We start from the raw sequence: 66,477 nt of genomic DNA, 5'->3' as shown, positions 1-66,477 counted from the left end.
TGAGGGCGGCTGCACACACCTGGGCTGGGGAGTGCCTACCATGTGCAGGTCTCACGCGCTTCCACAAAGCACTAAGACAAGCGGGGACATACTTTAACCCACACTTTAAAAAACAAGAAACAGAGGCACAGTGGTAAAGGGGAGCTGCCCGAAGCCTCGGGCCGGTGTGGCGAGTCCTCCCACCCTGCAACTTCCTGCCTAGAAGAGGAGCACCTGCGGTGCGGGAGCGTGACCTGCCTGCGCAGACCCCACAGGGGCCGCCTGCCCGGCTGCCGCTCACCTCGGGGTGGGCCGAGCGTCAGCAGGATGACCATGGCGTGGACCACGAGGATGTGCATGGTGGCCGTCTCCCCGCTGCTCCAGCGCAGGAACACCTGGTCCTGAGACTCTGACTACAGGGAGAGGAGAAGGAAATGGGGGCTGCTGGGGGACCACAGGGGTCCGGGGCCCAGGCACTGAGTGGCTGCCTTACCCAGCTGTAGACCTCTTCGCCCTCCTTGCTCTGGCGCATGCGCCTCACATAGCGCGAGAAGATGGAGAGCAGGGCACTCAGCACGGCGTCTGACGCGGCGCTGGAGGAGAGCTTCGAGAAGAGGTGGGACATGATGGTGGAGCGCTCCACAACCAGCCGCGCCACGTCCTGGTGGGGGAGGGCAGGCCCGTCAGAGGCTCCCCAGGGCCTCGGCAGACGCAGCTCATCGCAAGGCTCACCATGACCTGGGCCACACTCTCGAACACAAACCGCCAGGAGGGTTGGCTGTGCCAGCACATTTGCGCTCACAGTGGCAGGGGCACGGAGCCCCTCAGTGCCGCAGACCCGCACTCAGACGGCAGCACCGCAGAGAGCAGACGGGGCCTTTACAACTTTGGGAGGGCACACGGCTCTCACAGCCAAGGGCAGCAACTGCGCCCTGAAAGTGGCTGCCGTTGCTCACTGCCCGCCACAGCACAGAGAAAGGAGGACACTGGCCCACAGACATTGTCCCACAAGCACCAGAAACATGCACTTTTCAAGACCGGAAGGAAAAAGCCATTGTAAATACCGTATTTAGGCATGATCTAGACACGATATTTACAAATGTACAACGATATTGATGAGGGGCCCAGCAAGAACCCCCCAGGCTGTTCGCTGGCACAAAACTCTAAGGACAAAGGCCTCAAAGGCCACCGAGGCCTCCAAACTCCACAGTACCTCGTGGTCTGGGGAGAAATGCTCCACGGAATCAGTGGTGACTAAGGAAGGGACACAGATGGCGAAGCCCAGTGCCACGCTGCACTCCCACCCTCAACACCTCCCTCAGCACAAGAAGCCTCCAGCCCAGGGCATGGCACTGCTGGCCCTGACCCCCCAGAGCCAGGTCCCTGTGCTGGCCTTGCCCCCACTCACCAGGGCCAGGTCGCTGTGCTGGCCTTGCTCCTCCACCGGCGTGTGCTGCGACAGGTACACCAGGTATGCGCTGATGGTCTGTGGGTCAGTCTCCATGTGGATGGCCTGGGACGGAAGGGGGTGCTCTGTGTGGCTCCTCAGGGCAGTGCTGGTGCTTCGCCGCCCAGCCCGTCCCACAGCCCCGCCCGGTGCCCTCACCTGCTGCAACGCCAGGGCGGTGGTGCTCCGGACGCTGTCAAACAGCGGCAGCCTGGGCAGGTCCCGCAGCAGCCACTGGTAGCCCTGTAGCAGGTCCGCGTCTCCCGAATCTTCCTCCATGGGGTGCTCCCTCTCCTCCCCGTCCCGCAGGCTGCCCTCTGACAGCACCAGGGACAGACCCTGTGAGCAGACACGTGGGGCTGGGCCCAGCCGCCACCAACACACGGGCAGGGGTCCACCCCTGAACTGGGGGGACAAGCACATGCCTCAAAGCCCTGTGTAGAGAACTCAGAGCTCCCCAGCCAAGGAAGACTTGCTGGTTCTGCATCAGAGTGACTACGATGACAGCTGGGAAAAAGGAGCAAGAACTGCTTTCTCTAAAAAGCTTCTGTTCAACACCTTTTAAAACTCTGCATGTACCAGTTCATTAAGTCACTCTCAGAATACCTCCCATTGCCACCTGGGGAAGGGACAGCAGACAAGTGACAGAACTTTGGTGCTTCTAAACTTCATCAGTGGCATCCTTTTTATGCATGAAATCAGTTAGAAAAAAGTTTGGGTGGGCTAAGCGTTCATTTAAACACAAAAAAAGAGGGTGCACACGCACAGAGATGGGCAGGCTGCCCACACGCCTCACCTTCATGGCCAGCACCCGGGAAGCCACCTGGGAGGAGCCGAGACGCCGCAGGAAGTAGTCAAGCACCTCACACGTGGTCTGCTCGTCGGCCTTCGGGCCCAGCAGCAGGTCCTGCAGGCGGCCCAGCAGCTGTCGCTGCTTCTGCTGTCTCTGTAGGGACAAGAGGGCTCTCAGGGGCCATGGGGTGGGGCCGGGGGCGGGACGGTGGGTGGACACACACCTGCCGTTTCTTGGCCTTTTGCTCTCTGCTTTCGCCCTCGTCCTCCTCCTCCCCAGAGGCAGTGGCGGCGTCATCGGCGGCATCGTGCAGCAGGAACTCACACAGGCACTGCACGGGCAGCACGTCCAGGGAGCCCTCGCTGGACTGCACCAGGTCAGCCAGCCAGGGCATGGACTGCGACGAGGCCTGGGGGACAACACAGGTGGCCCACACTCAGTGCCCTCCCCTGTCCAGCACCACTTCCTGCCAGCCCTGAGCTCAGGCTGAGCCCCGTGAGCTGGCGCATTGTGCTGCCCGGATGTAAGTGTGCTCTGCCCTCTTCTGGCCATGATGCTGCTTAGTGCCAGAGCCCACCTAAGCCTTTGGAACATTCCAGGCCCATCCCTGGGGACCTCCGTCTCTCCCCCAGAATCCCCGAGGCAGAACGCACCTGCCTCTGGATGATGTTGAGGAGAAAGTCGGGGCTGCGGCTCCGACACAGCAGGTGCCCGAGGCGGAGGGACTGGTTGAGGCCTTTCACCTGATCCAGGACATGAGGCGGGGGTCTCCGGGGGGGCCCTCTGGGGGTCACAGAGGACATGAATGTGTCAGAGAGCCACACACCACTCACCCCCCAGCCAAAGCAGCGCTCTCTGTGACTGAGGACACGTCTTGACCTCAGCTGTGCCCAGGGCCTGGCTCCCCAGAGGACTAAGCCAGTGACGTGGGGACCGGGTGGGGGAGGCATCTTAGGATCAGCCTCACATGCTCCTCTGGGCTCCGTCCCACCCACACCAGCCCCCTGCCAGCCCCGACTCGGGCTGTGTGCGGGCACGGCCAGTGCGTACTGGGGGTCCAGGCTGGTGAGCTGGGACAGGAGGAGGCTGCTGCTCTCGGTGATGGTCTGCTTGGTGGACGCAGCTGCCAGGTGCCCCTCGAAGGCCAGGATCTCCTGCTTCTCCCGCTGGGAGATCTGCAGTTCCCGATTAATCATCTCCGTGCGGGTCTCCTCGTCCGTCAGGGTGCACGGGGGGTAGGAGTAATTGCTGGGCCAGACAGGGAGGACTTGTCACCAGCCCCTGTCAAAGGCCCGCTCCTATCAGGCAGCACTCAAGGTCAAATAGGGTCAAAACTCATAACGGCGCCGCTGCCTGGCCCACAGTGTGAGCTGTCAGGAGCGTCGGGGGTGCCCTGGAGGGGCCCTCCCCAAAGCTTGTCAAAGCTGAGAGCTCGCAGAGAAGCCACCTCAGCATTCTCCAAAGAACCCAGCCCAACTATTCCCTCTCCCACAAGGAAAGACAGCTTGTCAGGACCAGCCCCGCCGGTGTCAGAGCCCCAGAGCCTCTTCTCAGGACACCGCCTCTTCCACGCCACGCGTGCTGGGAGCCATGTTTATTGCAATGGACCCAGACAGGCCTCCACCTACCCTGGGGGCCCTCCACAGGCAGGGACTCGCTGCACTCAAAGGCATAGGCAACTTTCTGGGACACACTAACAGTCTACCTCCTTTCATACATTCCAGAATCTGTCTCCCTATGGTGTCCCTCACCTGGGTTCTGTCCCTAAGGCCCCACAAAGTCAGCGTGCTCCTTCAGCCACATGACAGCCCTTGGGAGATGTGAAGGAAGCAGCTGTGTGTCCTGGCCTTGGGCCATAGCCAGGCCAGTCACAATGCCACAGCCAGGCACAGGTTGGGTCCCCACATGCCACGGCTTCAGGCTCTGCTCCATCCTGGCCGCCACCCTCTGTGAGGTGCCCTCACTGGCTGGACCAGACACCTGGCCCCAGAGCACACTGCACCCTCACCCTGTCTGGGCACCAACACACTAGGGCGCAGCTCACGGCAAGGGGCAGTCACAACCTCGCCCACTCAGGCTGTGCCGAGTCCAGCACCCACCTGTATGGAACTGACTGGTGCAGCTCACCTGCTGCCAGCCCCAAGCAGGGGTCCTGGTAAAGCCCACCTGGACCCTTGTTCTGCCCCTTGAGGCCCCTTGAGGTTCTGCGTCACCTGGCTCCCAATTCTTTCCCCACATCCTCCCAGCGTCACAACATCCACCAGCCTGTCCTGTCCTGCTCCAGTGGCAAAGTGCTGCCGGGCAGGTGGTGGGCCTGCTGCAGGGCTCCTCGCGGGCTTCCATGGCACCTCAATCCACACCCCTCAACCCCCAGCAAGGGAAAAAGACACCAAAATGCGACAGACTCAGATCCAGAACCCCCAGTCCATAGATAGACAGAAACCAGGGATGAGCGTAACAGAGACCTGGCCCTGCCTCCCCGCACCCCGCCCCTGGTCCTACCGAGAAGACACACAGACTCACTTGGTCATCACCATTTCCATGAGCATCTTCAGGGTTGGGTACTCCTCCCAGGCGGCCAGGCCTAGGGAACAAGGCAAGAGCAGAGGGGCTGGCCAGGCTCCCCAACAGGTACCAGGTGCGATGCCAGCCCCACCCACGTCCTCATCAGTCCCCAGCTGGGCTGGATCCCAAGTCCTGATGAACAAGCTGCCCCAAAGGGAAAGCATCAACACGCGCCACACGCCTGTGAGCTGGCCAGAAGGGCTCACCGATGTTCTCAGGATTGAAGGCAGCGACAACCAGCAGGAGCGGCCAGGCCTTCCAGTACAGGGTGGAGATGGCGAGGTTCGGGGGCTGATACCTGAGAGGCAAGGAGCCAGGAGGCACCTGCTTAATGACCGCACTGTCCACGCTGGTGCCTTGAAGCCCCGGCACCGTCCTGCAGCATCACCTGCCCAGGCGCACATGCAGTGCTGCACGGCTCAGAGTCCAGGTCCAAGCTCCAGCTCTCTCCCTGCGCAGTTACTTACCTTTCTGAGCCCCAGTTTCCCATCTATAAACCGTGAACACTGGTAAAGTAATAAAGGATCAATAAATGTCAGTCATCCTTATTCTTTATATCAGAGAATGAGAAACAACTTCAGTATCCATCAATGTGTAACTGTAACAGCATCTAAAAAGTCACATATAATGTAATCCTCATTAAAGTACAGTCCTCTCGGGTGGTGACAGATTACAGCCTCTAGAAAGAATGGAATGAGGTGAGACCACGACTTGCAGCAGTGTGTCTGCCACGGAGTGGAGGAGACCCCGCTGGAAGGCAGAGCGCGCACCAGCAACCCACAAAAGAAACACAGAAAACTCGCCAGCAGCGGCATTGTGGAGAACATGATGCTCAGGTATAAACCAAACAAGAGAATTTCAAGACTTCTACAATGAAAACTACACAACATTGTCGAAAGAAACTACAGCTCTAGACAAATGGAAATACAACCCATGTGCACAAGTTGAGATCTGGTATCATGAACATGGCAGCAACGCAATCCCTACAAAATCCCAGTTGCCTTTTTTGCAGAAATTCATGAGCTGACCCTAAAATCCCAGTGTTAGTGCAAGAACTCAGAATAGCCAAGATAATCTTAAAAAAGAACAAAGCTGGAAGACTCACACTTCTCAATTTCAAAACTTAACACAAAGTTATAGTAAGGAAGACAGTACAGGCGTAAGAACAGATGCACAGACCAATGGAACAGAACTGAGAGTCCAAGAACGAAACCTCACATTTAGGCTCAACTGATTACTGACCAGGCGCCAAGACCATTCAATGGAGAAGGAACAGTCTTTTCAACAACGGTGCTGGGACAACTGGATATCAACACGCAAAATATGAAGTTGGGCCCCACGAACACCGTGTACAAAACGCATAGTAGACCTAAACATTAAGAGCTAAAACTATAAAATTCTTAGGCAAAAACAGGACTAAACCTTCATGAGTGTGGCTAGGCTATACACAGGCCACAGCAGCAACAAAAAGATAAGCGTGGACTTCATCAGACCATGGAAGAGAGTCAACAGAAGAGTTGGGAGCTCACAAACACACCCACGTGTGTGATTTCTGACCAGGTGCCAACACCATTTAATGAGAGAAAGAGCAGGCTTTCAACAAATAATGCCGGGACAACTGCACATCCCCACGTGAAAGAATGAAGCTGGACCTCTGCCTCACACCGTAAGTAAAACTAACTCAAAATGGACCAAAGACCTACATGCAAGAGCTGAGACCATAAAACCCTTGGAAGAAAATACAGGATTAAATCTTTGTGACTCTGGACTGGGCAATGGTTTCTCAGGTATGACACAAAAGCACAGAAACTCCCCCAAAAGATAAACTGGGCTTCATCAAAATTTAGAACTTTTGTGTCAAAAGCCACTATTAAGAAAGTGAAAAGACAACCTATAAAATGGGAGAAAATATTCGCAAAGCATTGGCTGGGCTCAGTGGCTCACACCTGTAATCCTAGCACCCTGGGAGGCTGAGGCAGGAGGAGGGCTTGAGCTCAGCAGTTCGAAACTGGCCTGAGCAAGAGCAAGACCCCTTCTCTACTAAGAATAGAAAAGTTAGCTGGGTGTGGTGGTGCCTGTAGTCCCAGCTACTCAGGAGGCTGAGGCAGGAGGATCCCTTGAGCCCAGAAGCTCAAGGCTGCATTGAGCTATGATGACGCCACTGCAGTCCAACCTGGGCAATACAGTGAGACCCTGTCTGTAAAAAAAATTAAAAATTAAAAAAAAAAAAAACCTCTGCAAAAAAACCTGAATACACATTTCTCCAAAAGAGATAGATAAATGGCCAATCAGTACATAAATAGATGTTTAATATCATCAGTGATTAGAAAAATGTAAACCAAAACCAAAAGGCGATAATCCACCTGGATGGCTACAAGCAAAATGGGCGGTAAGTGTTGGTGACAACATAGAGAAACTGGAATATAAGATGAAGCAGCTGCTGCAGAAAGGTTTGGCGGTTCCTCAAACAGTTAAACATAACCCAGCAATTCCGCTCCTGGTCACCCATCCACTCGAGAACTGAAATCACACGGCCACAGAGACTTGTACACACACGTGCACAGTAGCATCGTTCAAAACAGCCAAACAGTGGACACACAGCAACGTCCACCAGCTGGTGAGTGGAAGAAGCAAGCTATGCGACATGGTCTAGCTACACAGTGGAATGTTACTCAGCCACAGAAAGGAGTGAAGTGCCAATACCTACTACAACATGACACCCTGAGAACACTGTGCCCAGAGAAAGAAGCCAGCCACAAAGACCACATATTGTATGGTGCATTTATATAGAATGTCCACAGAAACAAGAGCAGATTAGGGGCTGCTGAGGGCAGCGGGGATGGAGTAGTGGGGAGATGGGGAGTGACAACTAATGAGTGGGTACGGGTTCCTTTTAGGGGAGAAAAAATTCTAAAATTATAGTGAGGACAGTACATCCTGTGAATGTACTAAAAAACATTGAATTGTACACTTTGGATAGGCAAAATATATATGAGTTATATCTCAATAAAGCTGTTAAAAAAATAGAGCATAAACTTATTGCTGTGTAAAAAATAAAGCATGCACGTTAATAAATACAGGGAAAAAACACAAATGAGCTGGAGACACCAAAGAGAAGATAACAGGAAAGCGGATCACTCACACTAGGCAACAGTGGGGAAACTGAGGCTGTGTGTCGTTCAATGCCCACGTTAGCCTCACAGGCCTCTGAGAATAGCCCACAGAGAGCTCACCCCTGCGGGAGTTGGGGGGCAGGGCAGGCCCCAGAGGGGGAGCAGGTGGCTGCAGCCTGGCCACAGGGGTGCTGTGGGGACTGCAGGGTGCCTGACCCACCAGGCTGAGGGCACGCAGGTCCTACCCAGGCGGGAGCTGGATGTTCTCGGGATGGTGGTAGGTGCACAGGTTCAACACTGCGTCGATCAGCTGGATTCTCTCCACCTTCAGGACTTCCACATCTAGAACCAAGAGCCACACACGCCCCAGAATTCACATCCACTTCTGGACAGCCAAGGCACAGGGTCTGGCCTTGGGGCGTCAGAGAGCAAGAGGACAGGCCCTGCTGGAGCAGCACAAGGACGGGCTGGGGCAGCGGCGGGAGGCAGGATGGGGCTCTGGGAGCAGAGGTGAGGACACAGGGCATGACCAGGGCAGGGACTGGTAAGCCCTTGGCTCTCACAGCAGGCTTCAGAGCCTGGTGGCAGTGCTAGATTTAAGATCACCTTAAAGGAGAGAAGAGGAAAGGAAGGAGGGAGACAAAGGCTCATGTCGTGGTTCAATCACGCTGGGAAGGAGTGGAAATTCCAGGGCAAATCCCAGGATGGTACAAGGACTACACGGATACCAAAGACACAAGCACACTTCTGAGTACAGTAACAGGGCCCCAGGCCCCCCAATTTATGGCTGAGTAGAGGGGCACGAGGCTCAGCTGAAAGTTTCCTCGAGGGGTGGCAGACATTGCTGAGGCCCCAGCATTCGGGCGGCTTCTGCAGTCATGAGGGAGCAAAGGCCAGCACGGGACTGTCACCCAGAGGGGTCCAGGACAAAGCCCACAGCAGAGCCCCAAGGGACGCTCACCATCCGCCTGCACGGCCGCGGCTCGCTTCACCAGGTGGTCAGCAAGTTCCATGGCATCCGCGGGGCCGAGCGGCAGCTCCCGGGACAGCCCGATGACCAGGATACGCATCAGGGTGTCCTCCAGGATGGGCACCTCTGAGCAGAGGCGCAGGAAGAAGCTGTGGGCAGTGGGGGGTGGACTGACTTGGTAGGGGCCACCTCCAAGCCTACAGGACCCCTGCGTGGGGCCAAGGACGAGGGCCAGACTTCCCATGGCAAAGCATCATGGCTGGCAGAGGACGGGCCATCCGCCCACCCACATATGGTCGTGGAGTGGGAAGCTACCCAGCCTTTCTCATGGCCTCAGTGGCCACGGGCATGGTCACCTGTTTCTATTGCCAACACGGAGAGGCTCTGCTGTCCCACACAACAGCGAGACAGTTCTCACCCTTGAGGAGCTCAGAGCCGGGCGGGTAGAGAGAGACCACACACAACCCCCCAGCACGTAACAGAAGTGCCCGAGGCAGATGGGCTGGACAGAGAACCCAGGAGGGCTGAGAGCAGCGTGGTTCTAGAACACTCGGGTGAGGAAGGACAGGGTGTGCAGCTGCCCCAAGGAGGGACAGGCGGTGTGTGGAGGTGTGCGAGGGTGAGGTGGGTGTGGGCGTCCCGGGAGTGTCAGAGTCACCTGGACACAGTGGTGGCTGCATCCCTGGGAGTGAAGGTGACTTCAGAGACACGAACATGAGAGAAGAGCAGCACCCAGGGCCATGAGGAGGGACGGGATGATGGCCGCTAAGAACACACAGCTGGCCCCAGACCCTGACAGGATCTTCCCGTGGCAGACGGCTCTGAGCGCACAGGAGCCCTGGCCTGACAGGCTCACTCACTTGCGGTCACTCTCGGGCGGCCAGTTGTCCCACTTGTAGTACGTCTCTGGCTGCTCCGTGAACAGCACCTTGTGGAGGCTGCGGGGCAGAGAAGACCCACCAGTCAGGACGCTGGTGCTCGGGGACCCGCTCCACCCCGTCAATGCCAGGAAAGGGATCCTCGTCTCCAACGGGCCCAACTCAGGCAAAAGCTGTCAATGGGAACGTGCTGGGAGGCCGGGGCTGCTGACTGCTCAGCACGGCACCCCATAACTGCACCCACCAGAGAACCCACCACGACCACCCATGAGGTCAGGCCGGCAACCACCGGGAGCTGCTCACAAAATCACTGCAGGACAATCTCGGCTCCAGCCAGACAGGACCCAACCACCCCCGGGGCAGAGGCCCACGTGAGGGCCCAGCACACACAGAACACCCGTGTCCGCTGCCACTGCCTGCGCCAGACGCAACAGGTTCCCGTGAGGAGCCCTTGCGTGTCCCAAGCCAGTGGGCAGAAGCCGGGGCACAGGCCAGGGTGGGGCCACCACGGCTGTCCCTACCAGTGCACGTAGTCCTTGGGGGCGAGCTTGCTGATGGAAGGGACGACGGTGTGAAGCCACCAGACAGCATCCCGCTGGATGGCAGCAATCTGGTTCTGGAACGAGCGCAGCACCTCAAGATCTGAAATGGACAAGCGGGTTTACTGGCTTGTCCGTGCAGCGGACCAGCCACTGCCATTGGAGGCCAGCACTAGGATGGAGCATGCACGTTACAAGGCAGCGACTCAGAGCATCCCAGCTTCCGGACCACCTACAGGTCACACAGGTGGAAGCTGCCTCGGCTGGAATAACACTCCGGGGAGTGTGCGGCAACCCTGGCGAGGGCCCAAGAAAGCGTGGGTAACCGGATCCTCGAGTTCAGACGATTTCACACCAGCCCAACGCTTACATGGCCTCTGCCGCCAAACCTTCCAGCAGGATTAATAATGAAACAAACCTGGCTAACTTAAAGACCACCCCCTGTCTCTCCCTCCTGCCCTTGGCTGAAATGCCACCACAGTGGACACCAGAACTCGAGTGTGCAAATGATACACACAGAGAACAAGCCCTCAGCTGGAGATGGTGTCCAGACGGGCAGGAACACAACAGCTGCCAGAAGTCCCCTTAGTCCCCTCGAGTGGCCACACCGTGGGACCGCCCCCTCCCCGGCTACTTAGGGAACAGCCACAGAAGTGCTGCCTGCCACCAGCCTGGACCCCGCCTGACCCGAGACCCTCACGTCCTTACTCCGCTTCTCTCCCTTGTCCCAGGCAACGCCGGCCTCCTTCACCTGAGCCGTGATGCCCAGCATCATGGACACGGCCAGCACGTCCGTTATGTGAACCACAAACCGCTCCTACAAGCACAGGACAGCAGGGTTTGAGTTCTGGAAGGGCCTGCACCTAAGAGCTCCATTCCATGTGCACAGGCACAGGCAGGGATCCAGAGACTCCAGCAGGAAGACTTGTGGCCCAAGAGCGGTGGGCAGCAAGGTCCTAGTCAGGTCACTAGCGGGAGGTTGGGCCAAGAGAACTAGACAGAGACCCTGTCCCAAAGAGTGGACGGCCCTGTAGGCTGCCTGCCCACTTGCTGCACACCAGAGGCCCCCCGTAGTTCGTCACTCATGCACTCTCTCACACCTGGCCTGGGCAGGCCCTGCCGTGCCCCGCCTCCCTGCTCACACCATCCCCAGCCCCACAGGCTACAGTTCTGTCCACGCCCAGCCCGGGGGTGTCGATACCCCTGCGCTTTGTCAGCCCTCCCACAAATGGAGCCTGTGCTTCCCTCTGGGATGCGCAACAGCAAGTGGCCCTAACTCCTCCCTAGCCCCCACCCCCAAGCAGAGCACCAAACACGGCAGGGGGCACAGGCAGACCCACAACTGGGGGAGTTGAGAGAACAGCACTCCAGCCCACCAGCCCACAAGGCCATGACACCCACAGCACACAGACGAAACCCAGGCACCTTGAACTCCATGTCCAGGTACTGGGGCTCCTTGCGCTCCTGCATGAGCCCAAGGCAGAAGGCCTGGAAGTTGATCTCATGCTTGGTCTGCTTGATGATTTCGCGGAGCAGGGCCCGCGAGGCCCGGAGGTAATCGTCCTTGTTGGTGAGCAGGTCCTGGAACACCATGGCCAGGAACTGGGGCAGAGAGAGGCCACGAGGGGGGCTACAGGTGGTGCCCTCCCCACCATCGCCCTCCTGTCCCAGCCCTGTTCCAGAACGCACCCACATGCCTTCCTGCACACAGCCAGGCAGGTCAGCACGCAAAGGTGGCACAGCATCTCACAGAGGTACTTGTCCTAAGGTGACAGCTGCCTTCGCTCCGGCTGAGAGTTCCCCAAGAGCAGGGACTACATCTCATTTAACAACCCTGGCAACTAGCGCAGGGGAGCTAGTCCGCGCTGGATGAGACACCATGGGGTGCTGAGTGCCAGGCAGCACAGCCACAGATGAATGTGCGATCTCAGACCCACCCTGAACCTCACACTGAACAACAGAAACCAAAGATCTCAACCCGAGAGCTTCAATGATCCAGCACTTTTCTTAAAATGCTGCTACAAAGAGGACAGACCTGGTCGTCAGAACCGTCGCGAAGCCCACCTTGATGTCTTACACACAACTGAGCCCACAAGAAGCCTAATGTGTTCACAATGTGAGAGGTTTTCCCTTCAAAGGAGACTCCTGAATCCAACCCAGCAGGCCGGCAGTCCCTGGCCGGCAGCCCCACCAGCCAGGACCCAAAAAGGCCAGTGCCTGGAGGGTACCGGGGAAACTCCTGCTCAGGAAGGTGGGACTGGCTCTCAGCTGGGAAACTCTGGTGGCTTTTTAAGTCTCGGGACTGCTCCCTCCCAGACACTGAGTTTCAGTTTGCAAGAAAGACCAGTTCCCACTCTGGAACTGGCTGAAAGTCAAACTCCAGGGAGTTTCAGAAGCCCTCACCCCCTGCAGACCCCGGGGGGCAGAGCACTCTCCCAGCAGGACCACCAACCCACGTGGCTCCACCTAGATGCCCAGAGTGACAGGCGATGCCACGTGCCCCCCGGCCAGAGCCCCCTGCCTAGTGTGGAGAGGAGCAGAGTCAGGCTTGAGGCCCTAGGACTGGGGACTGCTCCGTCCCACACACCAAGCTGTGCCACGCTCCTGGGGAGCATCTGCCTTGCAGCAGAGTCACCAGCACCCACAGAGCCCCACCTTAGGCGCCAGCTCTGAGCTGTGCTGCAGCACCGTGTACAGGATCTGCATGTTGTTTGGGTTCCGGGCGTTAGAAAGTTCGTTGAAAATCACAAACTTGATGGTGGTGCCCAGGTTGTCCTTGTGAGCGTTCAGCAGCTCCCTGGACCAGAGAGCCGAGTGAGTAGGCAGGGGGTATGGGGCGGGGGACCCACCCTGCCGCCCACCTGCTCCTGCCTGCTGTGTACCTGACACACAGCATGTAGTGGTTGAGGAGAACTTTGGGCTTGAGGCGAATTTTGATCAGGTGGGAGATGACGTCCATGTCCTCAGAACCATGCGTGTTGCAGTTCATGCAGACAGACATTAGCAAGTCTTGGGCTGGCCTGGTCAGCTGCAGGGAGGCCAGAGAACCCATCTACCTTGGGGCCCGCAGGACCCAGCAGGTGGCAGCACCTGCGGGGCCTGCTCTGGAGGGTGCCTCCCACCACGCTCACCTTGGGGTTCTGCAGCCACATCTCCAGCTTCTGCACTGTCATCAGCCGCACCTCCTTGTAGCCACAGGTGGAGGTGAGAAGCCGCAGGAGGTTCCTGGAGACGTTGTCGATGGGCTGACGGCGGTTGAGCTGGTCTCGGAGCATGTCAAGAACATACTCTTCCACGCTCTCTGCCAGGTCATCGTACCTAGGCCAGAGGGGGGAAGGAAGGAAGGGAGGACGGCTGTCCTCGAGGCGCCCCACCCCGCCTGCCTCCCTGCCACACCCCAAGGGGCTGGGGCTGCACGGCACACCTACCTGGGCATGAGCTGGCCCTCCTGCTCGGGGCTCAGCTTCTCCTCAGCAATCAGCAGCTCCGACTGGCTATCTTCCTCCTCTGTGAGTGAGGGGTGTGGGCTGCTCCCTGCACAGACCACGAGAGGGCCCCAAGGAGTGTTCTCCCTGTCCCCTCCTGCCAGCACCCACCCCCCAAACCCAGGCTCCATGGAGGGAGGGGACCTGAGTCCCACCCCTTGGGCTGGATGCCCCGATCCCTGGCCCAGACCAGCCCCTGGTGTCTCTTACCAGCGCCGAGGTCCCCCCCGCTGCGTCCCACCTCCCCCTGCAGCAGCATGCTCTTGGGAGGCATCTTGGTGTTAAACGCTGTCTGGATGTTGTCCACAAAGGTCCTGCAGTGCAGGCTGTCCACCCAGACCCGTTCCCCCAGCGAGTCTTCGATGTACACCTGCATCGAGAGGTACAGCTCAGGCCAGCAGCTGGCCACACTGTCCTGCCTGCCCCTGACTGCTTGAGTGTGTCCCCAAATGCTCACTTGCTGCCCAGTTGGGCAGGCGCCCAGGAGGCCATCATGAACCTCTCAGTGTAGCAGGGGCAATAATATGACACCCTGAGGCCATCAGATACCCCTTCTGGGGAGAACACACTCGGTTTGCCTCTTTCCTGCTGGGGTCTCTGGTGGCCACCCTCCCCGTGGCACTCTGCTCTCTCCACCTCGAGGGCAGTGACCTCTGGAGCCCTAGGGAGAGGTGTCTCACCTTGACAAAGATCTCTGGCCAGTTTTCGTCCTCCTCGTATGCTGCCATGAGGAGGTTACAGGCCAGCACGGACACCAGGCTGTTCCCCTTGGCCTTGAAGTTGATGGAGGCGTCCCGCCGCAGGAGGCTACACAGAGCCTGCAAGAGAGGGCACGCATCACCTGAGGGCCTCGCCTGCACACAGACCTGCACGCGAAGGCAAAGCCAGTGGTTCCAGGCAGGGCAGGCTGGGAGGGAGAACATGAGGAGAGACAGCAGCCAAGCACCTGGCATGCCCACCGCCCCCCACCCCCCACAGAGGAATGGACGCCCACTCTCACCTCGATGACGCCCTCTGTGGCGAAGATGTTGGGCTTGATCTTGGCCAGGTACATCAGGCTCAGGTACAGGGTGCTGTCTGGCTTGGCCCGGGTGACCTTCAGCTGCTTCACGGCCCCGCAGAGCACCCCCTCGATCCTGTCGTCATTCCCCTCCAGCTCAGCGGCCTCTATCTCATCCAACAACACTGTGGGCAGGACTGAGTGAAGCAGGAGGGTCCAGTCAGAGCCGGGACCAAGAGCAGAGGTCACCCCAAGGCCACGAGGACACCAGACTGACCAACCAGCAGAAATCCAGCAGGCGAGCCTCAGGGTGAGGCCCTACAGCAGACCAGCTTCCCACATGAGGGACAGCGGCAGCACCTGGGGGGCACAGGGCAGAGATGCCCTCTCGAGATGACAGGCCACACACCACGGCTTTGGGGTGCTGGCCTAGCGGTCAGTCCAGCCCTCTCTTCCCTGCATCCCATATGGCTACCCTGGAGTTGCCTGTTCACAAGACACAAATTTTTCTACAAATTGACCAATTTGTAGCCTCACTGTTCTCCTAATTTTGGCTTCACCTCTGGTTGTCTTTAAGACTGTTCATTGCGCCTTCTCTCTCTGGATCCGCCCTGCCAGAGGCCTCTCTGCCTTAGCAGCGCTCTCTCTTCCCCACGCCCTACCTCCTGCCCGCGTCCAGCACCCCCTCCTTTCCACCCTGTGTGCTTCTGCACCCCTTTCGCTGGGCGCTTGGCTCGGCAACTTCCTTCACAACAAGCACCTGCTTCTCCCAATGTCCCTCTTGGAAGCTTTGGGTCCATCACAGCTTTTTTAATGTGGTGTTTGCCACTGTTCAGTTCCAGCTGTCGTTGTGATTTCTTCTTTTACCCAAGAGATTTTTAGAGTTGTGTTTTTAAATATACAAACATACGGAGAGAGGTGCCTTGACTGATTCCTAACTTAACTGCACCAAGGACAGGGCTCAAGAGCATCCACTGGCACTCTGGACACAGCAGGCAGGACAGGTGGGCTGCGGGCACGGAGGGATTCCAAAAACAAACACCAGAAACAGCGGCACACACCTTTTTCTCTGCTTTACTAAAAATATCTAGTACCATAAAGTACTTTATCATTCAGAATATGCTTTTCATAACTGTACCTCAGTTAATCTTCAAAACCACCTTTTATGGGAGGTGATGCTAAAGAAAATAACAAAGTGCAGCTAGTGAACGAGAGAAGCACAGGTGAGTCTGGCCCTCAGGCCCCGCAATCACTTTCAATCTTGACCAGCACTAGCCGCCCAGGTGAGGGCCCCTCGTAAGGGGTCTGGGGCAGCTGCTGCTGGACTCACATCTCAAAGCAATGCCCCAGTCGTGTCATCCTGTTTCGTCTGCCCCCAGGCTCCTGCTGCCATCTGAACCCAGCACAGACACTGTCCACAATGCCCAGCCTCGGGTCTCACCACTGGGTGCTGCCCACCCAGACCTGGCCTTCGTTCCCTGGTACTGTTCCACTTCCTGCTCTGCTCAGCAACGTCCTTTCCTGCCTGTCAAAGTCGTACCCGTGCTTCCAGGCCCAATCTCAGTGTGATTCCCTGATGATCCTCCTCCCTCCCAGGGCAGTCAGGGAGCCCCAATTCTAAAGTCTTCACCAGACTCGCTTCCAGGCTTGCATTACACTAAGCTGGTCCCTCCCTGAGTCCTTCCCTGAAAGTCTCTGAGCTCCCAGAGGGCAAAGCCACAGGCCACGAACCCTCTGGGCTTTGCATATGACAAGACTCAGCAACAAGCGGCAGCCTCACTTTAACAGATAAATCAGTACCAAAGTCATCAGGGTGCTTGTTCTTTTTGACGCCTACAAAAAAATTACCCTAAAGAAATGCTCCAACAGATACAAAAAATATACAAAGAAGGTTTGCCCTTTGTGCTCAACAGCTGGACTGATTTGACAGTAAACAGGTCTACTCTAAGAGCTATCAATGAGCCATTAAAAATGATCATTGGAAGGCTGGTCCGAAAGTAGTGAGTTTTCTCACTTGATTGTTCACAGTTACAGATTGAACTCCTTGTTCTATTGCTTTCCCCCCTCCTCACTACTGCACTTGACTAGTCTAAAAAAAAAAAAAAAAAATCACTGGCAAAATGCTGTAGAAAAACAGGGCCAATTTTAGACAGATGTAAAATTAAAAGGATTTGCATGACCAATGGGATCATGGTTGAAGCTTAAATTTTCCTTTGATGACTTTGCTGCCTTTCGACTGAGAAAAGGAGGGAATAAACTATTCAATGCTAAAAACTAGGAAAAAAGGATAAATACAGTGCAAATCACCTCTCAGGTTCAGAAATACACTAGAATACACAACTTTGAGAATAAGGATGCCTCCACATCCCTATTATCCTTGTCGCCACCAGGGCTTAGAAAAGCATCACTGTCGCAAGTGCTCAACAGACACATCAGGTGCACAAGGGAGTGAACCAGTTCTCACAGGATGGCCACTGGCAGTTGAGAATTCAAAAGTGCAAGTGGAGTAAAGGCACCCACATGAGAACAAATTTACAGACACCCTTTACCCCACAGGACCTATGCCATCCAGAATGCATGAGGCCTGGAGGTGGCCTTTACTGAACTGACTCGGTGTGGGAGATATTCTCTCGGGAAGTCCACCGCCTGACTTTACCTTCAATTGGCACCACAGATGGTTCTTTAATCGAGGGAGAAATGGCTCGTTTTTCTGCCACTGCAGCCTCAGCCAGGCGCCCCAGGGCACTCAGAGGGGGTGTGGAGGAGAGTTTGGGGCGTTTGGTGAGGCCTGTCAGAGCTGAGGCACCAGACAAAGCAGCCGCAGCATCCCGCTTGCGCTCCGAAGGCAGGCCAGAAGGAGCTGGCTTCAGCAGGGTAGATGCTGTTTTCGACTCATTGGCCTGACCCTTTGAGCCCAGGGCAATGAAGTCTCCTGGCGGAGGGTGCCCTGCAGAGAAGGGAGAGAAAAAAAACTAGTACATTTGCAACATCCAAGGTGGAAAAAGAGTGACTCCACTGTCCTGTTATTTCAAAGGGGATTAAACAAGGGTCGGAGGAGGCAAGAAACAGGTCCAAGGTTACTCAGCAGAGCTGGGACTGGGAGGATGTTGACACGAGTGACAGCCGACACTTCGACAGTGCTTGCCACATGCCAGGCTGTCTCCAACTGACACGTACTAGTTTGCTTAGTCCTCAACAAGTTTCTGAGATGGGTACTATTATTCTCATTTTACAGAGACATCACGTGGGTTACGTGCACAAGCAGGTGGGTGGCAAAGCCAGGATTTGAGCGGAGACAGTCTGGCTCCAGAGTCTGTGCTTTTAACCACTATATTGTGCTGCCTCCTGCGTCCTGGCACAAGAGGTCCTCTCACTACTGTCTGCTGCCTCTGACACTCAGTCTGAAGCCAGATAACTACTGTCCCCAGGAAATCGCAGCTGTCCCAACTCTCCCAGGGGCTCCTAGAACCGCTTAGGCCAGAGGCTGTTTCTCCAGACCCAATTCCTGGAAACAACCTCTGCTACTGAACGCCTAAACCGCAAGGCAGGCTCCGGCAGCCGAGAAGCCCCGAGAACCCCCAGCGCACGAGCGGGGAGAAGCGACGCACCTGAAGGCTTGGCCGCGGCGCTGGGCCTCCGGACGGTGGTGGGCTTGGCCCGGTTCATCCTGCCCCTGCCCCTCGCGTGTCCAGCTGCTGATGTGTCACCTGAAGAGGTGGTCAGCACGAAGTCATCCATTCACTCATTCGCTCCCCTACTGCAGGCGCCTGGGGCCCGGGGACGCGCGAGCCTGCCCGGCGGGCGGCTCTGCTGGGGGCTGCACGGCCCGACTCCGACCCGCCTGGAGGAGCTCGGCCAGGGCGCAGCAGGCGGCACGGACGGCGGGGCGCAGAACCCGAGGAGCCCCGGAAGTAGGCGCCCAGCGCCACGGTCCACTCACCTATGGCCCGTCGGGGCGGGCCGTCCGCCGCAGCCACAGTCACCCGGAACCAGAAGCAGATCTCCTAACTCTCAGAGGCCCGACTTCCGGAATCACCGGAAGCAAAACTGCGCGGCCGGCGTGTGGAAGGCGAGGGGCCCGCAGCGCCTGCAGCGCCCCCTGGCGGCAGGGACCGGCGGGCGCTCGGCCGGGCGGCTAGGTTTAGGGCTCGGAGCCGCGCTCCCGGGGGCCGGGGGATCGGGGGCCGGTCCTGCCCAGGGCCCGGGATTCGACGCCGCTCTCTGCGGGCGAGGGGCGCGTGGCCGCGGCGGGAAGGCGGGAGGCGGGGCCGGACGAGGGCGCAGATGCCCATACAGCCGGCGGGGCCGCAGACTGTCCACAGGGACCCGGCGCTGCTCCGACCAGGGCTGTCACCCGAGCGGCCTCAGGTTCAGAGAAAGACCCCGGATTGCGGCAGGCGCGTCCCACGTTTGCGCCCAGGGCAGAGGAAGGATCGCGACTGCTGGCTTTTGTTTTTAAAAGTAAATGCTGGCCGGGCGTGGTGGCTCACGCCTGTAATCCTAGCACTCTGGGAGGCCGAGGCGGGTGGATCGCTCGAGGTCAGGAGTTCGAGACCAGCCTGAGCAAGAGCAAGACCCCGTCTCTACTAAAAATAGAAAGAAATTATATGGACAACTAAAAATATATATAGAAAAAATTAGCTGGGCATGGTGGCGCATGCCTGTAGTCCCAGCTACGCAGGAGGCTGAGGCAGTAGGATCGCTTAAGCCCAGGAGTTTGAGGTTGCTGTGAGCTAGGCTGACGCCACGGCACTCACTCTAGCCCGGGCAACAGAGCAAGACTCTGTCTCAAAAAAAAAAAAAAAAAAAAGTAAATGCTGTACGAAGGGACTCAGGGCCCTGTCGTCGGTGTCTGGATCGGGGGCACGTCGGGGGGGACGCCGGGCGCGGTTTGAGTGGGGAGTCCCCGCCCGAGTTCGTGGTTCCCGGGGCGCGGCCCTCCGACAGCTGTCGTCCAACTGCGCTGTCCCCCGCAAGCAGGCTCGGCCACCTCCCCGCCCTACGACAGCACCCCTCCGTGTCCGCGCTCCGAGCAAAGGATCTCAGGGATCCCAGGGGCTCCCGCTGGAAGTTGGGCTGAAGTTGGGCAGCCCTGGGGTAAGGACAGGAATGCAGGCTGCCGGGTCAGAGGAGGGGCACCCGGCACACAGGAGCCTCACTCAGAGCCGGCTGCCCTCCCCGGTGACATGTGGGGACACTGCCCGCCCAGGTACGGGTTGGGGGCCTCCAGAGAGGCAGCAGTCGGGCAGCCTTGTCCCGTCTGGGGGCGGAGGGCGGGGACGCAGTGTAAGGATCTAAGTCAGAAAATCTCTGTGAAATGCCCGGTGCCTCGGGTGCTCCACACACTTGGGCTGCCCTTACTGTCTGGTTCTTGCCAAAGCTCAGCACTATGGGCCTCCCCCCCCCCCTCGCCCCCAAGCAGGATAGGAGGTCCTGGGAGACTGTGGCCCAATCCCTGCTCTCGGCTGGGGGCGGGGGACAGTGCTCAATGAGGGAGGGAGCTGGAGGAAGGAAGGCCTGGCTCTGTTTTGCTTCCTCAGAGCTCAAGTGCTTGGACTCCTTTGACCTTGGGTGCAAAGCTGAGTCCAGGTCCACCCAGAGCCCCAACCATCTGCCTCTGGGTCCCTCTAGGCTGTTGTTGGAGCCCATGAGCCAAGAGCAGGAGGGACTGCAGCCCAACCACAGAGAGGAGAGGCCAGAATGGCCAATGCCTTTAGACCCTGCCCTGCCAGCCACCAGCTGGCAACTCATCTGCCCTTGTGGGCTGTGGGTGGGGGTGGGAGGTGTTAGGGCAGGTGGCCTTGGCACCTTCCAGACACCAAGACTTGGTCAGTGAGCTCAGGCCATGCCTATCTGCAGCCCAGGATGCACAAGGATCCTTGTCCCCCATGCACCCTGTGGCCCCCACCTACTAGGGCACTCGTGACCCCAGGGCTGGGCTGACAAGTGAAAGACCCCCACATTCCACTGGTGCATGAGCTCTTGGGGGACAGAGAGGAGCCGCTTCCAGGTTCTCAGGGCCAGGCACAGAGAAAGTGCTCAGAAGACCTGTGTGCGCTGATCTCCTAGAAGTGGATGGCCACAGCCAAGAAGACGGGCAATAGCAGGTGCCGGGGGGATGTGCAACTGCTGGGAAAACATCCAACAGCAACTCACACATTCAAACATAAACACACCAGGAAACCCACCCATTCCACTCCTAGGTACTACCCCAAAGAATTGGAAACAGGTGTTCAAACAAACACCTGTACACGAATGTTCACAGCAGCACGTTTAAGGCAGCCAAAGGGTGGAAAGAAACATCACCAGCTGATGGATAAAATGTGTCACATGTATATCCTTACAATGGAATGTTACTCAGCCATGAAGAGGAAGGAAGTGCTGATGCATGCTACAACGCCAAGAAGCCTAGAAAACATTATGCAAAATACAAAAAGAAAGTTACGAAAGGCCGCATATTGTATGATTGCCTTTTATTTGAAATGTCCGGGAGAGGCAAATCCATAGAGGCAGAAAGGTTAGTGGTTGCAGGGGCTGAGGGAGGGAGAGTGGGGAGGGACTGCTAAAGAGTTCAGGGGCTTTCATTTTGGGTGATGAAAATGTTCTAGAATGCAATAGTGGTGATGGATGCATAAGTCTGAATATACTAAAAGCCACTGAATTGTACACTTTAAAAGGGTGGACTTCAGGGTAGGTGAGTTCTATCTCAATAAAGCTGTTATTGAAGAAAAAGAGCGATGGGTGATGTGTAGTTTTAAATCACAGCTGCAAAATTCTTTGGCACTCCTGGCCTCGACAGGTGGGGCCTCTGGCACCTCCCTTTGCATCTGGTCCCCGTGGCTGCTTACACGGAAGACATAATGCTGGTGGTGTTGGGGCTCAGAACTTAAGAAACTGGCAGCTTCCACTTCCTGTCTCTCGGGATGTTCTCACGTGGAGCCCAGTGCCGTGCTGTGAGGCAGCCCAGGACATCCCGTGGAGAGGAACCGAGGGTGGCCCACAGCCCCCTGAGCTCCCAGAGACAGCCCGTGCCCACCGCACTGCACCAGCCCTGACACGCCCCCACTCGGGCCACATGGCACAGACAAGCTGTCTCCACAGAGACCTGCCCGGATTGCAGACTCATGAGCAAAATAACAATTATTATTTTAAGTCACTAAGGTTTTATTTAAAACATTTTTAAATTTTGACACAACTTCAAACTTCATAGAAAATTTGCAGGAATAGTACAAATTCTTGGACCCAGCGTTGCCAAATGTCACCGTTCTACTGCCTTTGCCTTCTCCTTTTCTCTCATGTTTTTCTCCCTGAGCCATTTAAGATTAAGTTGCAGAAGATTCCCTTTATCCCTGCATGCTCGAGTGTGCATTTCCTAAAAACAAGAAATTCTCTTACATGACAACAGTACAATTGTCAACATCAAGACTCTAACTTTGAAACAATACTGTTTGCTGAGTTAAGGCCGTATCAAGACTTTGTCCATTGTTCCAAAAATATCTCGTCCAGCAGGACACACTCACGATCCTGTGTTGCATTTCCCTGCCGTACCTCTCTGGGACCCTCTGGCCTCACACAATCGCTAAGTCTTCCTTTGTAGTTTGGGACCATGATAGTTTGGAAGTGTTTTGTGGGCTTGCCCTCTGTTTGGGTTTCTTCCTCACGGTTTGTGCACTTCCGGCAGGAAGACCACAGTGGCGCTATGTTCTCAGCTGGTGACATCAGGAGGTATGCAATACACAATAGCAATTTAATTTTAATTCACTGCATTACTGGCAAAGTTAATTGGATCACTTGGTTAAGGTGATGCCTGCCAGATTTCTCCATTCTAAGGTTACCAATTCTCCCTTAGTAATTAACACGTGTATAAGAAATGAGTGTAGTATACGCTGAGACCAGGTAAATACCCCATTACCCCACAAGCTCTAACTTACTAGTTTTTGCACCTGAGATTCGTGTGGAGTGGCAGAAGGGCCTTCCCTCCTTCCCTCCTTCCTTCCGCATCTGTCTGCTAGCTCTCTGTGTCAGGACTCATTCATTTTCTCATCTGTCGTTCATTTTGATGGTCAAATTGTCCTAGATCTGGTTGGTGGGAGTGCACTCGAGCTGGCTTCTGTCTTCTTTTGTCATGTCCCTACTATCCTTTCAATGTTTTCTCACTTTTTTCCCCTTTTCTTGTTTTTTTTTTAAGCCACTAAATATTGAGGTTATCTGTTATACAGTAAAGAATACCTGGTACCGGTGGTACCAGGGTAGGGGGATGGGTGAGCAGGTGGAGAGCAGGAGGACAGGTGGACGGGGTGGAAAGGGAGTTGCTGGGTGCTACTCGCCCCGAGAGGGGAAGATGGGTGGGCTGGGTGAGTGCACGGGAGTGGGGATGGGGGGATGGAGGAGGGGGGGTGGCCTGGGGACAGGTTTGTGTGGGCACATAAAGAAATGCCCTCTCTGCACCAAACCCCAGCCTGCCCTGCCAGACACTACCCCAGTAGTGCTGGAGAAGACCTCGTCCCAAGCCTTCCTGCAGGATGGGTGAAGCTGGGCTGTCGCTGCTTCAGACAGAAGGTTCTAGAAAGACATTAGGAAGGGAGCCCTCACAACCAGGCCCAGCAGAAACTCTGCCCCAGGCCTGCCTGCCTCCACAGGTGTCCGTGGGGACATCTGGCAGGAGCCCGCAGAATGTGAACTTTGCCGACTTCTGACCCAGTCATTCCACTCCTAGGATTCAGTCCCAAACGTGCAGAAATGCAGGCACCACCTCGAGCCCTGTCGATCTGTTCCCTGCAGAAGGGAAACTGGCTCAGTGTCATCCAGCAGTGGGAACAGGAGGGTGAAGCCACTGGTGGTCCAAACCACACAATTCTCAGAAGCTGCTGCAGAGGGACCCTCCCCCGCCCCTGACCCTGCTGCGATGACAACACCACAGGTGGGTGCCAGGAAAACAGTCACGGACCAGCCCAGCGAGGATGAAAGGACCACATGTGTCCCAAAGTAGGAAAGGTCTGGAGAGGAAGACCAAAATGGCCACCCACAGGGACAGGGCAGGTGGGGATGGCAAGCTGCCTACTCTGTGTGTTGCTTTAATTTTGCAATTATGTCCCAGAAAAAACCTCAAACGTTTCCATTTAACAATGAAGAGTCCACATGCCCAGGGGATGCCCAGTTTCCTCACTTCCCAGAATGCCCCCTGCAGAGGTCACTGGCACCTCCCTCGCTCTGCCCAGGCCCGGCACCCAGCTCCACTGCCCCCCCAGCGCCTCCCCTGCCCGGGACAGAGTGTGTGTTCCAGCCCTCAGGTCTCTGCCTGGCTGTTCCCCCTCCTTGTAAGGCTCTTCCCATTCTCTCCTTCCCACTTGACAACCTCCTTGTCCTCCTTCAAAACCCAGCCTCCCAGCTCTGCCCTTTCCTCCAGGAAGCCCAGGTCAGGCAGTGGCTGCTGCAAAGGGACGGCCAACCCTGCTGTGACAGTTCTGACAGGACAGGCAGGTCCTGCAGGTGCCCGGGCTACAGGTGCTCGTGGGCAGGGCCTCCCTGAGACAGTGCCTGGCCCTTGACGTGGAGACCAAGGGCCGTGCCTGCCCGAAACATTCTGGGCACTGCCAGCTGGTGAAGCCTGAGATGCTGGGGTCAGGGGGTCACAGAGGTTGGAGGTCATGGGGTCACGTGGACAGAGCCTCACTCTTCCCCCACCTGTCTGTGTGGGGATGGGGTGGGGGCAGCAGGGGAGGAGCCAAGTGTATGCTGGGGACCAAGCCCAAACCACAGCACCCACTGGTGTCTCTGCAGCTGCAGATGTCATGGGGGATCCCAGGGCAGCCCCACCCCCAGAACACTGGGGGGCCTTGGAAGCTGCATCCCACTGGCTCCCTGTGGATGCTGGTGCCATGTCTCCAGGCCTCTCTAAAAGCCTGTCTTAGCTCAGGCTGCCATAGCAACCCCATAGACAGGGTGCTTTGTGCAACAGAAGTTCATTCCCCAGTCCTGGAGTCCAGGAGTCCAAGGCCAGGCGTGGGCAGGATTATCTTCTCCCGAGGCCTTGCTCCCCGGCTTGCAGATGGCGTCTTCTCCCAGTGTCTTCCCGCCACGGTCCTCTGTGTGCCTGTGCCCTAGTATCCTCTCCTTATAAGGACACCAGTCACATGGGACTAGGGCCACCCTCGTGACCTCATTCTAACTTGATTGCCTCTTTAAAGGCCCTGCCTCCAAATATAGCCACATTCCAAGGTCCTGGGGTTAGGGCTTCAGCACACACATTTGGGAGGACAGAGTTCACCTGCTGCAGTCACCCAATGTCAGAGCTGGGGTTTCAAAGGGAGCCCAGTCCCACTTACCTATGTGGAGGGAGGCGGTTGGGGCCCACCTGGGCTGTGGTGTCTCGCTCTCGAAAGTCCAAACCCTGGCACGTGGTGGGGGCTTCATCATGGGATGAGGAAGGTTGCCCTCGGGGAGGCCCTGCTGGCCATGAGGTGGGCGGTGGGGTGGCTTGGGTGGTGTCCCCCTCACAGACCACACTGCACCCATCTGCTGGGCAGTGGACAATTGATTTGGGCGTCCCGGGACCTGCCTCGCAGCCAGCCCACCTTCCAGGGCCAGCACCAGACCCAGGACCCAGCCAGGACCGTTCCAGCTTGGGCAGGGAGCTGTGCTGCTGCAGGCGAGGAGGAAACTCCAGATCCTTCTGTGGAGTCAACGGCCGCTGCTGGGCGCCCTGAGAGCCGTCACGGCCCCGCCCACCCCCAGCAGGCAGCCGGTACCTGGACAGCAAAAGGAGGGAGATTTGATTATTTTTGCATTTAGGATCTTTTTTTTTTTTTTAATAGATAAAACACAGACGAGAGTGAAAACTGAAAACTGAAGGTACAAAGGATGGTCCAGTCCAAGGTCTCCCCCGCCCCACCCAGCACCTTCCCAAGAGTCCGCCCGTCTGGTTTCGTGTCCGTCTTCCCAGCACCTTCCCACATCCTCGGGCAATTCCCTGTGAATGTTTTCCTCACTTTGTCACCCTACAGGTAGCGTAGTATTCTTATTTTCTGTGCCTGGCTTTTCTCACTTAACCATGTCTCGGAGATGTGTCCACGGCAGGGCATTGGATTCGATCCTGCCCCTGCCACTAGGGCAGTCCTAAGCGCCATCTGCCCATAGCCCCATCACTCCCTTCCAGGTAGGGCAGGGGTCCCCTGTCCCCTCTGAAGTAATGCGTGGCCATTCACACGTGGCCACAAAATGTGGCCAAACACAGTGATGTGTGTGACTCCCAGGCTGCCGTGCTGGAACCTCCGTGTGGCCCACCACATTCTCTTCCCACTGCTTCGCAGTCAGCCCGGGTCCCCGAGTGACCCCAGGGCCCAAGCGTCCTCCAAGGTGGGATACATGAGCAGTGGCCCCCCAGCAGGAAGATGGGGGGCTCGTGCATCCCCCCTGGCTGCCAGGCAGCAGCATGTCCCTTAACCAGTATCCTGCACGGGACCTCCTCCGGCCTCTCCCCGCGCCCTGCACCTGCATCACCCAACTGCAGCCGGCCAGCTCCCCACTGGGGCCGCTGTCCGCTGCACCTGGGCCCTCACCCCACACCCAGCCCCAAACCCAGGAGCCAACCCTGAGTTCCTCCTCTCCTCCTCTTCCTCCTCCCCCTTCTCTTTTTAAAAACAGCTTTATGAGTTAAAACGACGTCCAATAAACTGCAGATACTTAGAGGCGCAGGCTGATATGTGTCCACACAGGCACACAGCTGGGACACCACCCCTCCCACAAGCCCCCCGCCCTGCCCCCGGCAGCCTCGGATCTACCGTCTGTCGCTAGAGACATGTGGTTTGCTTTTCTAGAGTTGTATGTAAAGGGATCACACAGGGTATGTTCTGTCTCGTCTGTCTGGCTGTTTCCGTTCAGCAAAATTACTCTGAGATCCACCCACGCCCCGTGTGCGTCGACAGCTCGTTTCCACGTGTGGCTGGGTGGTGTTCCCGGTGTGGCGGGGCTGCACCGCGGCCACCGCCGGTTCACCTGCCGACAGGCCTTGCGCGAGCACCCGGCAGCAGGCAGGGCCGTCTCACTGCGGGTTCCTTTGCATTTCCCTGATGACTCACAGTGTTGAGCATTTTTCATGTGTTTATCTGCCACCCGTGTATCTTCTTTGGCGAAGCGTCTGCTCAAATTGCTTGCTCCTTTTATGTTGGAGTTTTTCCCTGTTATTGAGATCTTCCCTCTCCCTTCCTTCCCACGTCTACTCAGCCTGCAGGTCCCACCAGCTACAACCACAAGATGGTCAAGGCCAATCGTCCCTCACCACCAGCTCCGCTGCGCCGGGGACAGGCCCCCCACCCCGGGCCGCTGCCCCAGCCGCCCGGCCGGACCCCAGGCTTCTCCCCCACAGGAGCGAGAGAAATTTTAAAACATCCACCGAACATTCCGCCCATGCTCAGAACTCTCCAATGGCTGTTCACCCCCTAAAAGCAAACACCCCTGGATAGTTTCCTGTGACTGCTGGAATGGCCACAAACCTGACCGCTTAAAACCACAGACGTTTATTCTCCCGCGGTTCTGAACACCAGAGTCCGAAATCCAGGTGTGGGCGGGGCTGTGTCCTCCGAGGGCTCCAGGGCAGGGTCCTTCCTCCTCGTCCAGCTCCTGTGGCCCCAGGTGTCCCCGCGCTTGTGGCCACACTGCTCCAATCTCCGCCTCTGTCTTCCCTCAGCCACCTTCTGTCTGTGTCTCTCTGCGCCTTCTCCTCTTCTGTCCCTCGTAAGGACACTGGCCGTTGGGTTCAGGGCCACCCCGATCCTGGATGGTTTCCTCTCAAGGTCCAACCTTGAGCATATCTGCAAAGACCCTGTTTCCAAAGAAGCTCCCGGTCCAAGGTGCTGGTGAGTGGGTGTTCACCCCAGGAACCTCCATGCCAAGGACGGCCAGGTCCATGGGGTCTGGCAGCACCTCAGCCTCCTTACAGTGTCCGGAAGGCGCCAGCCCCGCCCCTGCCTCAGCCCTGCAGGTGCTGATTCCTGAGTTAGGTGTGTCCCCAGGTGGCCCTGCGGCCCCTCCACCCTATTCTGGCCTTTGCTCAGGTGGCTGCTTCCCTGGCCACTGTTCCAGAGGCCCCAATCCCCCTGGACCTGCCGCCACCTTAGTGTCCTTCTAACACTAGCTGTCCCCTGTAGTCACACTGCCCATCCGTCTCTGTCCTCATTACCTCTCTCCGGGCCTGAGGGTGAGCTGCCAGCGTCGCTGCCTGGTCCCATGCGGGATCTGGGGGCCACACACTGTGTTCACACCATTGGTGGGATGGCTGAGCAGGGTGTGAACTCCCTGGAGCAGAGGAAGGGCCAGTCCCAACAGTGTAACTGTTACAAGAGCTGGGCCTCTGTGTGGGGTGGGGGTGCTGTCAGGCCGCCCAGCCCCAACCATCCTGGGGCCCTTTTTGCTGTGACCCCAAAGCGTGGTGAGGGCCAAAGACAACTCCATCCTGCCAGGACCTGGCCTGGTGACTTCCCGGCGGGGCATGACCTCAGAGGACTGCTGTGGCTCAGGACAGGTCACTGCGGCAGAGCTGAAGGGGTGGCCCCCAGTGGTCCACCTGAACTGGGGCTGGAGGGGCTGGGAGGATGGGGGAGAGGGGAGCAGAGATCCATGGCCAGACCACCAGTGAGGAGGCCTCAGCTGCGTGTGGTTTAACTGCCTCTGTGCCAGGAAGCAGCTGGCGCCGGCCACGCAGCCTGGGCCTGGACTAGGCAGAGTCTCCCGGGACTCAAGGTCTCCCCAGGGGTGAAGACCAGGCCTGGCGCTTCCCTTCACTCACAGGGCCTTCTTAGGGCATCTGTCACTTTCCTCGAGTTCCCCCCATCCTCGGGCCCAGCTGAAGCCCCCCACAAGCCCTCCTTCCTGACCCCCAGGGCCAGCCCTTCCTGGGGACCTGGCACTCACTGTCTCTACCACCCATGGCTAGAAACTCTAACCCTGCGTGGGGCTCACAGATGGCAGGGTGGACGGGCAGACCATGTCCCCATGCCATCTGAGGCCGGGACAGGCCACCAGTCCCTGTGCCAAGACTTGGGACAGCTGGTCCAGCTGGGGGGGCCAAGATCCTTTGGCTTCTGGGGTGGGGCCATCCCTGGCCCCCCCTTGCCCCAGGCTGCTCATGGGAAGGTGAGCTGTCAGAGAAAGCTGGGGCACCCAAACCCCAATAATGTCCCCAGGCCCTGCTACAGACCTCGGCCCCTCAACCTCTCTCCTGAGGAGGACCCCACCCTCCTCTGTCCTCGGGAGCCCCCTCTTCACACCTCTGCCTTCCGTCTCCTCCTCTGGCCTTGCCTTCTTGGCCCCTGGGGCCCACTCGAGTCTCCCCTATAACGCAAACATGCCTCCCCCACCGCAGCTTCCCTCCCGTGTCCAATGCCCCAGGGGTCGTCTCTGGGTGGTCTCTGCCTCCGCACTGTCTGTGTCTCCAGCCCAACATGCACCACGGAGACTGACCTAGGGATGCCAGGGACCACCGGACTCAGAGCCAGCAGCTACAGGCCGGTGGCCTCACTTTACCCTTGCAGCGTCTGGTCCTGGGGGCCACACTGATGCCTCCAGCGCTTTGGGCCTTTGGTTTCCAGGACATGGCTTTTCCAGGCACCTCCTGCAGGGAAACAGAAGTTCATGTGTAATGACCAGCTGACTACTCTGCCCGGGGACCTGGGTGGGGCGAGTGGGCACCAGGTGCCCAGTCTGAGGAAGCCCCTGTCTGGGGGCTGATCCTGCACTCGCTCGAGCTGACGGGGACGCCTCCTTCATTTTGCACCCTGAGCACCTGCCTGCCTCACCCTGGTCCTGGCTGTCACTGTCTCTGCTCCGTGATGTCTGGGCCACAGCTGGCAGCTGGAATCAGGGAGAGGTGTCTTTGCTCGCGTGTCTGGAGCGCCTGCCAGAGCACCTGGCCTGGCCTTTCCCCACGGCTTGGGCTTCCTACCAGCATGGTGGCCTCAGGGCTCCAGCATGGTCCCCTGCTCAGACCCAGAAGTCCGACTGCATCACCTGAGCTGCACCAGTTGCTGCAAGCGGGTCTCAAGCCTGTCCAGAGTGCCCCATGTCAGGGGAGGGGACCCTGCGGACGAGTATTTAAACAGCTCCACCCCTCCTCCTGGCTCACCCCCCTCGCTGGCTCTCCTTCCTCTTCTGGCCCTTGAACTTGGCAGCCCTCGGCGGCCTGAGTCCCTCCAGAGCCTGCCTTCTCCTGAGTGGCCTCAGTCCGAACTGTGACTGCAGCCACCTCCTCTGACACCCAGAGTCACATCTCAGCCGAGACCTCTCTGAGCTCAGACGCTGCATCCAGCTGCTGTCTGACCCTCATCTGGACGACACAAGGAACTTCAAACTGGACAAGAGCGTCAGCTCCTCTCAGGGCTTCCCACCCCCATCTGGGCCCGAGAGCCGTGGACATAGGTGCCATCCTTGCGCGGCAGGGGTCTGGCCTGGACCGCACCTGTCCAGGGTCCCCCTCCTCCCCACTGTGGCAGGTTGGTCAACTTTCTTGCCTCTGTCCTCCCACCCAGTCCGAGTAGCCCTCCCCGTGCAGCCTGATCCATGCTGCCCCCCGGCCCTTCAAGGCACACGCTGATCCTGCCACAGCCCGGCTCTTTTTACGTTTTGCAGGTAAGGAAACACAGGCAGTGGGGGGACAGCTGTGCCCAGTGCTAAGGAGTTAACCAGGATGGGGTCTGGCCCCCAGGGGCTCGTGCAATGCGGTGGAGAGGCCCAGGGACACCAGGTTTTGAGTTCTGCTCACACTTTATGGGCTGTAGGGTGTCAGGCAGGCTCCCTCTCAGAGTCTTGGTTTACGTACCGGGAAAACGGACACACAGAGCTCCTGCCCGCTGGGGCTCCTGAGGGGCCTTAATGCAAGCTGCACGTGAACTTGGCTCGGTCCTGGCGTGGCCAAGGAAGCACCTGCCACCTTCGCTGTGGGTGGGAGCCAGGGATACAGAGATTAGCTATTCCACGGAGGGACCACAGGGTGTCCTGGGGGCTGGCCATTTCCCGACTACCCTGCCCACTAAATTTAGAAACTGCTCCACCCACACTGGAAGCCCCACCAGCCTGGTGACTGGTCTCAAAGCCGTGAGTCAGCATTATTAGGACGGAGGTGCCCGTGCGGAAGGGGCAGCTTAGAACCCCGTTTATGCTCAAGTGGAGGCTTCGAGAATTTCCTCTGCATAAGGACACCCCTGTACAGACCCTGCCAGCATTCCAGAGAGGCCCGCCAGTGGCACTGGAGGAGGTGACAAGCGGCCCCCATCGGCCAGTGCCAGCGAGCTGGCACCCCCGTGGCCCAGGGCCCAAGCAGCCTGTTGGGGGCTGATATTCGAGCCTCCCAGCTGGGGCAAACCCTGGCCAGAGAGCGGAAGCTCCAGGGAGGCCGCCTCTGGCTGCAGACGGGGAAGCGCTTTCCAACAATTGTCTGAAAATAGAACGGCTGGCTCACGAGGAAATGAGTCCCCGTCACGGGGAGGGGGCATGCAAGAGGGAAGAGTGCCGGGCAGGGAGGGGATCCAAGGCCTCTGACCCGAGAGGACCCGAGTGCACCAGTCTCCCAGCCCCTGGCATCTTGCGTGTCTGGGGAGGCCGCTGAGAAGGTAGGGCAGGTGCAGGCACCTTGTCCCAAGGGAGCCGCCAGGAGGAAGCGGGTGCTGGGGAAGAGGGCCTCCTCCCCAGGCCTTGGGTGTGTTGGGCAAAGGACTGGCCTGGGGGAGACATTCTGGTCCCACCTGACAGTGGTGCCCTTCTCTAGGCCTCAGTTTCCCTGTGAGTTCTATGGGCGTCAGGCAAGCTGCTCTGGGAAGGCCTGCCATGCTCTGGCGTCCAGGATTCAGAAGCTGCCCACTCTGGGCCAGGTGTGGTGTCTCTCGACTGCGGTCCTAGCCAGGAGGATCACTCAAACCTAGGAGTCCAAGCTGCAGTGAGCTGTGATCGTTCCGCCGCACTCCAGCCTGAAAGATGGAGCTAGACCGTGTCTCTCCAAAAGAACAGCAGCCGCCGCACTGAAGACCCCTACACTGAGTGCCACACCTCTAGGGCCCAGGCTTGGTGTCGCTTCCGCTGGGCCGAGGCTGCGTTTGAGCTGCCCACGCATGGACTTTAGGGGAGAGAAAAATGCATTCAACCTTGTTCTAAATCTAACATTTCTCTGTCTTTGAAAAATCACGAAGGTGTCGAATGTTAACAGCCACAAAGTGCCGGGCAGACCAAAGCTGGGTGCCCCCCGAATGGGGGGCCCGGACCCCCTGCCCAGTCCACATCCACAGAACCCTGGGCTCCAGGGAACACAGTCTGAGAACCAGGACAGAGCAGAGAGGACTGAGGAGCAGGGAAGTCCCCAATCCCACACGCCTGGCACCTCCTCCAGATTCCAAGGGTCTCCCTGAAAAGGCTGAGTCATGGTGGGGCGGGGAGGCTGTTTTCTGTTTGGGTGGCAGGTGGAAGTGCCAGGGCACCTTGTGACCAGTCAGCTTTGCTGGACAGAGGAGGGCAGAGGTCAAAGGCGTGGGCTGGGTGGGCCAGCCCTGGTTGGTCACAGCCAACACAGGGTGCCAGGCACAGCATTTCCTCTGGGGGCAAAGGGCAAGAGCCTTAGTTCCGCCCTGCTCCAGGCTGGTGGGGGCTGGAGGGGGCTGGGGCTTCCAGGGTGGGGCTAGGCGGGGGCTGGGAGGGGGCTGGGGGGACTGCAGGAGGTCAGGGGAAGCCTGGGTGGGGTGCTAGTTGGGGGGCACCTCACCTCGAGTGCCCTGTCCTGGGCAGTCCTGATTCTACACTCTCTGTCTGTGTCCCCCAAACCATCAAAATGTCCCAAACACTGTCAGGGGGTTACATAGGATTTTGTGTCCTGGTTTGGAATTGTTCAAGTTTTCTGCAAAGAGCATATACTATGTTTGCAATGAGAAAAATAACCTCATGAAATTTTCTTTTTAAAAAGACAAAAAAAAAAAAAAGCAAAGAAATGTCCCAGAAATTCCAACCCTTGTCTCAATCTCAACTAAGTTCCCAGATGGTGTTTCTGTCACTGAGCAGTCCTGCCACAAACTCACACCAGACTCCATATCCTGACCCTTGGCTCAGAAATTACTCAGGGACAAATTCTCCCAGGTTGGGTTGGTCCAGTGTGACTTTCTCCGGCTGAGGAAAGACCGGGGAGGGAGAAGAGAGTGGACTGTCCTGGTGTTTTGACATCAAGTGCAAATCTGCTGGGTTGACCAGGCTGAGCTGGGCAGTTCTTATGGGGGGGCGGGGAGGGGGTTCCACTGTGCAGCTGCAGACAGATGTGGCAGGCTGGCAGTGCCTCCAGGCTTCCTGCCTCACTCTGTGCTTAGTGCTGCCCACAAGCTGGACCTCAGTGAAGGTCCACACGTGGCATGGGCTTCCTTACTACACGGAGCTGGGGTCCCAGAGCAAGAGGCCCGGGAGACAGAGCAGGGCAGAAGTCGTACTGCTGTACAACACAATTCAATAAAAACAGACATATTTGGTCTTTGCCCTGGGTTCCTGGCACAGGGAATGTCTTTTATTCCCAACAGGCCACTTATCTGAGTTTATGCCAAGAAGGTGGCTCAGGCTGGGGCCCTAGATAGCTCCAGGATGGGGCTGAAACCAACCACATGATTGGCAAGTTGGAACTTTAGCTCTGCCTGAGTACCCACTCCTGGGATGGAGTTCAGTCATCAACAGACCACGGTTCAATCGATCATACCTGCGTAACAGACCTTGATACAGAACTCAGAACGCAGAGTGCAGGGAGCTTCCGGGGCGTACCGTGGTGCTGCAGGGCGGTACACTGGAGAGGGCAGGGGTGCCGTGTGCCCACCTGCACCCCGCCTACACAGCCCTTCCACTTGGCTGGTCCCGAATTGTATCTTTTTTAATAAACTGTAATCGTAAGATTAGCCCTTTCCTGAGTCTGTGAACTGTTCTTTTACAGTGAATTGTCAAACCTGAGTGGGCAGGTCGTGGGAAGCCCACATCTGTCGTCAGCCCCCTCCCAGATCTCAGGCTCCAGCCCAAGGCTGGGGTCTCCACCATCAGCTCCGCTGCTTCTCAGGCTCGGACTCAGCTGAGCCACCCACCAGCCTTCCTGGGTCTCCAGCCTGCAGAAGGGAGAGCTGCCGAATTGTGTGAGTCAATTCCTCCTCATGAACCTCCCCATACACCTCTCTATACATCCTACTGCTTCTGTTTTCCTGGAGAACTCTGACTAATACAGTTGGTGTTTGGAAAAACCAAGCAATTGCCTTTCATGATCTGGCGTGGACGTCCCATGACATCACTTTCATTGTCCTCTGTTGGCCAAGGCTGTCATAAAGGTCTGCCCAGGTTCACGGGGAGAGGACCCAGACCCCGCCCTTGGAGGCGTGGCAAGGTCACATGGCAGTGAGGACAGGATGGACAGAGAGACTGTTACAACCATCTCTGGAAAACGCGACGTGCTGCCGTCATGAAATGGTGACTTGGCTACAGTCATACTCTGGACCACAGATGTCTGGGGACAAGCCCCATAACCAGCTGATGGACACATGAGCTGTTTCAGTTTGGAGCGACTATGAATGAGGCCAGAGTAAATATCTCTGTACACGTCTTTCATTTAGACCTGATGTCACCTGTGTACACAGATGCAGGCCATTGTCTTGGTTCTCTCATCCTCCTTAACTTGGAGACAAAGCTGTCACTGAGTTCTTCACAGGAGTCTAATGAATGCGTGTGAAGCACTGACCCAGTGACCGGTACACAAAAGCAACTCAATGTTGGCAGCTATTGGTCTCCAGGCTGCTGTTGTTGGGGATGAGGGGCAGGATGGCTGTCATGCCATGACCTGCATTTTCCTAGAGCAGGTGTTTCAACCACAGCACTTGGTTGGGCAGTTCTCTGTTGTTGGGGCTGTCCTGGGCATTGCACGGTGTTCAGCCGCATCCCTGGCCTCCATCTGCTACCACATCCCTGTAGCAACTCCCTGCAAAAAAAATAAAAAATTATAGCAACTCCCTGCAAAAAAAATAAAAAATTATTCAATGATGCTAGTTAAAGTAGGAAGGCAGACTTCACTCAAGGAGGTCTATCTCAGAAGGTACACAGGGGCCTACTGCAGCGGGGTTTTGTAGTGAAGGGGAGAGATCAGGCTCAACTCTACCCCGAACACAGCACAGGCAAGTGGAATTCACAGCCTAGGAGCAGGTGGGGGTCAGTGGATGGAAAATGACCAAGAGGAAACATCTGGGGCCAGGCTAAACTGACCTAACAGGACTCTTGCTGACGGCAGGCTGGGGTGACCAGAGACCACCCCGGGGGTGGAGGGTATCTCAGGCATCCAAGCTGCTGTAACAAAGTACTTTAAACTGGGTAATTTATAAATAACAGAAGTTTATTGCTCACAGTCCTGGAGACTGGGAAGTCCAAGATCAAGGTGCCAGCAGATTTGTTGCCCGGTAAGGGTCTGTTTTTCATAGATGGCACCTTCTTGCTGCATCCTCACATGGCGGGATGGGGAAAGAGGCTCCATCAAAACCCGGTTTTTTTTTTTAGAGGCAAGATCTTGCTCTGTCACCCAGGCTGTAGTACAGTGGCACAATCATAGCTCACTGTAACCTCAAACTCCTAGGCTCAAGAGATCCTCCTGCCTCAGCCTCCCAAAGTGCTAGAATTCAAGTGTGAGCCACTGTGCTTGCCCATAAATTTTATTTTTTATTGTAGTAAAATACACGTAGTGTAAAATTTGCCATTTTAATCATTTTAAAATGTCCGGTTCAGTGGCATTTAGCACATTCACATTGTTGTACAACCATCACCAATATCCATCTCCAAAACCTTTTCATCATTTAATGACTTCTTTTTAAAAATTTTAAATTCTGGATCCATTTTAAATGTATACTGGTATATGGTGTGGATACAGTGTGGACCCAACTTTAACTTTTTTCTAGTTATCAAGTGGTCTCAATGGTATATATTAAAAAGCTCACATTCACCACACTGTATTAAGCCCATTTTAAAGTTCAGGAAACCAAGTCCGAGGCATGAAATGGAGAGACCCCCATCCCCTGCCAAAGGTCATGCCTCAGTGGGAGCTGCACCCCTACCTCTGCCTGTTTTCACTCTCTCCACATGCTGCTCTCAAGGAGCTAACGGGAAGAGTAAGACAGTATTACTAATAACAAAAACTTAGCGTGAAAAAACTGTGGTCGGGTTAGGGAAACAACACTTTGAAACTGAACAATCCCTGACCCCTGAGCCAGAGTCCTGCCTTTGAGGACAGTGGGACACACCTGGGGGTGTCATTCTGGAAACATCCCAGCAGGCGGGGCCAGTGGCTACTGCTGCTGGGATTGGTCCATTGGCAGTTGCTGATGGTGAGGTCATCACCGGCATCAGTGAGACTGGGTTGGGAGAGCATTTGGGAGCAGAACGGTGCAGGAGGGAGCCCACGTTCTCCATGGCAAGAGGTCATGGGGCCACTTCACAAACACTGAGCCACACCGTGGCTGAGGACAGGGAAGATCCACAGACTTCGCAGCACGTGCTCCTGTAGTGTCCCAGGATATGTGTGCCCTGTAAGCGCCTGAGCCCATGAAAACAGACTTTCCAAGACTTGGGCAGACTCTGTTCCTCTCCAGCCTGGCCGTGTGGCCTCCTTGTCCCCACTCAGGTGACGGTGTGGCCTCATTAGGGAGTTCTGGGAGCAGGGTCCAGAAATGCAGCCAGGGGCTCACCCTCCCATCCAAGTGATTCTGAATGGGTCACCCCCCACCCCAGTCCATCCTCCACCGGTGACAGGAAGAGGAGGTGGCTCCTCGGAAGCTGGTCCCTGATTCCTTGGCCAAGCGTGGGGTAACCCTGATGTGGCCCTGCCTTTGCTGGGCCTGTATGTCCCCACGGCAACCGTGAGCTGGGGCTTCAGATGGTGGCCTGTGTCCCCCCTCAACACCAAGGCTGTGGCCAATAACCATTTGTCACCATTTTTATTGTTTTTATTTTTTAAATTTATTTTTTCCTAACAACCAGACAATGTGGGAACTGTTTTCATCTTGTCTTTCATAAAGAGGAAAAATAGTTCTTGTTACCCATTTCTTGGTCAAACACGGGAAGTCAAAACGCAGAGGAGGGGCTGGTCAGTGTGGCCTGCCAGGCGCCCCTCCTCATTTGCGGGGCCCCCTGCCCTGCGCAGTGGGCGATGCCCGTTCCCCGCACCGCCCTCCGCCCGGTGACAAACCGCAAGCCCTATGACCTGGCCGAGATTTCCAAAGCACTGTTACCAGCGAGCAAACTCCCGCCTTCCGTCCGCGCAGCGCCCTGCGCCCCCAGCAGACACCCTGGGACCGCCCGCAGAAGACGCGGCCCGGCTGCGCGTGTGGCCTGCGCAGCGTGGGGCGCAGGCACCGGTGCCCGCGGCAGGCCCAGCACGCGGCCCCTCCCGACACCTGCGTAGATCTGAGCCCAGGTGCAGGTTCCTCGTCTGTACAGGTGCGCTCGGCTGGTGCCGGCCCCGCCCGGCCGGGGAGGGGGCGTGGCCGAAAAGAGGGGCGTGACCGCACGGAGGGCGTGGCCGGTGGCGCCGGGAGGGGGCGTGGTGGAGGCGGGGAGTGGGCGTGACCGACATGGCCTGCCGGGTGGGCGGGGCGGCCCCAGGGGCGTGGCATGGCTAGCGGCGTAGGTGTGGCGGGCCGGCGATGTGGGCGTGGCCCTAGGCGTGGGCGTGGCGTGGCCGGCGGCGGGGGCGGGGCGGGTGTGACGCGCGCCGACGCGATCCCGGAAGCGGAGTCAGATGCTGGGGAGCCCGGCGGGCGCGCTGGCGGGCGGGGGGACTCGTTGTTCTTCGCGAAGTCGGAGCCCGAGCGCCAGGCGGCGGCGGCGGCCCAGGGGCAGCGGGAGGGTGAGCGCGAGCGCGAGGAGAGCGCGTGCCCGCGAGGAGCCGCCGCGCGCGCCCGCGCCCCACGCGCGACGCCAGGTGAGCAGCGGCCGGCCTGGACTGGGGCCGCGGGGCCGCTGAGTCACGGCCGCCTGGGCGCGGGCCGGGCGGGGTCGACGTGCCCGGGACCCCCGCCCCCCGCCCCCCGCCGCGCACCTGCCCAGGTGGGCTGGGCCAGGGTCCTCTCGCCCCGCCCCTGAAGGTGCGGCGCGGCCCGCCCGGCGCCCACCCCAGACCCACGGCCGGGAGTGCGGGGCGCGGCGCCACGTGCGGGGAGCGCGGAGGGGCCCGGGCCGTCTGCACCTCGCCGCTTCCGCCCCGCGTTTCCGCGGCGGAGCCGGGCCTGCCCTCCTGCGTCCCGCCGTGACGGGCGCCGCTCCCGCCCGGGGGCAGGGTCCACGCCGCGCCGCGGGACGAGCGGGTCCGCGCGGCCTTCCCGGAGGCGAGGGGCCGGGCTCAGGGTCCCGAGTCCCCCAGGGCCGAGCTGCGCGGGCACCGGAAGCCGTGGGTCGGGAGGCGGCAGGTGACAGTCTTGGCGGCCCGTGTCACTTGGCTCACGTGCGGACAGGGTGAGGGCTCCTCCGGCTCTGACCGTGTCGGTTCTCTGACCTCTGTCAAGTTCAGGAAACGCGCGAGGTGTGTTTCTGTACAGTCTCTGGAGCCAGGAGAGGGACCCCTCGTGCTCCTGGCTCTGAGTTGGGTCCACTTTGGGAGAAGCAGGTGGTCCTGCCCTGCTGACTTGTCGCGGGGTCTCCTGAGTACCGGCAGACTCCCCCAGTCCGTGGAGCAGCCTCTTTGTGTCTCTGTTAATGATTAGGGTGGTGTTTACGCGCTCTTGTAGCCCAGGCAGGATCGGATCCACTAGCCATTCATTCTGCGATGGACCGACGGACAACCCCTCTGTTCTGCCAGGCGCCTGGCCACGGGATGCTCCAGAGACGCCGAACTGCCATATGAAATGCCTGATAGAAATCTGTGTGGTTTGGCTTGGACTGAGCTCTTCCCTCACCTTTGGTTGACCAGGGTGGGCTTTGGGAATCTCTCGACTGGGGAGGCTTTGCTGTGACAGCAGCGCTGTAAAGGCATCTCCTGGGCTGCGGTGCCTCTGGAGCTGCGCTCAGCAAGCAGGATGTTTCCAGGGACTTGGAGCTTTAGAAAAGGTGCTAGTCTAAGCAGGTGGATGGGGTCTAGAAAGGTGTAGGTGGGCTGTGCAGGTGTGTGGGACGCAGCTACAGCCCATTGCGTTGTGGGCATCCAACACTATTTATGAGAACTTCCCTCCTTAGGTAACCCAATAGGAATGTCTGGGAGCTTGACCTTTTAGAGGGAGTCAACTTTTATAACTTAAAACTAGACCTCTCATTATTCCAGAATAAAACATTTATTAAAGCAAAAACCAAACTCGGCTTCTCTGGAGCACAATTGCCATTTGTACTTGAACTTAGTCTGGGCTTGGCGGGACTGGTTCCAAGTTTAGTACTGCTTACTCCCCAGGTGGTTGCTAGAATCAGGACTTGGAAGAGGGGACTTGTGGAAGGCGGCTCCCACGAGGGTCCAGCCCTTTCTCCAGCCCCCGCTAGGCCGCTGTTGAGTAAGACGTTTTCCTGGCCATTGCTTGTCCTCTGAGGTGCGTGCTTTCGCTCTCAGGGCTCTGTGACGGTGGGAGGGTTTGTTTACAGTCTCAGAGCTGTTTGCCATCCGGCCCTAGAAGAAGTTATGCCTGTTTCTGTCCCGGCCGTTTCTGAGTCTAAAGGTTTCGGGAGTGGACTTTCTGGGTTTCGGGTCCAGTCCACACGGGAAATGGAAATCCGGCCAGCTGGGAGAATTCTCTGTGTGGCTCCTCGGAGCAGTAAACAGTGACTCACCGCTCTGCTCCCCACCCTCCCTGTTCCCTGCAAGTGGAAGATGCGTTGCTCCGGTATTTACTTTTGCTTTTTATAAGTCACAGACTCGTCATGTTTCCGCTTTCTTACAGTTTCAGGAAATTGAAAGTGTCACCTTAAAATTGTAGAATTTCGGAGCAGGTAGAAAACCTGAGGGGTCACACAGTCCACCCTGACTGCCCATGTTAGGTGGGGAAACTGAGGCCCTGAGGGTTCACTCACCCAGCCTGAAGTCGCAGAGGTGGGTGGCTGGGAGTCAGGGTCTGGCCCAGCGTCTGCCGTCTAGCGAGGTGCTGGGGTGGGGGTTGCTCTCCGGCCCCCCTCTCCCTGCCTGGCTTCTCTGACCCCAGTGCTGGGCCTGCTTCTGTGTTAGGCGGCAGGAGCCGGTGTAGGGAAGACACGTTCCCTGCCTGGCAGGAGCTCACCATGCAGTGAGGCACCACCTGTCCACAGAAGGATCTAGAATCAGGTCTCAGTAGAGGGCACTTGCCTTCCTCAAGGAGGACATGCCCAGCATAGAAGCCTGAAATGGCAACGGGGCAAGGAGTGGTGGCTCAGGAGGGACTTGAGACCTCCACCCACCTGTGGGACCAAGATTGAGGCACCAAGACCAGAGTGAGGGCATCTGGTTCGGCCAAAGCTGTGGTCCAGACAGGAGAAGCTGGATGAGTGGACGAGAAGGAGAGACGAGGGGTTGGGGTGATGGTGCATGAGTGGTATAGTGGGGGGTGATGTCCCCTGAACTCGGGACTCAGAGGGGAGGATGGGGAGTGTCTGGGTCGCTGGGCTTTTCTAGGGGACGTCCCTGCTGGATGTGGAGGCTGGAGCTGGGGCTAGAACAGAGCCCTTAGCCTGGACAGGAGCCTCAGGCAGGGGGACCACTCAGCGAGCTGGGGCGTGGGGAGGGCTGGGGTGGAGGAGCCAGGGTGGGGTGCTGGGGGGTGGGGGGGTGTGGTCTGCAGCTTGCTGTCAGCCACAGCAGCTGTCTGAGTCACCTCTGGATGTAGCTGGGATGACACAGCTTCCTCAGCCTGCAAATGCAAGGTGACCAGACGTCCTCCAAGCAGGGCAGACAGTCGTGGCTTGCCGGAGGGCAGCTGGCCAGGGCCAGGCTTCAGGCTGGGGTGGCCCGGGCTGGGGGGTATCGAGCGGGGTACTGCAGGACAAATCCTGCACGCTGAGGGACCACGTCCAGGGGTGGTGGGGACCCTTCCTGGTCCAGGACATCTCAGTAGGATGAGTCATTGGCCCTTCTTGGGGACCAGTTTGGGAGTGCCCTCTGGGTACCAGCGCCGCCTCGGCCCCACCCACTCATAGGAGTGGCACCCACTTTGTGTCCCTTGTCAAAAGCCTCCCGCCAGAAGCAGCCATGTCCCCGGGGGTTTCTGGTTTTGTGGATTTGCATCCCTGGCAGGAGTCGCTGCGAGGAGGGGAGTTGCTGCCTCGCTGCCTGGATTTTTGAACCTGCTCCTCTTGGGCAGAACTTCCACCTTCCTCCCACCACTGCTCCATCTTCCCGTATCCGACGTCACCTGTGGGAACAGGAGTGGGAAGGGGTGCTCCCAGGAGGCCTGGAGGTGGTGGGGGTGTGGCATCGCAGTCCTCAAGAACTGGCGCCTCGAGGGGAGCCCAGCCGTGCTAGCTTCAGAGAATGGGGAGGGTGGTCTGGGTCAGTCACTTACCTAGGAAGGAATTAGAGGCCTTTGAAACGGTAAGATCTCCTCTCTCCTGGAATCCATCCCTGCGGCCATCCAGGTGGGCTCTGGCCCACTCCCCACCTGTCTTTGTACAGAAGAGGTCCCCTCCTGGGCCCAGAAGGGTCTTTCTCGTTGTGTGCCAGCACACAGAGAGATGTCGGAGCTATAAACCCCCCGACGAGCTCAGTCAGAACAGCAGGTGACAGCGACTATTTGCTGGGATTTAAAAAGGAAATAACAACCCTCTGGCTCACCCGCTTTCTGAAAGGGCAGTTTCTGGACTGTTGACGCCAGCTACATGCCCTGCCCTCTGGGGTGCCCGGGCACCGATTCTGAGTCCCTGCCACGCCCTTCGTGGGCAGAGCAGCCCTGCCCTGCGCCTCGTGGGCCCCTGCGGCTCCGGCTCCCAGGTTCGTCCCACGCGGCGGACGCAGAGTGGGCTCCATGAGGCTGCCGATGTGTGTGTGCCGCCTGTTCTAGAGGAAATGGTTTTTCCTGTTGAGCCTTGTTTCGAGGGACATCCCATTGCCGTTTCTGGCTTTGGGTTGAAAACCCTACCTCTTCAATTAGAAAAACAGTCACCTAGCGGGTGTTCCAAGTTACAGGTGCCGACCGAGGCCATTCTGGGGCAGCGTGTGTTCAGGGATGTGGGACGTGACGCTGTTGTCTCACGCAGATCAGCGAGTGTGCACCTCGGCGACTCAGACCCGCCGTTGCAGGATCCCAGCCTTGGCACTGGCTGCTAAACCTCTCTGGTGACTTTACTGAAATTCAGGGGACCTCACAGGGCATCGGGTCCCACGAAAGGCCTCGCTGAGATCTGTTCGTTGATGGGCAAGGCGTGTGCCGAGTGGGCTCTGTGGAGCCGGGCAGCAGTGCTCTGGGGGCGCACAGGAGCTGGGGAGCAGCTTCTCGGGTGTTCTGTGACAGAGGCGTGCGCTGCTGCCCGCGGCCTCCCAAGGCTGCGTCTCCAGCCCGGCTTGGAGCAGGGTCCTTTGTGGGCGCTCTGGTGGCATCGAGGCTGCCAGAGGTCTGGTGATTTACAAAACCCCTTTTAAAGCAGCTGTTTTTAAATGAGTTGCTTTGCAGACTTTCTCACACGTGCAAACTGTCCTCTGGATTTCTTTCCAAAAGCAAACTCACTTTTCTTGCCTTTGGTGTTGGAAGCGACTTTAGGTCGGTACCACGTGGGTTCGTGTTGTGTGTTTTGGGTAGAGGCTAGTAGCAGTGTCGACCTTTCCACGCGCCGAGTTCACAGAAGCAGCGCCCGGCCCGACCCGCCCTCTGCGCCTGGCACCAGCCTGAAGGGCAGGACCCTGGTCTGGGGCATCTGGGCCCCAACTTGGCTGACGCCGTCCTGCCTCACCTTTCTGAGCCTACAGGTATCCTGTTCTCGGGCCCTGGTACAGGTGCGCCCGGGCCCTAGGGGTATGGGGGAGCGCAGGCATCGTCCACGTCCTTAAGCTCGTGAAAGTGGTCAGCTGACCCTCATGGGGTCACTTGTGGGGTTCTGAGCCCCTGTCCTAGCCTCCTGGTCACCTCGGCATCCCATCTCCTTAATGGAAAGATCTCTGCACTGAACTTTGCCCCCGGTGTCCAGCCAAGCTCAGGACGTCACCAGGGGGTCCAGCCAGTGGGCCCCTTCACTGGACCTCCCTTTTCCGCTCGGCAGGCGGTGGCCCTGTGGGCCCCAGGGAGCGGGTCCTCGCCGGGTGGGAGGGGCCTCGGGTGTGTGGGAATGTGAGCTCCGGCTCTGTAAACAGCTGGTGACTCACCACATAGCTATGTCACTGGCCGCTGAGCCCTGTGCACTGACGTGCTCTGAGTGTGAGCTGGGAGAGCCCGCGGCCCTCCCCCTCCGACACAGAGACCTTCTGGTGCCCCCAGGCCCTCTTGGGTGGCAGGAGCCAGCTGGGGCCCAGCCCCCCAAGTGTCGGCTTCACCCCAGCCCAGGGTGGGAGGGTCAGGCCTGTGGGGTGCTCGCTGGTTGGGTCTCTCCCAAATGACAGGGTTCACCGCCGCTCCCTCCCTGTGAGGGTCACCCCAGACCACTGCTTGCTGCCTCTCAGGGTCCCTGTGGGGAGTGCTGGGTCCCTCCTGCCCAGGAGCCCAAAGCCCACCAGAGGCCTTCTCCGGAGTCCTGCTCTGCCCGCCAGTGCCGCTAGAGGACTGGGACCCTGTCTTGGTTTGCAGCCCTCTGGTCATGGGCAGTGGGAGGGCTGTGGGGACACGGCCCAGGGGCCCCCAGCAGAGGCAGGGCCAGAGGGTGGGGAGGTCCAGGCCAGGCTCACCAGTGCAGGGCCCAGGTCCTGGGTGTGCAGCAGGCCCAGTGGGGTCGCCCACCCAGGGGACTCGCGCTGGGGGAGACGCTTCGCCGAGGGCTGCCCTCTGGACCTGAGGACCCCTCTCTGCGTGTTTCTCTGACGTCCCCTCTGCTCGGCTCATCTCGTCCTGTGCTTGGAGTGTGGGTAGTGGGCGGGGTGGGGGTGTGGACCCACCCACGGCTGTCTTGTGTCCTCTGCAGCCCCCTCCTCACGGATGGGGGCGCCTGTGTTTGTTTACTGCCTGATGCCTCGTGATGTCTGAGCACAGGCCTGACCTGAAGTCCTCATTGCTTTTGGGCTTCTCCGTTTCCATGACGACTGTGGGGGGGCTGGCCACTTCCCAAGGTCGCCATGGCAACTATCAGAGGGGAATCATGCTTGGGATGGTTTGGCTGGGTTTTTCATGAATGATTAGAATGTGTGACACAATGCAGACGGAGACTGGGCAGGGCGGGCGCGCGGGCGGGGGTGGCGGGGACAGCTCCCGCCAGACGGCCCGTTAGCTGGTGAGGCGGCGGCGGCTCCCCACCTCTGGCCACAGCCTCTAGACCTGCTGTCCCCCAGGAGCCCCCGCCCATCCCTCAGGCCGCAGGGTCCTGGTGCAGGGGCCGCTCTCGTGGAGGTGGTGATGTCACAGCCGCAGCGCCCTTGGCCCTGGTAGGTGTCCCTCAGGCTGCAGAGAAGGCGGGGCTGGGGGTGGCAGGTGCTCTACCCTGGCCCATCTTTTAGGGTGAGGCTCCACGAGGGCAGGGGCTCCCCTCTCAGGAGCCAGCTGGGTGTGGAGTGACGGGCGCTCTGCCAGGCAGGGCCACCGTCCAGTGGGGCCAGCTGTGCCCCTGGGTGCTGGGCAGGCTGTTCCCGGGAGGCCTTGCTGCAGGACGCTTGGGTATCCAGGACAGAGCACTGTGAGCCTCTCGGGTGCAAGTGTCTCGTCTGAGTTCAGGAAGGGACTCACAGGAGGAAGCAACAATTGCTGACGCCTGACGTCCACCCCGCAGCCCTGGCAGCTCCAGCATGGGGAGGGCAGCAAGGGGCAGCGTGTGGCTGTCAGGCCCTTGTCGGGGGCCTGGGCGGGGGCCCAGCTGTTCTGTGGGCCCATGCTGATGCTGGAGTGAGGCGCGCCCGGGGGCCCCTCGCAGGGCTGGGGTATGGCAATGCCCGTCTTGTTTTCCGGGTGCTGTGACCAGACAGCACGGGCTGAGGCACTTGGTCTCCCTGGGACAGCCCTGCTGAGAGAGGAGCCGCCCGTCCCCAGCCTGCCAGTGCCTAACCACGCTCACTTCCGTGTGCTCTTTTGTGTCTTTCTAGTGACGATTTCCAAGCAGTTCCGTCCTGGTGACCGTGCCCAGGTTATGACGACTAATCCCAAACCGAACAAGGCATTAAAGGTAAGGCGCTGGGCGGCTGCTCTGGGCAGGGCCGTCACTGTCCCCGACACAGGCCTGGGAAAGGTTCTCTCAACTCCGGAGCAGCTTCCTTCCCAGGCTGCCCTCAGGGTGTGACAAGAGCCTCCCTGTCACCAGGACTGGGGGGCACTGTCGGCTGGGGGGGCCAGTGGGGGGGGGTGACAGAAGTGGGGACTCTGGCCCTGGGAGACCCTAGCCCTGAAGTCTAGGGAGACGACTCCCAGGCTGAGGGGGTGCAGGGCGGGTGCCCGCTGGCTGGGGCTGCATCCGTGAGTCCCCAGGCCCTGTTTCTGCCCAAGCTTGTCACCCAGCTTTGGGTGGCAGTGTGGCCTCTGGTGACCGGGGCTCTCTGGCTCTGTCTGTGCTGGTGCTTGCTGCCTCCTGGCCCTGACAGTGTCGCTGGCACACAGGACACACGTGTGGACAGGAACCAGGATGGACCGAGGTCACTGCTGCCCTCCTACGGGGACAGCCCTAAACTCTATCCTGTTCTAAGAGGGTCGTGTGACAGTGGTAGTTGTCCTGGGGGCCGCCTGTGGCACCATGTCAGGCAGCCCGAGAGAGCGTGCAGAGGGTCACAGCCCGGGCTTTCTGCCCTGGACGCCGGGCTCCTGACTACCGTGTTGGGTGTCCCTGTGGCTGCCAAGTTGTCCCCAAGCCCGGCCCTCCCGGTGGTGACCGGCTCTCTGGCCCATAGGTCAAGAAGGAGGCGGGCGAGAACGCCCCGGTGCTCAGCGACGATGAGCTGGTGTCCATGTCGGTGCGCGAGCTGAACCAGCACCTGCGGGGCCTCACCAAGGAGGAGGTGACCCGCCTGAAGCAGCGCCGGCGCACGCTCAAGAACCGCGGCTACGCAGCCAGCTGCCGCATCAAGCGGGTGACGCAGAAGGAGGAGCTGGAGCGGCAGCGCGTGGAGCTGCAGCAGGAGGTGGAGAAGCTGGCGCGCGAGAACAGCAGCATGCGGCTGGAGCTGGACGCCCTGCGCTCCAAGTACGAGGCCCTGCAGACCTTCGCACGCACCGTGGCCCGCGGGCCCGTCGCGCCCACCAAGGTGGCCACCACCAGCGTCATCACCATCGTCAAGTCCGCGGAGATTGCCCCCTCCGTGCCCTTCTCCGCGTCCTAGTGCCTGCCGGGGCCACGTGGGGGGGCGGTGGGCCGGCGCCTCCCGCGTGCCTGTCAGAGGGTCCTTGGGACCCAGACTGTCAACATCCAAGTCAAAGTGCGGCCCCCTGGGCCACGGCAGCTCGCGCCAGGGCGAGGTTGCAGGTGCGGGATGCGGAGCAGGCTCTGGGGAGCCGCCGCCGCACGCCACCCACGCTCATGCGCACACGCGTGCACACACACTCACACGCCCTGCCCCTTCTCCCCGGCGTATGTGTCTGGTTTTGGGAGCTGGTGTCTCGCACCCATGGGAGTCAGGATGTAGGGCGGGAAGGTCCTGGGAAGGAAGGTGCTGATGTCTCCTGCAGGGGCTGCCAGAGGCAGCAGCTGCCCTTGCAGCCTGGCTGGCGGGGGCTTGTCTTCCGCGTCCTGTGGGCAGCCCGCCAGCCGCTGCCGGAGCCCCGCTGCCCTGACCCGGCTCTGGCTGCCCCGAGAGGGGAGTGGACGGAAGGCGGTCGGCCCCTTCGTCTTCCAGCCATCCCTGTCGAGGCGCACTGTGATCTGCTTCAGCCCTGAGCATGCAGCCTCCGCCGCTCGGGCACGGATGGGAGGGCCGCCGGCGTGGGCTGGTGCCTGTGTATGCATGGTACACGCGTGTACACCTGCATGCGTGTGTACAGACCTGCCTGCCAATACTGCACCCGTGTGCCGGCAGCTCGGGGGGCCTTGGAAGAGCAGCTGATCGCATGGGGACGGCCTGTGGGTACGTGGGCGGGGGAGGTGTGTGTACGTCGTGGTCCTGCGTCGCCTGTGTAGGTGCAGAAGCCACCTCCCCGCAGGAGCCAGCCCACGTGGTCACGACCCCATGGGCCATTCCCGGGTCTCAGTGCAGACAGGCAGGTCTCAGGCCGGTTTCCCTGGAGCTGCCTCTTGCCAGCTGCAGTGGGCACGGGAGAGCGTGAGGGTCTTTCTGTGGCCTGGAGGGCAGGGCTGCTGCGGCCCGGGTGGGGGCTGTGGCCTGAGGGATGCCGGTGGACGTGGAGGTGGCGGGGGGACGTCCTGTGTGGAGTGGGGGAGGAGGTGGGAGCAGTGCCCCGGGAACATGAGAGGTGGGCCTGGGACGCAGGGAGGTCGGAGGGTGCGACTGGAGGGGAGGGGCTGGACACTGGGCCAGGAGCGCCTTGGCAGCTCTGGCAGGAGGCAGGCTCTGCCACCCTGCGCTTTCTTCCCAGAGCTCACAGTGGCTGTGTCTTGGCCGTCCTTGGGCTTCCTTTCGCAGGGAGCCCTGAGGGCTCTGGTGCCTGTGCATGGGGGCTTGTGGCCGTCCTGGGACCCCCACCTGGGGCGAGCTGGCAAGATGGAGCCCCAGCCACTGGCCAGAAGCCGCCACGTAGGAAAAGCTGAGGCGATGCCAGGACCCGGCCCCTGGTTCCCTCTGAGCCACGCCCACCCAGGGAGACCCCAGCAAGCGGCACCACCCCCTGTGGGTGTGATCCGGGCAGGAGGGCAGAGGACGGGCGGCCCCAGGGCTGCGACACGATTCTGTCTGCTGTTAGAGTGACCAGGAAGCTGCAGGCCTAGCCGGCTCCAGGGCACACGGGGCCCTGCCGGTGCAGAAGGCCGGTGTTTAGATACGAGGTGGTGACGCCACAGCCATGGTAGGTAATCCATATTGGATATCGATAAGGACCATGGGGAATATTTAAAGAGAGAAAGATAAAATATATATATATATAAAATTATATACACATTTTATCGTATAGATTTTTCGTAGCGATTTTCCTTTTCCAGTTTGATACTGTAAATCTTTATCAGAGCAGAGCCGCGGTGGATGCTGGGCGGGTGGGAGTGGGGGCGGGTCGCCCTCCCTCCTGGCCTCTCGGAAGGAGGCCGGTGCCCGCCGCCTCCCCCGTCTTCCGTGGCTGCACCAACCCCACACCGGCAGGTGTCATGCTCGGAGCCGCGGTGGGTTGCACGTCCTCTGCAGTCTTGGGGTCCTTGGTGTCCCTGTCTTGTGGGACGTGGGCAGGTGGGGGGACCATCGCCGTGGGGTGGGGAGGGGACGCCCCCCCCGGCTCTGCCTGCCCAAGATGGTGCGTTCTGCTCTTTTCTGATCATTGAGATTTCATTGTCATGATTTAATATATGGATTTTTTTTTTTTTATTTAAGAAAAAAGACAAGGACCTCTTTGTCGTGTGGGTTTGTTTTCTGTCTCTGTGCCTCAGGCTTCCAAAGAAGGAAGGTCTTTGCTTCTCCCAAGGCGGTCGGGACCCCCCGTGTCCCGCGTCTTCCCCTGGTTTCTCCTGCCTCTGCTCCTCGGCGGTTTCATTTCAATATTTATTTTTGTGCTGCTTTTTACGTGATATAAATTATTGAGGAGAGATCACATGTATGGACCCTCGCCTGGCGCAGGCCCTCACCCGCCACCCTGCCCTGTCCCCGTGTCGCGGCTGCCACCTGATTTACTGCTGTACATCTTGCTGCTGTGACTGCTTTTGTACCTTTGCAATAAAGATTTTTCTGGTTTCAGATCCTTCTCGTTGCCATGTTGGTGTTTGGGCTGGGGCTTTCTTGGGCCAAGAACCCCCGTCCTGGGGGCTGCTGGGATGTTCTGGGCCCCTGCATGTCCCCTTATGTCACCCGGAGAGGCGGCTCAGGGTGGGTTTCCAGCACTTGCGACTGTGATGTCGGGACAGCCGTGGGAATGGTGTCAGCCGGGCAGGACGCAGGTGGTTGTTGCCGCCTCCACGTCCTGGGCTCACTCTGCACGGCAGCGGGTTCCTGAGTGCCCCCACCTGCCCTGCCCAGAAGCCTCCTGTGCACTGATGCGGCCTGTCCTTTCCCACTGGGTTTCCCAGGCGGGTGCGGGGGCCGGGCATCCCCTCACGGCTTTGTCTTCGGGACTCTGAGATGAGCCCGCGGGAAGTGAGAGCGACGGGTATGTTGGGGAGCAGAGAGCAGAGCTCCGCACAGTGGCCTAAGTGGTGGCCCCTTCTGAAGAGCCAGGCCCCGTCCTGACCCGTGCTGCCCCTGCCAGCCCTCATGGTGAGCACCCTCGCCCCACTGTCCCTGTCCTCAGACCTGGGTTCACGGGGCAGGAATGCACTTTGGTGCCAGACCACTTGGGCTGAAATCCCAACTCTGTGTGTGACCTTGGGCTGGTTCCTTCCCTCTCTGAGCCACAAGTTCCCATCTGTAAGTGGCGCGTGAGCAGCGATGTGCACAAAAGGCGCCTCAGCAGATTGGGGTTTGAATCTGTGCTGGGGCTGCTGCGCCCCGAGCTCGTGACACCAGCAATGGCAATGACAGGTGTTTTCCCAGCTAAGCCAGACGTCCCTGCAGCCAGCCCCAGGGACCTGGTCCCAGCCTGCCCTTCGAGGGGAGCTGTGGGCACAGAACCCCTGCCCAGCCTTGGGCTCCTGGAGGCTGTGGGCAGACAGGGGCGTGTTGCAGGAGACCCTGTCCTGGCCAGCTGCTCAGCTGCCGCAAGTCTGGGCTGGGGTCCCCCAGGGCTTCTGCCTCTGTGTGCGGATTGCCGGGGATTTTCTGTGGGGCCATTTCACAGACGAGGCCAAGAGAGGTTACACCACTTGGCGGGAGCACGGGGCCTGCTCCTCGGCCCATGGGTGAAGCCTGGAGAGCTCCTTCCTCATCATCTGTGTTCCCCATCCCTCCCCCCTCCCATGAGTGCACCCACAGCCCCCCCGGGAGGCGAGGCGGCAGCCTGGACCCCCCCACAGCCGTATTCCGTCCGCACGAGGCAGGAGCGCTGGGCGTCGCGCTCAGCCCACATGGCTTTGGTGTTATGTTAGAAAGAAGGCAGCCGGGCCTCGTCCTTGGGGCACCGGTGTCTGGCAGGGTGGAGAGAGTGGGCCTGTGGAACCAGCCCCCCGGTGTCCAAGTCCCTGCGCTGTGACCTCAGGCAACTCGCTGGACCTCTCAGCTTGGTCACCTTCCCGCTGTCCTGAGAACCCAGCGCATGTCGGGTTCCTGGCTCGGTCTTCGGCACACACCGAGGGTGGTCAGTCCATGCCAACCTCTCCCCTCCCCAAAGCACGGGCCTGAGGCACCGTCTGGCAAACGAGCCTGTCCTGTGGCACCTCAGCCCCTGCGGCCTGGAGCCCACGCGGCGACTGGGCTTCCAGAAGGGCCCTTGTACACTCGCCCTCTGTGCACAGCTCTGAGCAGCTCAGGCCCCAAAGGAGGGGGCCTCTGCAGGGCAGGGCAGAGCAGGCCCCCACCCCTAGCTCGGAGGCGTGTCCTGCCTCCCCCGACCCCCCGCAGCCTCCAGAGCACCTCCTCCTCCTCAGCAGGTCTCACGGAGCACCAGACCCCAAACCCGCTGACCGGTGGACACTCGGGCCTGGCCACGGGGCCCCTGTGTCTCTGCCAGCTGCAGAGGGCGCCATAAGGCAGGTGGCGGTCTTCCCACCCCGCATGGGGAGGGGCTCGGTCTGTCTTGTCAGACAGCCCAGCTGGGCCCTGCAGAGACCACCGCCTCTAGTCCCCTGTGTCCTCAGGCCAGGGAGTGGCCCACTCTGCCCCTCAGAGATCCCAGTTCGTTTCCCCCTTTCTTGGGACCCTGGGAGTGGGTGGCCAGGTGGCCAGGTGGCAGGGGAGGGAGCTGGGGCCGAGGGGTGCCTGCCCGGCCTTCCTGTCCGCTGTGCCTGCTGGCTGGTGGCCGCTCCCCACGCCCAGCCCCAAAGCCCTGGGCCCTGTGTCTGCACCTGCCCCAGCCCCACCCCTGTGCCGCAGCCAGACACGCAGGACTGACTGAGATGCACACAGGGCCACCGCAAGAGCTGACACCTCCCACCCCTGTGGCCCCCGCCCCAGGGCCCAGCCACGTTCCTCCAGGAAGCACTGCGCCCCCGGGCTACTCGTGCCCTCCAGCCTCCTGAGACAGGGCCTGTCCCCATCCAGCCCTCCCAGAACCCGGGCCTGCTGGGCACACAGAGGAAGAAGAGGAGCAAGGAGAGAGGGCAGGCGCCCCTCTGTGCCCCCAGCTCTCTGGGCTGTGCCCACGCGCGCCCCGTGTTACGAGGAAGCTGAGGCTCTGAGGACAAAGGTGGCTGCTCTGGCCTTGCCGGTGGCACAGTCTCAGGCATCGGGTCTCGAAGTCCCAGCTCTGTGCCCTGCGCAGCTCAGAGCAACAGCTGGCCTCCCCCGGCCCCACTCAGGTCAGGGGGCCTCGTCTGACCACCCCACTGTGGCCCACTGCCCAGGGCACTGGCCCTGCAGGGTCGGAAGCCAATCGAGTCATTAGAAAATCCAAGGTGTTTATATAAATAAGAGTGACTCCCGGGGAGGCAGCGAGGGGGCGCCTTGCAGGGCCGCCTCTCGGCTGGAGTGTGGGGGGCAGCATGGGCTTCTCTGACGAGCCCACGACCACAACAAAGCTCAGCTGGCATCACCCCTGCCCCGGCCAGCCTGCGTGACCCCCAGCCTGCGGTGCCCAAGCTGCGTGCTGTCTTGTGCTGGGCTGCCCAGCTCTGCCCGGCCGTCCTCCCCGCGGCTGCACAGCGGGGGTCTGTCCATCGTCTGCCTGCTCGAGCCGCGTGCAAGGAGGGCCGCCCTGCAGCTCCCTGAGGCTGATGTTGCACCTGGAGCTGACGCCTTGCTCAGGGGCCTCTCCCCGGGGCAGCGGGCCCACCAGGGATAGTGTGGACCCTGGACGCCTGGCAGGGCCACCAAGCGCCCTGACCACAGGCTGGAGGTAGGATGGGGAGCACCTCCGCCGCGGGCCTCGCCAGGGGGCTCTCAGGAGAGGCCTGACCTTTGGCAGGAGGGTTGAGGGAGAGGCGGGGGCCAACTGGGTCCCCAGCTGGGTGCCAGCAACCCTGAGGCTCCTATAGGTCCTCCAAGGGGATCAGCATCCGCTTCTCCACGTTTCGGCTCTTCCTGCCCCCGCCAGAGCCACCAGCCGTGTCAGGGTGGGTGCCGGGTGAGGGGTGCCCATCCTGGCCTGGCCTGGGGGCCTCGTGCGTGGCCTGCTGCGTGTATTGCTGGTAGGCAGGTGAGAAGTTGTGGATGGCATCTTGCACGATGTCCTGGGGGCTGATGGTCTCCCTGAGGCTGCTGGAGATGCTCTGCATGGGCGCCGGGGGGCCTGGGGCGGGCGGGTGGGCGGTATGTGAACACCCCCCCACCCCCCTGCAAAGACCCCATCCCACAGCACGGCCGCTCAGCCCCGCCTCCCCAGTCTGCCTGGCACATCTGCCCCCACTGGTCCTGGGCTACCTCGGGCTGTGGCTCCTGCAGTCCAGGTCTGGCCATGGTCAGCAGAGGGTGGTCCCCAGCCCATATCCCTGACCCCAGCCCTGGGACCTGTCCCTGCCCAGATCCCTGCCAGGGGCCATGTCCCCCTGGAGTTCCTGAGGCACTAGAGAGGGGCCCTGGGCTGGGCTGGGTGAGCTCTGCAAAACTATGGCCCCAAAAGGCCCATCACTGGGATGTCAGACCTCACCTGCCCCCGGGGCTGGTCCCAGTGTCTGTGTGGGGGGCAGGGCACGCCTGGCTGGGGCACCGATCCCCTGCCACCGGAGGAGCCCTTGGGCCTCTGTGCCACCAGAGCTCCAGCTGACTCAGAGCTTAAGCCTCTGCCCACCTGGCCCCTGCCCCACTGCCGGCCTGGGCTACACGCAGATGAGGTGCCGGTCCTGAGCCAGACACCCTGCGATGTCTCCCTGCCCAGCAAAGTGACATTCCTGGGCCTCCTGTGTGGGATGGACACAGCCCTGGTGCCGAGGGCAGGGCTGTGACGTTCCAGGTGCCCTGGCTCAAGGGCCCAGCATACCTGGTACGTTCTCCTTCTTCTCTGAATACACCTGGCAGGTGAAGGCGTAGCGCAAGGCGATGGAGGCAAAAAGCATCTCGATGCAGATGATGAAGTTCTGGTAGCCGGCGGCCAGCGTGCCGGCCCCCACCGTGCTCCCGTCCAAGGTCTGGACCTCGGCGAAGACCCCACACCTCTCCAGGATGGCCAGCAGCATCCCTGGGGACAGTGGTAGCCACTCAGGCACCAGCCCTGGACGGGAGGCTGGGCTGAGCCGACCCCCCCAGAGTCCCCACCAAAGCTGGCCCCAGGGCTTGGGGGTCTGCAGGGGAGGAAGAGGTGCAGTGGGCAGGCACCCCCACAGGCAGGGTCTTGGCTGTGCCCGACCCCAGTCCTGGGCCCCAGCTCCCAGCTGGAGGTCGTCCTCCTCTGCAAATGGGGGCCAACTGCCCATGGCCTGTTGGGGACCAGGACTCGGGAGATACTGGCATGGCCCCCCTGCACCTCTCTCCACTGACCTCGGGGCCATCCTGGCTGGTGGGGACCTCCCCACTTCCCTTGCGCCCAGGCGCTTTGCCGGCCTTACACTGAGAAGGCTGTGTTACTGACCTGTGCTACAGCTGAGGAAACCGAGGCACGCAGGACCTGGGGATGGAGGTTCTCTGGACTCCAGCCCCTGCCTCAGCAGGCCTGCCCCCCACCCGGCCCCACACACCCTGCCAGAAAGACAGGAAGATGACGGCTTTGATGGTGAGGAACTTCAGGACAGGCTCGAAGGGCTGCAGGAGCTCCCTGGTGGCGAAGTAGAAGAGGAACAGGGCGTAGAGGGCCAGGCTGACCGAGGCGTTGTAGACGAGGGTCACGTACAGGTAGCCGCTGCTGACGCTGGGCCAGGGAGGGGCTGTGGTCAGGGGGCTGGTGGCCCTGCGCCTTCTGCTCCCCTGCTCACCCCAGAGCCACTGAGCCTGGGCCCCGCTGAGACCCAGGCAGGACCCTCCCCAGGGCCTGCAGGGGAGCAGCTGAGGGGCCAGGTGGGCACAGGTGGGCCCTCTCTCTCCTCGTGCCAGGACCCCATCCTCTCTAACGAGTGACCCCTGCCGCCCTGTCAGAAAGCCACCCCCGCCCTCTGTCACACACGTGCATGTGCATGCGTGTGAATGCACCTGTGTGATGCCTGCATGTGTGTGTGACAGTGTGTGACCCGGTGCAGGGCTCCTTCCTGTGCAGGGGTGACTGCCCACCTGCTCGGCCGGCAGGTCAGGGTGGGCCTTGGCCCCCTGGGCCGTGCACCCTGAAATCCAACCCCTGTTCTCCTCGGGCAGGTCCACTGCAGGGGGGTCTGGGGCCATCACTGCCTGAGCTGTGCAACCCTGGGGTCCTTGGCCTGCTCGCTGGGACAGGGCCTCACCCTGGGGTTTCCCCGGGGGGAGGCGGAGGCCCGGGGTCTTGGCCTTTGCTGACATTGGAGTCCTCGTGGTGAGGACTCGGCCCCTTGCTCAGCTGGAGGCTGTGCTCTGCCTTGGACAGCCTGCTAGGCCCCTCCTCCTGTGCTTGGCCTTACCTGAAGTCCCCATCACTGTATTTGTCAAATGCCTGGAGGCAGATGGTGACCAAGGCCATGACGGGCTTCACAACGCAGAACTGCAGTGTGGCCTGGGTGGTGGGGGGTGGGAGTGAGGGCAGGCACGGCACACACTGGGCAGGCGGGCACAGGTCTGGCCATCCTCCCTAGTGGGCGGGGGGAGGGTGTCTGGAAGAGCTGGCGGGTGGCCCCACTCACCTGCTTGCAGAAGCGCAGGAACCCGATGGAGTAGGACATGCCCCGGAGGCAGCAGGTGCCGTAGAAGCAGCTGGACCTGGGGGTGAGCAGTCCCTGAGGCAGGGCGCGGAGGACGTGGTCCCGGCGCCAGCCTGGCCGCTCCGTCCTGGGCATGCAGGGCATTGGTGGGGGCCCTGGGCGAGGGGCTTACTTGATGGGCTTTCCCCGGATCTCAGCCATGATTGCGCTCTCGCCCCCCAGGTACTGGAAACAGAGGCTCAGGAAGCTGTAGATGACAAAGGCTGCGCGGGGTCGGAGCGGGTGAGCCCTACACAGAGGCTCCTGCCAGACCCTCCCAGGACTCCATGGGGCCCATTTCACGGGGCTCCACGCATGGCTCCGGCCACTCCCGCCCAGGCTCTGGCAGTCCCCCTGCAACCCCTCCCTGAGGCCTGCCAGCGTTGCTGGTCCCAGCCATGGGGGCAGAAGGGTGGGGGCCCCAGGGGATGGCCCTGTGTGTTGTGTGCAGGCCCCTGGGAGCCCCCACTCGCCTCAGCCCGCCGCCCAGCCGCTCACCTTCGTAGCAATCCCGCACGGAGTCCAAGTAGATGTAGTACTGGTGGCCTCCCAGGAGGAGGAGGCTGAGCCAGGAGTCGAGTGCATAGATGGGCACAATGAGGAGCAGGCGGATGATGTAGCGCTGCTCCTGGGGCACGGTGTAGGAGCGCAGGTGCAGGTAGATCTGGGGGCGGAAGTGGGGTGGGGCTGCGGGCCACCAGCTACCTCCCATTTTCCTACATTTTCCTACATTTTCCGGTTTTCTACAATGAGCACGCTTACTATAACTAGAGACAATAAATATTATTCCATTGTAATCAGATACATATTTACATATTTAATATATAAGTATATAAATATGCATTTCTGATTACAACAAAATAATATGTATTTTTAAAAACTTATTTATTTTTTTAGAGACAGGATCTCACTCTGTTGCCCAGGCTGGCCTTGAACTCCTGGCCTCACACGATCCTCCCTCCTTGGCCTCCCAGAGTGCTGGGATTATAGGTGTGAGCCACTTCCCCCAGCAAAATATATTTTTTAATTGACAAAAATTGTATGCGTCTATGGTGTACAACGTGACCTCTTGATACACATATTCGCTCGGGAATGCGAAATCAAACTTACGAACATCTCCACTTCCTCACATACTTACCTGTTGCTCGTGGCGAGAACATTTAACATCTACTCTCTCAGCAGTCGTCAAGTACACAACACATTGTTACTTATGAGAGTCACCATGTTGTTCAATAGAACTTTTATTTATTTTTTTGGTAAATAACTTCCTTGGGCATGAGATACCCCCAGCCCAGCCCAGCCCCGTTTGTTCTCCGTGAGCGCTTTGGCAATGGGCTCACTCACTCACTCACACATTCATTCATTCAGCAAGAATCTCCGAGGCTGCGAAGTTCAGACCTGGGGAGGAAGAGGGCGCGTCACGGCGCCTGGCCGGCACCGACACTCTGGGAGTCGGTTTGGCTTTTGTCCCAGGGACATTAGAAGGACTTATACCCTTTGCCTCCTCCTAGTAACAAATCTTCCCAGAGATAAAGCAAAAGGTTTGTGTACAAGGACGTTCATCACAGGGACACACAGTGACCGACCGTCAGGGTCACGGCGGGGGCCGGGCTGGTCACACTGCGGCATGACCGTGCAAAGGGATCTTATACAGCCAGTGACAAGGACGCTGGAAGAACATGCCCATGTGGGGAGGTGGTCTGCTAGACTGCAACATCTAAAATCACGATGGCAGACTAAGTAGGAGCCCAAATGTGTTAAAAACGCCTGGTAGAATGCATCACTGTGCTAGCCCTGGGCAGTGGGGAAATACAGGTGGTCAAGAGTTTTTGCCTTTAAGTCTTTCTAGATCTCCCATGTTTTCTACATGGACATGACAAAACAGGGTCTTTAAAGGAAGCAGCTGGCTGTTGTCCCGGCCCGGGTGCTGGGGGGAAGCCTTCCTGGAGGAGATGCCGTGAGTGGAGGTGGGCGGAGGGCAGGCCACACAGAGGGAGCCACATGTGCAGAGCCACGTGCCCCTGGCTGCCTGGGGCACGGCTTGGGGACTGGGGCAGGCTGGCATCAGGGACCAGTTCTTTATGAGGCACACACTCCCCTTGCCCGGGTGCAAGGGACAGCATGGCATGACCAGGCACCAGGAGACCTCTCCCGGGGCTGGTACCTCCGGGCTGGGCGACCTAGGTAAGCCACTGTCCTCCCTGGCCTTGGTCCCCAGCCCTAAGGTGAGGGCGCCAAGCCCCTCTCTGTCCCATCTTGGGCTTCTCGTGCAAGGGTGGGCTTGGTGGTGGGCTTGGAGGCAGAAGCTGCAGCCCAAGCAAACTCCACGAGCCCTGCCCTGACTGCAAGGCCCCAGGAAGCCAGGCTGCAGCCACCCACAGCTGGTCCCCAGGTTTGCAGCTCAAACACTGCCTCCTCTGGGATGTCCTCTGTGATGGCCCAACAGGAGGGCCCTGTCTCCGAACTGCCTGGGTGGCTCTGTACTCTACCTGGCCTGCCCTCACACGCGTCTGCCTTGTGCTCTGCTTATTTGAGGCCACACCTGGGCAGTCTGCTGACTGCCCCACCCCTGGATCACCTGCCAACCCACACCCACCCCAGGGCCACGTGAACCACCCTACAGGGCAGCTCTGTGAGCAGCTCGCCCCTCCGCAGCCCTCCTTGGCCCCCCAGTGCCTCCACCAGCTGGCATTCAGGGCTGTGGCCCCTCATGACCTGTGCACCAGCTCCTCTGCCCCACCCCTGCTTAAGGGGTCTCCTGGCGGTCTCTGAGAGCTCCATGGCTGTCTCCCGGACCCCACGCTTGGGGACCGCTCTGGGCCGGGGGCTGCTGTGGCTCGGGGCTTGGGAAAGTTGCTTCCCACGCGAGGAGGCTGAGGGGAGCCGCCCCTCCCGGAGTCCTGGCTCCTCCAGCCCAGCTCCGACTCTGCTCCCGCTTCCGGCTGGCGGCTCCCTGCAGGGCAAAGTCCAAACCCTGCCAGCCCTCCCCAGGACCCACGCCTCTGCAGGAGGCCCTCTCCCCTCTGGCTGTGTGAGCTGGGAAGGACTGTGGGTCTCTCTGAACCTCAGTCTCCTCATCTGTGAAATGGGCCATGCTGCCACCCTCAGTGCTCAGGGCGGGCAGGGATGACGCAGCCTGGGAGGTGCCCGGCTCCCACGCGCCATGTCCTGGGGGAAGCCTGTGCTCTCCGCCTGCACCCTGGCCTGATGCCACCCCTCAGGGCCCTGGGCACTATTCCTCCCGCCCAGCTGGGCCTCCCGTGTCTGGGTCAAGGGCTACCCTTGAGGTCCTCCGACCCTAGCAACACCCGTGGGGCTGGGCTGAGCTGCGGCCATGTCCTGGGAGACGGGGGTCCAGAAAGAGGCTCAGGGGCGGGAGGGCTTACCTGGTGGCAGGTGAGGACGAGGGCGGCCCACACAAAGATGCCCGAGACCCCGCGGGCCAGTGCGGAGGTGAGGAACAGTTGGGAGACACCCTGGGAGCCGTTCCCCAAGAGGTCCACCTGCAGCCCGGCTGGCAGGGCCGGTGAGGGGCTGGGCTGCGGCCAGGTTGCTGATGCCAGGGGCACGCCGGCCGTCCCCAGGAGCCCCGAGGCGTTGCGCATCTGCAGAGGCAGCGAGGACAGGACAGGGTGGAGGGCAAAGGTGCGGGCCCCAGGGGAGGAGCTGGTGCAAGGATGGGAGGAGGCCGCGGGACGCCAGGAGTGAGCTCCCCCAGGCCGTGCCCACCAGCGACACCAGCCTGGGGCCTGGCTTCCTCCCACCTGGGGCTCAGCCACATGTGACTGGGGTGGTCCCACTTCACTTTCCCCGTGTGATGCCCTGGGCTTGGGGGCAGCTTGTTTAAGAGGTCAGAGACTGTCTTCCAGCTGGATCTGAGAAAGGGGGGAGCCACTGAGTCCCAACTGCCAGGGGAGTGGCCTCAAAGGGCTGCAGGAGGAAGAGTGCAGCCCCCGCCCTGCTCCCCCCGCCCAGCACCCGCCCGCCCCCAGGCACCTGCCCACCTGACAGGGCCCCGCTGCCAGGTCCCTCAGCCGCCCCGTGCCTGCTCCCTAGCCCGGGGCTTGCTCTTCCGTCTCTTGCTGACCTGCCGGGCACTGGGTCTGTCCCTCTCCCACACTGGGAGCCTGTCCGGCCTCCTTCCCTCCCACTGGCCTGCGTCACAGTCCCAGCACCTACCCCTGCAGGCAGGAAGCTCCTCCGCCCAGCCCTGGGAGGCCCAGCCTCCGGGGACGCCTGGCTGGTCATTCTCAAGGCCACGTGGCCCCCACTGGCGCCCTGCTGTGGGTGGGGCAAGGCCGCTATCTGCACCTGGCCGAGTGGGGTGGCCGCCTCCCCAGCGGCCCACCTGAGCTCCTGGCTTTGGGGAGGGCAGAGAAGGGGCAGGGGAGCAAAGGCCTGTCCACTGTATCCCTCCCTTCTGTCTGCTCCGCGGCAGCTGGCGCCCAGGAACCTGCTGGCCACCAGGTGCCCTCACCTGCCTGCGTCAGGTGGCCCGGCAGCTGCTGCGGGTGGGCGGGGCCTGCTGTGCGGGGGGAGGGGGGTGATGAGCTAATGGTGCAGGATGTCTTTTCGAGGGGCAGAGGGGGTGGGTGCACAGCATCATGGTGTGTGCTTACTGCCACGGAATTATTCACTTAAAAGAGGTCACTTTATGTTATGTGAATGTCCCCTGAATTAAAAAGAAAGTCCAAGCCCCAAGAACTGTATTGGAAACATTTCTGTTTTTGTGGGGGGAATGCGGGGAGTGTCAGCCTGGTTGTCACCCTGCAGGGCCCCTGCAGAGAGAGGCTCATCAGACCCTGGCTTGGGAGGGGCGGTGGGGCCCTCAGCCCCTGCCCGCGCTCTCTGGTGACCGGTGGCTTCCTGCCACCGTGGGGACCATTGCGAAGTTCCCTCCCGGTGCCGTGAGGGGGCTGCAGGCTACCTGTCCTTCCTGTTATACACCCGACCCGCCCACCGCCCGGGACGAACAGGCTCAGAGGCAGAACGACTGGACGGCTGCTCCCCCTTTAGAGGAGGGGACTGGGGCGCATCAGTGTGTCCAACGCCCTGAAGGGGCGTAAGGGACCAGGGCCCATCCACCCAGACACCCCACCCACTCTCCCCACCCCCACCCCCACTGTCCTGCCCGGGAGGCCCCGGCCCAGGACGAGCTCGGGAAGCGGTGCCCGCCTCGCCCCACACCTGGAGTGCTGCCTGTTCCCCTGCCTGGGACTTTCTGTACCCACTTTTCTCCCAGGTGATGCCTCGTTCCGCAGTCTCACGTGTCACCTCTGGAAAGAACATTCCCTCTGTCCCATCACCCCCTTTAAATTTCAGCTGCGACTCCCTGTGCGCCTGACCGTGTTTGCCATCTACCTTCCCCCTACGGGAGCTTCCAGAACATGCCAGGCCCCAGTCTGTGCTGGGGATCACTGAACACGTGTCCTGCTCTGTGGGTGGCCCTTTGGCCGTGGGCCCCGACTCGGCCCAGGCATCAGTGTGCAAGGTGGTCTGCAGCACCTGCAGCCAAGGTGACCTCCTACCGTTCACAAGGTGCTCCCCCTGAAGCCCCCTGCCCAGCCCTGCCCGCCACACCCGTGACCTGCAGAAGCACTGGCCCCGTGTGTGGGACCAGCGCTCTCTGGCCTTGGACACTCACGTCACCACTTCGAACAGTTATGAAGACAGGCACCATCACTGCCCGCGAGTGACAATGGCTCGAGACTTTGAAAGGTGAAGATGTCAGTGTTGGCGCATGAGCAGGGCTGGAAGGGACGGGGAATCACCTTGTCCAGCCCACTCATACTGTAAGTGGGGAAATGAGGACTGGCCCCCAGTACAACATGAGGCCTGAGCTCCCTGGTAGCTCCCTGCCCTGCCCTTGGCCCAGGGCCACATGCCGCACACCTCTGAGCACCGAGGTCCTTCCCAGGCTAATGTCGGGAATGACTGAGGGCACAGCAGGAAGCACTGTGGCCAGATGTCAGAAGGACCTCCCTGGCTGGAGCCGCCAGGGCCAGGCTTCCGGGAGGGCTCTGAAGGGCTCTGGCTTTGCAGACGCTCAAGGCCTGGGCCCTAGACACAGACCAAAGGCCTTTCAAAGCTCAGACCTTTCTTCAGAGGCAGATCCCACTGTGGAAAAAGGCAGCACTTTCTGGCAAGGCCAGGGAGGCCTGGTGACCTCCTTGGCCCACAGCTCTGCCAGCGGCGAGTGTGGGCAAAGGGCCTTTGGCATCAGCCTGAGCTGACTCATGGCCCCTGAGGGTCCCTGATCCTTGGAAGCCCTTTCAGCAAGGGCTACCCCTTGGCTCTGGTGGTGGAGGCCAGGCCCAGTGTCACAGTGGTTGTCACAGCTGTCCCACGCTGCCATGTTCTTGTTTAGCCACTGCCCATAGGAAAGCTTCTAGAGAGCCTGGGCTCTGGCCCCAAATCCTACCCACTCCAGAACCTCCTGCACACTCTGGGGAAATGACTTTGCCTCAAGAGACAGATTTGGCCACGCCCCTCTTCCTCCCAGCACTGGGCCTCCTAGGCATTTTACAAACCTGGGGCTCTGGGAGCCTCCTGCCCTCTCTACCCAGCCTTTCTTCTTTGGCTTCCTGACTGAGTCACTCCCAGAGGCAGCCTCAGCCCTCAGCTCTTTGTCCTGCCCATGGCCTTGGCCACCTTGGCAGTCTCTTTGCCTCTCTGGGCCTCTGTTTTCTCACCTATAGAATGGGTTTAGTCGAAGGCCTCCCCAGTGCAGGAGCTGGTGAATGCCGGCCTGCCTGCCCCTCCGCCGGGCCACACTCTGCACCAGCTGGCATCTGCCTCCCGCCCCACCGCCTCACCCACCAGGCTCTGCCCTATCACACATGCCAGGCACTACCAGGCTTTCTGCCAAATCCCTGCCCAATAGGCTCCTTTCAGCAAGGCCAACCGTTTGGGGTCCTGGGTGTGAAGCCCAGCTCTACCATTCCCCAGTACACGTCCCTGGGTCTTGGTGTCCCCACCTGTAACATGAGAGCAGCAGTTACCGAGCGGACACAGTGAGACACACAACACGTGCACGTACCAGGTGCTGAGCGAGCACTGGCTTCCCTCCTCCCACCTCCTGGCACGCAAGTCCCCTGGTTCCTGAGTCCCCTAGATGGGTCCTGCCCTCACCCGTCTGGCTCTGAGCTGGTTCTAGGACCTCCCCAGCAGGAGCCAGGACTCTCCAAGGCCGGGACTGCATCCCCCACTTTCCCTGGCCCCCAGACCTAGCCTGTTCTAGGACAGTGAAGGCCACCCCTAGTGAGCCAGGGTCCCAGGTAGTGTCCAGTCCCCTGCCTCCCCCTCCCCGGAGGGCCCTGGTCCCAAGTCCCACGGAGACTTTGTGGGGGCCTGGCTGGGGCCCTCCTCACCCCAAGCTGCTTGTATGCTGGATATCTGCAGTGGCAGAGGGTGGATCTGTTAGCCCATTTCACAGACGAGGAAACTGACGCTCAAGGAAGTGACTTCCTGAGGAGGGTCCCATGAGGGGACGAGGGAGGATGGGCTGCTGCCCCCCGCCCCGCCCCGCCCGTCTCCCTTAGCCCAGCCCAACCGCACTGGGGCAGGCCCAACACAAAGCCGGGTCATCATCCTCGAGCCTCACTCTGGCCTCAGAGGCAGGGCAGAGCCAGGCCAGGACACACTGTCCCTGTCCCTCCTGGCCAAGGCTGGCCCCATTGTCCACAGCTGCCATTTGCCCAGGTCTGGAGGTACGGGTCATGCCTCACCAAGCCCTTCATGTGCCCTGGGGCCCTGGAACAGAATCCTCTCCTCCTGTCCTGTGCCGGGGCGGACCCCATGTCATGGCCCTGAGGCCCCAAGCTCCCCAGAGGATGGCCCTGGCTGAGAGCCCACTCTCGGTGGGCACTGCCAGGTGGTGCGGACCCCTTCCCCACTTCCAGCGGGTCCTCTGGAGGGTGTGTTCGGGAGGCCCGGCTTCCGATGTGCACACTCGGTGTGGGTTTGGCAAGCAGATCCCTGCCATCGTGGGGGCCTGGGACAACCTGCCCTGGGGTTGGGGAGGGCTTGTGGCCCCCCAGCAGGACCTCACGCCGGGTGTGGCCCCACAGTGGGAGGCAGAAGCCAGACTGCACCAAGCTCTGGCAGTGGACCCAGGGGTCAGGACCGGGGTCCCCAGGGAGGGGCAGTGAGAGGCTGGCCGTTCTGCCACCACTCACAGGCTCATTCTCCACTCACCAGCGGCAAGAGGCTGCTAACCCAGCCCATGCAGGACAGACCTGCCTGCCCAGGTACCTCTGGCCATTGTCCACTGTGACCAGGAGACCAGGCTCCTGGCAGCTTCCAGCAAGCCCCAGCTGAGAAGCTGCCTGGCCAGTCCTCAATCTCCATGCCCTCATCCCTTTTGCCATGGCCCTGGCACAGCTGCCTGCCTTCGACCCGGTGCCAGCCCCTCCCAGACTGCCTGCCCTGCCTGACAGGGGCCTGGGGCAGGGGCCAGGCCTCCCCTCTGCCTCGCCGCCTCCACTGCTGAGCCTGAGAGCTATCTCCCCTGGACCTGCTAGGGCAGTGTCCCCCGCCGAGCTGCACAACCAGGTGGGACATGCTCGGGACCTGCAGAGGGGACTGGGAGGTGGCAGGCCTCGACACCCGGCTTCCCCAGGCCAGCCCCACCAGCTCCTCTGTCCCCCCTTGAGGCCCTCCCCTGCTGGGCACCTAGCAAAGTGCCAGGCAGCGTTGGCCAAAGCAACAGCCCTGCCTCAACTAACACCCACCACCAAGGTGTGGGCATGTGGGTGCCTGGGACCCTGGGAGCCCGGCTGTGATCCCACACACAGGAGTGGAGGGAGCAGGGGTGCAGTGGCCAGGCCGTGGGGCTCCGCGTCCCCCAGCACTACCCTGCAGGCCAAGGCAGGCCCGGACAGCACGTCAGCCCAGCCACTGCCTTCCCTGGAGACGCTGGGACCACTTCTCCCTCCTTTGGCCACCTCCCAGCTCTAGCTCCGTCCCTATCCACGTGCACACCTTCCTGGGAGCCAAGTTCCATGTCCCGCGGCCTCCTGGTGGCCATGACTCCCGCTCCTCGCCTGGGATAGGAGCAGCCCTCTGGGTCAGACCACACTGGTGGGGGTCCAGGCTCTGGCCTCCCATGGTGTCTGTGACCCTGGGTAAACCCTGATACAACCTGTGCCTCGGTTTTACTGGCAATCCGAATCCCTGTGTGCTGTGCCTGGGCCGGGCAGTCCGAGCAGGGACTCAGGCTGGCCTCCCTGTCACCTGCCCTTCTCGGGGCTGCAGGCTGCTGCAGCACGGGAGTGCCCACCCTCTCGGTCGGACCCCCGGGACTCAGAGTCAGCCTGGAGTCCCGGCACAAGTGCGGGTGGCCCTCCTCTCAGCTTCTGGCCCTCGCCGACCCTGTGCCTGTCAGCCCAGACCCCAGGTGGGGCTGTCTTGGGGACACAGCTCTTCTTCCTGTAGGTCTCCTGCCCTCTGTCCTGCCAGGGCCGCCTGCAGCTCCCTGCCCCTGTGCCTGTGTCTGTCCTCCAGGCCTGTAGCCTCAGTCCCCAGAGAGAACCTGCCAGGGCCTGTCTACACCTGCCTTTGCCCCAGAGAGAGCTGCCAGCCCAGGTGTGCACCCTGGGGGACAGCTTCAAGCTGGAGCTGGGGCAGGGGGTGCTGACCTGTGCCTGGACTTGCCAGGCTGGCCTGAGACCCTTTTCTTGTCACCAGGTATCACCCTTGGGCTGACAGGGCCCCTGGCTTGGAGGGTGGAGATGGGGTGAGCAGTGGAGGGACTTCAAGGAGTGGGCTTTCCCCAGGAGCCCTCGCCCCACTGGAGTGCATGGGGCCCCAGCCCGATGCCACACCCCTGTGTGCACGGCCCACGCACACACACCCACACACCCAGCTCACCTCCCTGGCGGCTCTCGGCTTGTGGGCAGGTTTGCTGCAGGCCACCAGGCCTGAGGGGGTGGCCGAGAGGGTGCCCACCCTGCCATGCGGCCTCCGGCCCTCTTGTCCCCTCCTCACGGCAGCTGAGGCAGCCTGGCCTGGTCCTGTGGCTCCTGAGAAGCCCTGGCCTCTCCCCAGACCCAGGACACTCCTCCCAGCCTCGCCCCGCCCTGCTCCGCCCCACCTGGCTGGCCCTACCTGCTTGGGTGTGACCGATGGACCACACCCTTTGCTGTCCCCCTGCCCACTCTGGGACCAGCCATCTGTCCCATGTGCCATCCCCCTGCCTCTCCCCTACATCCGCAACAGGTGTTAAGGCCTGGGTGAGTCTGGTCGTGGCCATGCAGGCCATTTGACACAGTGCAAGGGTCCAATGAGGGGCTGCAGTGCCTGCCCCTGCCCCCTGGCCCTGTACACACTGTCCTCCCTTTCCCTCCTGTGGTCCCTTTGCCCCTAAAGAGCCCCATATCCAGGAGCCTGGGGTGGGGGGGGGGTCTCACGATAAGCATCTCCGCCAAGCTCTGGTCCCTGCCCCACACACCACCGACTGATGTCTGGAAGCGAGGTCCAGTTTACAAAAGGAAACAGCTGGGAGGCGCAGGACTCCAGCTAGCAGGGGGGTGCCGCGTGGGAACCCTGGTCTATGCCACGTCTGTGGCGAACCTTGGGGAAGCCCTGCTTCCCTCACTGTGATGCTCAACTACAGAACCAAGGTGCCAGGGCCCCCGTGCTGTCTTCGTCCCCCTCGTGCTGGTGCTGGTTTCTCTGACTTCGTCCCCATCCACCAGGCCGTCGTTCTAGTCACTCACCGAGGGCTCCCGTCCTGATTTCTAATTTCACTCCCAGGTGCTCTACAAACTAGCCAAGGTCGGCTTACCCCTTGGGTCCCTAAGGTGCCGCTCGCTGTCTCATTCCACAGCTATCAGCATTGGTTCAGGTGGGTCCAGGCCTCTGTCATCCCCCTGCAGAAGCCGCTTGAAAGTCATGGCCGAGAACAGCCCCCTACCCTGGCCCTTGCTGACCTCCAAGGCACCCACAAGCCCTGGCTCTGGGCTGGAACACAGCCCCGTGTCCACTTAGGACACGGGGTAGAAGGGGAGGGAACATTTGGGGACTCCATTTGTAGCTCACAGAAAACAGCGTTGGAGTCACACTGTGTTGGCAAAGGGCACTGCCTTGAAGCGCGAGCTTCGTCCACGTCTCTGCTGGACGGTGGCAAACGAGCCCCGTGTTCATTATTTACGCGCAGCCGTAAATTGCTGGAAATTGTAATTACAGTGTGATCGCTGGGTAGGCGCCACATGCAGCCTTTCCGTCTAAGGGAGTAACACCCTCCACAGAGCAGACAGCTCTGCCTGCGGAAAACGCCAGGTTTATAGATCTCTTCACCGGAGCGTGGCTCTCTCCTCCTGAATTATGGCGCTGGGACCAGAGCGCCATGGAAAGCAAAGGGCCAGGCGCCTTCTCACACCAGGCACGAGCCTGATTTATAAGGCAGAGCAGAGAGGAGCTGGCTTAAGTGATGGAAGAGTTTAGTCCGTATTTTTAATAGCTACCAGACAGCTCTGGGCAGCTGCAGAGAAGCATGACTGAGAAAAGGCACCAAATACCAGCAACTATTTGGGCCCCAGTGAGAACCAGTCACGACTCCCCCAAGACACATCCTACTTCTCCCCTCCATCCACAGATGACATCAGGAACCAGAGTAAAGTCTGCCTGAGACAGGAATATTTTTTCTGGCTTCAACGGCTAGAGCCAGATAAAGTTCCTCCCTCTGCCGTGTCAGAAGGAGGGTCTTCCAGTCACTGAGTGGGTGTTTGAGTTTCCACGCTGGGCAGCACGTGGCTGCTGACTCCAGGTCAC

The 66,477-nt window shown here is 60.0% G+C and overlaps 4 protein-coding genes across 12 annotated transcripts in view; 1 reads left to right on the top strand and 3 right to left on the bottom strand.

The window, feature by feature from the left end:
• The window catches only part of INTS1 (integrator complex subunit 1), a 32,437-nt gene extending 13,711 nt beyond the window's left edge, over window positions 1–18,726 (bottom strand). The window contains exons 1-26 of one of the 3 annotated variants that reach the window (XM_069486651.1): window positions 18,710–18,726; window positions 18,378–18,476; window positions 17,426–17,716; window positions 14,770–14,966; window positions 14,450–14,587; window positions 13,980–14,139; window positions 13,713–13,818; window positions 13,416–13,602; window positions 13,167–13,312; window positions 12,940–13,081; window positions 11,710–11,886; window positions 10,993–11,101; window positions 10,267–10,387; window positions 9,728–9,805; window positions 8,859–9,016; window positions 8,143–8,239; window positions 4,991–5,082; window positions 4,743–4,803; window positions 3,270–3,467; window positions 2,873–3,002; window positions 2,443–2,628; window positions 2,223–2,372; window positions 1,586–1,765; window positions 1,388–1,492; window positions 473–640; window positions 281–392 (exon numbers count right to left, since the gene is read on the bottom strand). In XM_069486651.1, coding sequence (XP_069342752.1) covers window positions 281–392; window positions 473–640; window positions 1,388–1,492; window positions 1,586–1,765; window positions 2,223–2,372; window positions 2,443–2,628; window positions 2,873–3,002; window positions 3,270–3,467; window positions 4,743–4,803; window positions 4,991–5,082; window positions 8,143–8,239; window positions 8,859–9,016; window positions 9,728–9,805; window positions 10,267–10,387; window positions 10,993–11,101; window positions 11,710–11,886; window positions 12,940–13,081; window positions 13,167–13,312; window positions 13,416–13,602; window positions 13,713–13,818; window positions 13,980–14,139; window positions 14,450–14,587; window positions 14,770–14,966; window positions 17,426–17,716; window positions 18,378–18,435 — 3,547 coding nt within the window. In that variant the 5' untranslated portion in view covers window positions 18,436–18,476; window positions 18,710–18,726. Of the gene's footprint in view, window positions 1–280; window positions 393–472; window positions 641–1,387; window positions 1,493–1,585; window positions 1,766–2,222; window positions 2,373–2,442; window positions 2,629–2,872; window positions 3,003–3,269; window positions 3,468–4,742; window positions 4,804–4,990; window positions 5,083–8,142; window positions 8,240–8,858; window positions 9,017–9,727; window positions 9,806–10,266; window positions 10,388–10,992; window positions 11,102–11,709; window positions 11,887–12,939; window positions 13,082–13,166; window positions 13,313–13,415; window positions 13,603–13,706; window positions 13,819–13,979; window positions 14,140–14,449; window positions 14,588–14,769; window positions 14,967–17,425; window positions 17,717–18,377 lie in introns of those variants that run through there. The other 2 variants (XM_069486650.1, XM_069486652.1) reach the window with 2 other exon arrangements.
• Window positions 18,727–37,559: 18,833 nt separating this feature from the next.
• On the top strand, window positions 37,560–48,622 carry MAFK (MAF bZIP transcription factor K). 3 transcript variants are annotated; one of them, XM_069485852.1, is made up of 3 exons: window positions 37,560–37,717; window positions 44,891–44,970; window positions 45,686–48,622. In XM_069485852.1, exons 2-3 carry the CDS (start codon window positions 44,935–44,937, stop codon window positions 46,112–46,114), a joined length of 465 nt encoding a protein of 154 aa, XP_069341953.1. In that variant the 5' UTR covers window positions 37,560–37,717; window positions 44,891–44,934; the 3' UTR covers window positions 46,115–48,622. The 3 variants fall into 3 exon arrangements, with proteins under 3 accessions (XP_069341953.1, XP_069341955.1, XP_069341954.1); XM_069485854.1 differs by lacking the exon at window positions 37,560–37,717 and adding an exon at window positions 38,221–38,314; XM_069485853.1 differs by lacking the exon at window positions 37,560–37,717 and adding an exon at window positions 44,223–44,239.
• A 2,763-nt stretch (window positions 48,623–51,385) lies between these two features.
• TMEM184A (transmembrane protein 184A) lies at window positions 51,386–61,453 on the bottom strand. 4 transcript variants are annotated; one of them, XM_069485851.1, is made up of 9 exons: window positions 61,398–61,453; window positions 58,092–58,310; window positions 55,204–55,369; window positions 54,839–54,929; window positions 54,649–54,724; window positions 54,430–54,521; window positions 53,584–53,753; window positions 52,890–53,087; window positions 51,386–52,202 (listed from the first exon to the last, which is right to left on the bottom strand). In XM_069485851.1, the coding sequence occupies exons 2-9, from the start codon at window positions 58,308–58,310 to the stop codon at window positions 51,943–51,945; spliced, it is 1,272 nt and encodes a 423-aa protein (XP_069341952.1). In that variant the 5' UTR covers window positions 61,398–61,453; the 3' UTR covers window positions 51,386–51,942. The 4 variants fall into 4 exon arrangements, with proteins under 4 accessions (XP_069341952.1, XP_069341950.1, XP_069341949.1 ...); XM_069485849.1 differs by lacking the exon at window positions 61,398–61,453 and adding an exon at window positions 58,793–58,815; XM_069485848.1 differs by lacking the exon at window positions 61,398–61,453 and adding an exon at window positions 58,702–58,765 and having other exon boundaries at window positions 58,092–58,580.
• A 4,641-nt stretch (window positions 61,454–66,094) lies between these two features.
• The window catches only part of PSMG3 (proteasome assembly chaperone 3), a 1,951-nt gene continuing 1,568 nt past the window's right edge, over window positions 66,095–66,477 (bottom strand). For both annotated transcript variants that reach the window (XM_069486060.1, XM_069486059.1), the window contains exon 3: window positions 66,095–66,477. This exon is cut by the window's right edge and continues 149 nt beyond it. In XM_069486060.1, the coding sequence (XP_069342161.1) occupies window positions 66,474–66,477 (4 nt within the window). In that variant the 3' untranslated portion in view covers window positions 66,095–66,473.

This window comes from Eulemur rufifrons, chromosome 14 (genome assembly GCF_041146395.1).
Source record: "Eulemur rufifrons isolate Redbay chromosome 14, OSU_ERuf_1, whole genome shotgun sequence".
Classification (NCBI taxonomy): Eukaryota; Metazoa; Chordata; class Mammalia; order Primates; family Lemuridae; genus Eulemur; species Eulemur rufifrons.
This window is presented reverse-complemented; position numbering and strand designations above follow the sequence as displayed.

Bases quoted from the DNA above. Each gene is read 5' to 3' on its own strand.
- MAFK (XM_069485852.1), top strand. From the start codon at position 44,935: ATGACGACTAATCCCAAACCGAACAAGGCATTAAAG. The intron at 44,971-45,685 runs GTAAGGCGCTGG...TCTGGCCCATAG, and splicing joins AACCGAACAAGGCATTAAAG to GTCAAGAAGGAGGCGGGCGA.
- TMEM184A (XM_069485851.1), bottom strand. From the start codon at position 58,310: ATGCGCAACGCCTCGGGGCTCCTGGGGACGGCCGGCGTGCCCCTGGCA. The intron at 53,754-54,429 runs GTAAGGCCAAGC...TCCCTGGCCCAG, and splicing joins TACAGTGATGGGGACTTCAG to CGTCAGCAGCGGCTACCTGT. The intron at 53,088-53,583 runs GTGTGTGGGGCC...CACTGTCCCCAG, and splicing joins CTTCCTGTCTTTCTGGCAGG to GGATGCTGCTGGCCATCCTG.